The sequence below is a fragment of the Opisthocomus hoazin genome, chromosome 8 (genome assembly GCF_030867145.1).
Source record: "Opisthocomus hoazin isolate bOpiHoa1 chromosome 8, bOpiHoa1.hap1, whole genome shotgun sequence".
Lineage (NCBI taxonomy): Eukaryota > Metazoa > Chordata > Aves > Opisthocomiformes > Opisthocomidae > Opisthocomus > Opisthocomus hoazin.
Genome location: NC_134421.1, coordinates 38133358 through 38205446, shown reverse-complemented (window position 1 = coordinate 38205446; position 72089 = coordinate 38133358). Strand labels below are relative to the sequence as shown.

The following is a 72089-nucleotide window of genomic DNA, read 5'->3' as shown; positions in this document are numbered from 1 at the left end:
CAGGGTTCTTTGGCAGCTGATCATCCCTGTTCCTCTGAGTCCATGCACATCTCTATGGTCTGCTCCTTATATTCCTCACACACACACTCCTCCCTAGTCACTCTTTTTCTCTTTTACTATATTTTCTCGCCCCCCACATTTATTGAGTCTTCTCACCCTAACCTGCTGACAAAACCAAAGAAGCCACCATACAACACCACGTCTGTATTTTGGCCCTTGCCTTCTCTGCGCAAGCTGGAGGTCCAAGGCAGGAGCCTCACTAAGTGGGAGTTAGTCTTGTGTGGCTTCTCAGCACTGACAAAAAAGAGGGACCAGGAACAGCAGCAGTAACAAGGAGCTACCACTTTACCACTTAAGGGAAATTCTGCTCTTTTTGGTCACATTTTGGACCAATTGCTTTTAAGTTATACAGGACCTAGTTTTTAAGCATGCCATTTTTCAACATGCAGGGTAAAAATAATTTTTAAAAGTAGGTGGATTTTGAAGTCTGCTGAGAATAGAATTAAAAATTTTCCCTTAAATCAAATACTTTGATGGATGAGATGACCTAGGTTTAAGTGTGCTCTGTTTGGGAAATGCTGGTATAAATACTGGTAACCATAAAACAGTAGATAGTGGAAAAAAATAGAATACTCACTGTTTAGTTGTCCAGTTAAGTCAGCTAATTTATTCTGCAAATTTTAAAGTCTAATAATCCTTGTCATTTGAAGATCCTGTTGCATATTAGTAGGTACACTGTATTTGAAATAAATTTGAGAAGTGAAAATACGATATACATACATTACCATATTTAAAAAATTGCTCGTTTCCAATCAGCTAAAAACAGAAAGTGCACAAAGACATTAATAAGACCAAATACTCATTTTTACCTTTAGAAATACCTGATTTTAAAGTCTGTAATCGTGAAAAGAAACTTTCTTTTAATGCTAATCTTGTGTGCAGCTCAGCTTTAGTCATAGTATCTGTGGACTATAAACATTATTGCATATCATAATTTGGTATTTTGTTCTAAATCATGTTTCTCTAGTGATGATTGAAATAATAGCTAAGAAAGGGGTTCTTAGGCTGAGATTATTATTTGGTTGTTTAGTAGCAATAATTCCTAGAATTGGTTGTAACAAAAGGTGATACTCATAAAATCAGTGTTCCCAAGAGTCCGACTTTCCTCTCCGGTAGTTCACCAGAACCAGCTCATCAAATTACCTCTAAGACACCTTCAAGTGTTTTGCCCTCAGTTGTTCTATAACAACTCCTGAGTAGTCCTACACTCATTAATTCAAAAGGAGCAGCCAGAAACTATTTATTTTGGGGGGAAGGGTGGTCTAACTCCTTTCTAGGCTTAGCACGTGTTCAGGTGAAAGCCAGTTCCCACAGAGGAGGCAGAAGGGTCAGCATGGCCTGGGAGGCTGCAAGGGGACTGCCTCTTCAGCAGGGACCACTCAATCGGATTAAAACATGACCTTACCTTTGAGTGGCCTAAAAACCCCATAGGATTAGAAGCTGATTAGCTCTAACAAAAAGGAAGTATCCAAATGTCTTGCCTTTTGGAATCCATTGCACAAGGAAACAGGAAAGCAAAAGATGTTGGGACAATGCACTTTCCCATCCTTGCCCGGCACTGTGAACGATCAGCACAGTGCTCCAGCTCACTGCTGGTTTCTCTTGAAGGTAGTGAGGGGCAACTTGGCTCAGCCCTCCGAGAAGCAGAAGCTCATGGTGGGTACCTGAAATGGCTCTGTCATCATCGTCTGAAGAGCTGCAATGAAGCCTGGCATGGATTACCAGGGCTGGCTCGTACCCATAGCAGCAACAGTCTATTTGCCTCAATTCGCACACACACTTTCTCTCTCTAAAACTTTGTTAGCAAGATTATTTTCATTTTAATTAATGGATTTCTTTTTCAAATTTACTTTGAATAGCTAAATTAAATCACAGAAGCGGTGAACCACCTAGGGAACTCTTTAAGAAGAATGAGTACATGCAAGCTCTGCTCCCACCCTCTACATACACATGTGCACGCACACACACACACACACACACACACATTATTTATGACTTTGTTTCCACCTGCGCTGACATGGCTGGGAATTTACAACTGCACTGAAAAAGTTACAAGCAGTACCTCAGAAATTCCACATTTTACTGAGCTGCATTATTATGGCACATTTGTCAGGCAGCCAAATGCTATGTCAGCCCCATAATTCATCTCCAGCAACATCTGTAAGAATATTTGAGAAAGAGAATGAAAATAATGTCCACTTTTGAACCTGGTGTTTCAAAGAAACTAATGGTGGTGGGAGATCCATGAACAGAAAACATTAAACAACATGTTTAAAGGGATATATACTAAAAATTACAAAAAGGGGGTGGTGGGGGAAGTGGAGTAGATTTCAGACAGGAGAATAACCACAGCCTTTCCAGGCATGTTTTAACTTAGCTATATAAAACACCTGGCCCTAAAAAAGCAGACCTTTTTCTTCTTTTTTCTTTCCTAAGGAAAATATGAAGCTTAAACAGGAAGCCCACATAGGCTCAAAACTCCTTTGTGAAAGGCCTCATTAAAAAAAAAAAATCCACCAGATTTATATAACAGTTACTTTGTAATTGCTATGAACTATATGAAAAAATCCCTGCCTTTCAATTGAAGAATGTTTTGCGAGGAGAAAAGAGGTCCAACACTATCGAAGAACTGAAAAGGCTTGGGTGGATGAAAGAAGTAGGAATGTCTTTCCCAGATCCCTCTCCTCAGCCTCTACACCTGCAATAACTTGCTTTTCTGTTTGCTTATCAAACACTTTCTCTGCAAGAGAGTAAGCTGCTGAAGAAAGCAGGGAAGATAGCTGACATATTTGGGAATACTGAATATGATTTCTATCATTCTGCAACACCATGCGGTTTAAGTTATGTTTTTTTTTAACAAGTAAATAAAGTTGATCAAACATTACAGACTTTAAAAAGTTTCCTCAGCTGCCTTGTTTGAGAGATGACTGTGTGATGCAGCCTTCTATTTGCACTCCAGTTCACAGGGGGACACATGGATGATTTGGGGGGTGCTCATACAGCTCCTGAATCTGAGGTGCTGGAGCAAGGCATGCCCGGGGTGGGTGTCACCGCTGACGCTGCAGCTCCCCTGCCTGCAGCACACATGGCAGTAGCTCTGGAGGCTGCACTCGGTGCTTGTTCAGAAGCAAAACCACCTTTTGGGGTTATGCAGAAAGTGGAGGGACAGAATTCCTACAACTCTCAAAGCGCACAGAGACTGGCACATTTCTAACCACACATAAAAATATTCAGCCTGACTCTTTCTGACTATAGAAGCTTGTTGAGTCGGAGCTGCTAAGAAGAAATTGGGAAGAGAAACATACTCTGGTGGCAATGAGAATCAATCCACAGGGACCTGCGAAACAGATCGAATGGATTTGGGAAGAAGGATGGCCGACGGGGGGAGAACAAGCAACAGCTCTGCCCACACCAGCCTCTGCACCTGGTCTGTGCTGCCCTGATAACCCAAAGGGCTCTGCACTCTGCATTCCAGTTCTGAACGGAAAAATGAGAATTTAAAAACAGAAATGCAAATAATTTTGCATCAACAAATAGTTTCAAAGTGAAAAATCAAAGCTTTTCCATTTTTTGAGAATTTTTTAAAATTCTGATTTAAGCAATTTAGTAAAACAAGTTCAGTGTCTTAACGTCACATAGAATCATAGAATCATAGAAAGTTTTGGGTTGGAAGGGACCCCTCAAGGTCATCTAGTCCAAGGCCCCTGCAGCAAGCAGGGACACCGCTAACTAGATCAGGTTGCTCAGAGCCGTGTCCAAAGTGGTCTTGAATGTTTCCAGGGAGGGGGCCTCCACTACCTCTCTGGGCAACCCGTTCCAGTGTTCCACAACCCTCATTGTAAAGAATTTCTTCCTTATATCTAGCCTAAACCTACCCTGTTTTAGTTTAAAACCATTACCCCTCGTCCTGTCACTGTTGTCTCTGCTAAAAGGATTGTCCCCATCTTTCCTATAGGCTCCCTTTAAGTACTGAAAGGCTGCAATCAGGTCTCCCCGCAACATAGCTTCTTCTTGATTTCATCTTCTTTTTTCCTTTTAAAATTAATTTGAGTGAAAACGCTATTTCAGATGAAACTGCTAGAGTGTGCCAGTAGGTGAAATAACACAGGTGTTACAACCAACTGAGCAATAAGCAAACACATTTTTAAAATGAGGCACTTAATAACCTGTTTACATTAAAGCATAATTTCATTCATTAAGTTAATACAGCTTTCTGATTAGTCATGTTTTCCACCATCGCCATCATTTTACTACTTTACCTACTGTGTGGTCACAGTTACGTGAAATTTAATTCATTCTAAGTACTATTTTACACATAGGTTTTTGTCCCCTTGCCAAAATCTGAGAGAAGATTAACTTTTCCCTACTTACAGCAAATGCCTACGAGGCTGCTGCAAGCACCCGTGACACTTTCCATTCTGTAGCTTACATGGCAGGCTGTGTAAGCTAATTATGATGGGGTCTGTGTTTCCCCTTTCCTGAGGGAAGATGAATAGAGAAAAAAAGTTTACACTAATCAAGAATACGATCAGCGTGTGGCAGAAGCCAGGCTCTGGGCAGTTGGCTGCTGTAGCACTGAGATTTCTTAATGCTGTTGGCATACAGACCTGCAGCAGGTAGGAGTGCAAGTACAGTTTATTTTAAGCCAAGAGCAGCTAGCTTCAGTTATAAGAGCTGGCTTGTTTATGTATGTCTTCTACCACTTACTCAAAGAGTAGCTTCTTCATTGCTGTGACAGTGAGCCGCAGCTGTTAAAAAAAACGTTGAACAAAAGCCTCATTTGCTGCAAATATTATGTGGTACCAGTGGATCAAATACTATTTTGTGCGAGCTCTCTGGTTTTCAGCTATGTCAGTCAACAGTCGACGGTATGTTTCTGCAGGTAGGAAGGCAAGTCATGAGCAGAGTGAGGGAACTCCTGATGCCAAACAAAGAACTAAGCCTTTCTGGTTATTTTGAAGAGCCTAGAATAATAATAAGATTGAAAAGCCATTTTAAAAACTCCTCCAACATTTCTGGGGAAAACATGCGTATGTCTTCAGATACAATTCTCCCTGCCACCTGGAGGGCTTTTTTTGTCAACAATTCTGCCATATGTGGTCTGAGCATCAGACAAGTATCCCACCATGTATCTCCACCTTCAATGTACTCTGTGTCCTGCAGAAGATGATAGCACAGCTGCCCCACTCAAGGGAGGACAGAGTCACCGTTCTAACTTCGTAAGTTTACTGAACTCAAAAAGTGGGCCCATGTGAACCTCATAAGATCCAACAAGGCTGAGTGCACGGTCCTGCACATAGGTCAGAGCAATCCCAAGCACAAATATAGCCTGGTGGATGAAGGGATTCAGAGCAGTCCTGCTGAGAAAGACTTGGGGTTACTGGTGGATGAAAAGCTGGGCATGACCTGTCAACGTACGCTTGCAGACCAGAAAGCCAACCGTATCCTGAGCTGCTTCAAGAGAAGTGTGGCCAGCAGGTTGAGGGAGGTGATTCTGCCCCTCTACTCTGCTCTCGTGAGACCCCATCTGCAGTCCTGCACCCAGCTCTGGAGCACTGAGTGGGTCCAGCAGAGGCCACAAAAATGATGAGAGTGCTGGAGCACCTGTCCTATGAGGAAAGGCTGAGAGAGTTGGGGCTGTTCAACTTGGAGAAGACAAAGCTCTGGGGAGACCTTATTGCAGTCTTTCAGTACTTAAAGGGGGCTTGTAAGAAAGATGGGGAGAGAGTTTTTAGCAGGCCCTGTTGTGACAGGACAAGGGGTAATGGTTTTAAATTAAGAGGGTAGATATAAGGAAGGAATATTTTACAGTGAGGGTGATGAAATACTGGAACAGGTTGCGCAGAGAGGTGGTAGATGCCCCATCCCTGGAAACATTCAAGATCAGGTTGGATGGCAATCTCTCTGAGCAACCTGGTCTAGTTGAAGATGTCCCTGCTCATTGCAGGGAGGGGGCAGAACTAGACAGCCTTTAAATGTTCCTTGCATCCCAAACTATTCTATGATTCTATGAACTGTGTTACAGGGGAGTAAATGTTAAAACCTGCACCAGTTACTCACTTGGAACAAGAGGAATTGTTCAAAGCCACTTTATGATATGACAGGAACTCCTGCATTTCTCCCTTACGTTCACTTTACAGTATCTCTGTAGCTCTGAGTCACAGTAGCTCTGACTACTCCCTTACATTCAGCATGCCAGCACATTAGCAGCAGGACAGAATAATATATTTCTCTTAAGTGCTTGCACATCTAAGAAAACCAGCATGAAATCCCACCATTTATTGATGAACAGAGGGCAAAGCCCAGAATTCTCAATTTTATAGCAATGCAAAACAAACGACAGCAGCATAAGCAAAACCTAAGGCTATTAATATCAATTCCTTCATTACAGTATTTTGCAGTAGATTTCTAGAATAAGTAGACTGGACACCAGGATCAGTGCCAAAGGTAGTTTCTTTAACTGAATATGAACTGATGTGGTTTTTCATCATTTTACCTCATAAGAAGCTGAAGTCTTGCCATTCAAGAAGATATTATTTCAAATGATTGTATAATCAATACCTGAATGCTGACCATCCAGTAGTGGACCTAAATCATAAGTCTCAGCTTCTCCATGCCCATCTACAAAGGAATTGCTGACTACAAATAGGATACACATTGCTAAGGCAAACGAGAGGCTCTTTAAAGCACGCTGCATCCAAGTCTTTCAAAGTAAAGCCATCATAGCCTACAAAATCTCAAAGCCTGTCTTCTCCTCAGGGGATCTTATTATCTCGTTCAACCAAGTAAAACCTTAATTTCCACTGTCATCAGATTTGAAAATTGCAGGATTTAAACCAATCACAATTAATTTCAGGACACAGTATATACAGATGCTCAAACTGTAAACTCCTGTATTGCATTTTTTGGTGACCAGCCCATGGTCAACAGTCAAGCTGAGCAGGTTTAAATGAAAGCGCTTGGAAGTCACTGTTTTGATGGCTGAGGAAAAGTGATCACGTTGAAGTGCTATCAGTAGTCCATAAACCTGAGTAATTCATGCTTCTGTTCTCTGTTGTGTGGGAAATAAAATCCTGGGCTCAAGTCACAAAGCCTAAATTTGTTTCACAAGTAGTGAACTTAAATTACTACCAACTTCACTCCAATGTCCTGTTGTCCCATGGCATTCCTGAGTCACACTGATCACAGGCATTCTGAACACAGCGGACGCCATGGACCACGCGACTCTGGGAAACTATGCATTGCACCAGCAAAATTTAGTCTTGAACAGAAATGCCGAATAACAAATGGATCTTGTTTCTTGTCTACCAGAAAAGCAGATTTTAGATGCAGTAAGACATAATTCTCCAGATGACATGCTCTTTGGTGCACAGCTGCTTTTGGCATTTTAGAGCACAGAGGATAAGTGGAATTAAATATGCAAAAAGTATTGTGAAGAGCAGGAATGCATGTATTGTATTATAAGTATTTTATATCTGTCTCCTCGGCTATGCATTTACTGCATATTCATTCTAAGAGCTTCCTACAGCTGTGGCTAGCCTGTTTCCCCATGCTTCCCCTCCTGTCCTCCAGCACCCAGCCACTACTTACTGCCTTCAACTACACTGTGCTCTGTAAACTCAATACATGTGTCCTAGCCTGTATCCACAGTGACAGGGCAAAAAAAATCGAAGCAGAGTAGTGTGCATTACCAAAGAGGGTCCCCAAAGGACATTGGAGGGGTATCGAGCTACGAGAGGAAAAGTGGCATGGGAAGTGGGAGAGGGCTCCTGTGCCTTTCGGCGACAGGATGTGCACATATGTTACTTCAGCAGAACTACTGTACCCTAATAATCAGGCACAACAATCGTGAGAAACACTTTTCACCACACATAAGTGAGAAAACACTATGGCTTTTATCCCCTGCTGTAACACTTCCCTAAAATACAATAAAGGAAGGAATATGGTAAGCTTTTCATCTGAGTAATACCGTAAGTACAAGAACTGCACCTTGCTATACATTGGTTTCCTCCCTTCACTAAACAGGCTGAGGCTCTCCCACCGCCTTATTTTCTTAATAAAATAGCATCACACAGCTGCTAAACTAACATCCAACTAGTCAGACACATTCTCTGTGACAAAGCAATACACAAAGCTAGAAAAAAGGGAGAAGACCTCAGACAATTACGTTTTCTCAATGAAATGTGCCACATTTCCAACCAGAAGTCTTGCAAATAGCAAGTAGAATTTCTGCTTACCTTTATACCTCAAACAAAACACAACCCCAGTTATGGTCCTGGCTTGTAAGGCTGGCAGAACACAAATGTTTGCAGTAAAAATCTCTGCAAGTATTTAATGGATCTTGAATCTTAGGTCTTATTTTTAGGCTTCTTAGAAGCATTTGAAGGAATAAGATGTGTGTTCAAGAGATCCCTGAGAGTGAAGTAAGAGATTTTGGTGACACTAATGAGTTCTCAGCTGGAAAAGTAGCAGTATTCTCCAGCAGAAAGTTTAGCCTTAACTCTTTGCCATTGTGGCACTGTCCAGATCCATTTACAGTTAAGTAACAAATCCTATACGAAAGCATTTGGTCCTGAAATACTGTAGTGTTCCTTAAGGATTTATCTGTTTGAAGTAGTAACAGCCTTCAGTTAAGAAACTATGCAGGTATCCCCCAGTGTCATCTCAGACACACCGTTTAGGTAATCGTTAGGAAATGTTCGCTCCTGAGAGATTCTAGTAAACAAGTAACTCCATTTATCTTTCTAAAATTATTAGAATTATTATTCAGGGCTGGCAGAAACTACACCACAGCAACTGCTCGTATGAGTTCACTGGGTTAAAACATTTTGTTGTATAAAGGCTTAATAGGATACTGCCGCTAAATAACATTTCACAAGTTCTAGGTGAGCCCATGACAGGATTCCAGTTGCTGCTGGTCATAAAACCGCAGAGTATCTGTTCTGTCTCTCAGCAACACTTGTTACTCATTCTAAGACTCTGAAGTACAGCGCAAGACTTACTCAGTGTTGGCCACAATTTATTTTCCCATCACATCAACTTACATTTTAGCTTTCAGCTGTGTAAATATCAAACTACCAGGTCCTTAACTTCTGGATCTTCAGAGGAGGAAATAAAAAAAAAAAAAAAGAAAAAGTAAAAAAAAAAAAAAGGTGTGACGGAAACACTTGCAAGCCTTTAAAACAAATGTTTGGTTACATCAGTGGTCTTAAAAAGAACTATTAATGTATTGCAAGTCTCTTGCAATTTATACATTGTCACTCTATTTAAGCACAATCAACTTACTAAACATGAAAACTCACACTAGCAGAGAAAAGGACTCGGGAGCATTCATTTCCATTTCTGGGTATTTAAGGCATCAAGTAAGATTTTAGTCATTTATATTTTTAGGATGCTAAACAAAACTTGATGGGAAGCATTTAAAATTCAGTCAGACTCTAAACATTTGACTAGAGGTCCACACCCTTGGAAGATTAGGATCTTTATACTCTCCAACATCATGTCAAAAAAAATATTTAAGGGAGAAGATGAAAAAGGAATAAAATTATATTGCCACTGTTCCCAAACCTCTCCCACTACAGAAAATAAATTTAAAGCTTGTTTTTCATGACGGACCTCTAAGATCGAGTCTTAAGGATAAACATTAATTCTGGAATGAAAGATATACTTACTGTTTGTAACTTTATTTTTTTAGACATGTCAAAAAACAATGTCTGGTTACAAACACAAGCTATCATTACCCCCACCTCTCCTCCCGCTAAAAAAGCCAGGGTCACTGCAGGGAGAAGAAAAAGGAGAGTTATTGAGTGAATCAAATTTAAGATTTCTTCCCTTACTGACTTACAGCTTTGTGCTTAACTCAAGAAAAATTAATCTCTTTCAAAATGCACTTAATTATAATCAAATACCCATATCAATGTCTGTCACCACATCAGCACATCTGGCAGCAATGAAGACAAATTAACAAGAGCCAGAAAATCTGGCAATATGATCAACTAAAGCACGCAAAATCCATTCTCTACACTTATACCACCAGTGACTAAGGATAGATTAACTTCCTCTGATACTGGCGCCTAAATTAAAGGGAAATTGCATCGCAATCTGGGTACTAGGTTTCTGGCTACAAACAACAAAAAGCCCTTAGCTCAGCTACACCAGGCAGCAAAACCTTTGCTCTAGCTTTAGCCATGATGTCTATGATGGCCTACTCTAACAGCTGCTTTTAATTTAGTTTAAAAGAAACAATTTGGCACCCACCTAAATTTGCACCTCCAAAGCAGACAGATGTAAAAAGCCGATGTCCTGTAATATTAACCGTTTTGCAGTCTCACTGTGTTAATGCAGTGATGGCAACAGGATTCACAGCTTTTTACAATAGTAGGCATCCGTACACAGAAAACCAAAATAAAGTGGTTTTCCTTAGTTTTAATTACCATTATACAGTAAGCAATCCTCTAAAGGCATTGGGGTCATTACTGCAGATTTAATCCAGAAAGATTTTAACTGCTCAACTTGACTCAGCAATTGAATAAAGCACAGATCTCATTAACAACCAGAAAAGGGCAGCTGAGTAAGGAACAGAAGCATGAGTTACACCAAAGAAAACATTATCTTGTACTTGGATTACCTTCTCATGTTGGGCGTGGAAGTGGTTGCAGACACAAAAAAAAAAAGAGAAAGGGTGTGGGAAAGCAAAGACTCCGGCATGCACTGCATATTTGGCAAATGCTTAACACTAAGCCACTCAGAAAAGAGTGATGCTACCAGGCAGACGTCAAATGCCTTTTTTTTTCTTTTAGTAAATAGCTTGACATGATTTCGTGGATCTACTGTGCATACCCGCCACCGGACGCATGCACGTTATCCACACACGGGCACGGACAGACTGTTAGTACTACAGAGCCTTGCATGCACAGAAACTGAGAACACGTGCACACGCATCTGATGGTGGGAATTCCCACTAAGTAGGCTTCCATACTTACATTGGCACAAATTACTTCAATCCACCCCACCAGCCAACAGGAGCTGTGGCAGGACCACACCCACGGAACATATTTAACACAGGAAAGCCAGAGATACAATATTTAATCAAATGAAGGCGCAGACCTGCAATGGAAGGCACCTACATCTGCAACACTCCTCTATCTACAAACATCATTCACACTTTTCATTCTTCATACACTAATGTGGGTCAGAGACCACACGGCAGCATATTTTATTAAAAGTAATGTGCAAATAAGATGCATGATACCTGCAAACAGCATGGAGTTTCCATTTGTAAAAAGGTACAAGTAACAGTACAAAATTAGAATGATTACTACTCATTTCAATAAAATGAAGTCTGACATAGAAATACATACATTGTATTATTTACACCATTAATTTACAAAAGATATTATTTGCATAAAACAAAGCTATAAAATAATTAGAAATATAGTATTTTTATAAGGAATGTTTTCCCCGTATAAAAAAGTAGAGCATTTTGGTAATTATGCTTTATTTGAATAAAAATGCATTTATTTGTTCTGAATTTATAGCACCACGTGGCTTCTTTCTTTGCTTCTTCCTTTCTTTATTCCCTTTTTAAATAAAATTTCACTCTGAGGTAGTAGTATGTTAAAGTATTTCTTTGGTTCCAGAAATCAATGGCAGGTCCCAAAGGAGCTATGTATCCAAATCACAGGACTGGAAAGTCAAAGTCCTAAAGTTTTCAAAGGACTGTTTGTAAGTAAGAATGCTGTTTTCTCCTCTAGAAATTGTCCTTTCCTTTCCATCTTTGTTTGCCTCCGCATCAAAGTCCAGTGAGGCATGAGGATTATTATGGGAGGTTTTTGGCTGGCAATTTGCTGGCTGTCTACAACTTGAAAGAGAGTCCAGCTGAGGCCTCCATAAAGGCTTTCCAAATGTTCCTGAAAGACAGGTAAATGCGTAAGTACAGAAATACTGATGCTAACAGTTTTGTGTCTCACCAAGGGCTGCATGTTAGAAAGTAAGCTAAGGATCGACACAAGCAAAGTTCACCAAAGTGTGATCTTACTTAATTGTTATTTTACCCCTTAAGAGAAGATATTTGTGTGATCACAAGCATAAAGCAAGATTCTGCCAACTCAGACATTAAAAATGTTTCCAAAGTATACGTACAGCCACACACAACTTCATTACTTTAGTTTTCATGACTACTCCCATGCACATTTTTCTTCAGGGAGGGTGGTGAGGGGATGGCTGGGCACCCAGACCAAACTGCAAACATATCACAAGACACTTTCTAATGCAAAAAGTCAGAACAGTCTCCCTGTTTAGTCCTTCGGGCGGAAAAAAAAAGAAAAACAAAAAACCACCAACGCAAAACCAAACCCAAACACCCAGCATGTATGGAGCTACACAACATCCTCCCACTGCGTAATATGAATGCTAAAACAATCTTTTCTGGCTAGCACCTCCCATTAATAAAGGTCCTGCCAGCCAAATTCTCCATTCACACCTGTTCATCTCTTTGCCCACAACTGGCTAGGACAGACATAGCCCAAAGAGAATTTGGCATTTCAGTTGGATCTTTATTAATAATTAGCTGGATTCACTAGTCAGAAAATAATTAGCATACACGTCACTCTTCACCATCGGGAAGTGTTAGTGTTAACACCTCTGCAAGAAGGGCATCCTCTTTTTTCACTGAAGATACAGCTGTCGCAAGTCACAGCGTCTGTAACTGATACTCAAAAGATTTACTTTCTGAGGACAATGTGCCACAGGCTTATTTTGAACTCAGTTTTTCTTAATAATTTAACACTACAATCATTAATAAATTTTGCACCCAAAAAGTCATATTTCATGTTTTGCCTAGTTGCTAGAAGCAACTTTCTAAGTAAAACTGTAACCTGAGAAGTTACTGAAAATGGATTTGGACATGGTCCATATTTGCATCAATGCTTTGCAGAGCAATTTTGCTCCTAACACAACATGAAAGGATATGCCTCACAACACCAAAGCTACAAATTAATTCTGTCTTGAAAAAAAAAAAATCCAAGCTGTGAACTTTCTGGGTCATGCATCAACAGTGATGTTAATGCCAGCTGTCATCTTCATTGTGATTTTAGAGGCAAAATGGAGGCTGAATTTGAAGATGATGCTGACGAAGCAAATTCATAACTGAAGACACAAAATCTATCAAGACTTCTTCCACAGCCACCACCTCCAAGATCTAACCACAGGCTCTTAGAAGAGTGGTAACGATTATGAAGCATCCAAGTCAATGATGATGCAACTTGGGTTGGGCAGTAGCTCCCAGAATTAACATAACAGTAGCTCTGTGTAGATTTTCAGGGTACAAAGGGGAATATGAGCCCTCAAGATTGCATTAGCTCCTCATTAACAAACACAGAATCATAGAATAGTTTGGGATGCAAGGGACCTCTAAGTCCACCCCCCCTGCAGTGAGCAGGGACATCTTCAACTACATCAGGTTGCTCAGAGCCCCATCCAACCTCACCTTGAATGTCTCCGGGGATGGGGCATCTACCACCTCTGAGCAACTTGTTCCAGTGTTTCATCACCCTCATTTTAAAATATTTCTTCCTTATATCTAGTCTAAATCTACCCTCTTTCAGTTTAAAATCATTGCCCCTGGTCCTGTCGCAGCAGACCTTGACTCAGCCATGCTGATCTCTTGCCTTCCTTGCCTCATTTCTTACACCTTGGGATTGAGAGCTCTTGTGCTCAAAAACCATGGAAAGTGTCCTTAAAGATCCGCCAGCTCTGTTCTGCTTCCTTGTCCCTGAGGGCAGTTTCCCAAGGCATCCTACTGGCTCCTTGAACAGCTGGAATTTTGCTTTCCTAAAATTCAGGGTCCTGACTTTACTCTTTGCCCGACCCTCCTCCCTCAGGACTGTGAACTCCACCAGTGAACCATCACTGCAGCCCAGGCTGCCTCCAGTCTTCACATCACCGAATCGCTCACTTGCATTCATGACCCAACAGGACCCGTATCGCATCCCCTCTGGTAGGGCTGTCTATAACCTGGCTTAAGAAATTATCCTCAGTGCACTCCAGGAGTCTGCTGGATTGCCCACAGCTTGCCGTGCTACTTTTCCAGCAGATGTTGGGGTGGCTGAAGTCCCCCAGCACGACATGAGCCTGCAAGCATGATGCCTCCTGTAGGATGCTGGAGTAAGAAGGCTTTGTCAATAGGCTCCCCTTGACTGGGCGGCTTGTTGTAGACACCAACCGCAAGGTTGCCTTTGTTGCCTCAGTCTCTGATTCTTACCCATAAGCTTTCAACCTGCTTGTGGCTATTCTTCAGGGACAGCTCTTCACACTCTGTCCATTTCTTGATGTAGAGGGCAATGCCTCTGCCCCTCCTCCCTCGGCTCTCTGTTCTGAACAGCCTCTAGCCATCGACAGCCACACTCCAGTCATGCAATTTGTCCCACCAAGTTTCAGTAATAGCAACTAAAATACAGCAGAACTACTTTCTGCAGGAGACATGGTAAAGCCCTGTTTGCACAGTCCCACCACAGCAACAGTGGCAGGCAGCCAGGAGGCCATGTGTAGTCCTAGGGCCTCTGCCAGATGTCATGGTATCTGCAGTGTTCTATAGCCCTAACATCTGGTTTTAAGAGGGGGAAAACTTCAGAGCTTGTACCTCTAGCCCCACTCCCTGAGAACAAAGAGCCCAGTGATGCACATTCCCCCAGGTCCCCTCCCAGAGCCAGCAGACCCAGGCCTTGATCAACCATGTTGACACACCAGCCGGAGACAATCCATGGTACCCAGGCTGCACCTGGCGCTCAGATATTGCACGGATGAAAGCAGTATGTGGGTTTACATGCATTTTAAATGAACCAACCAAACCAACACCCAAAATTCAGGGAGCTTCAAAGGTAAAGCAATGCTTTTCTCCTTCCCCCCATCTCTCCCAGCATTCTGGATTAAAATTGTAAACCCTGAATTAAACTTCACAAACTCTTCTGTCATTCACACCAGAAGAAAAGAAGATAAAGGAGGGGTAGAGAGCGTATTTTTCCACAGTGCCTTACTATGAAGTTCTGGCTCACTGTGTTATATGATATAGAATCATAGAGTCATAGAATGGTTTGGGTTGGAAGGGACCTTAAAGATCATCTAGTTCCAACCCCCCTGCCATGGGCAGGGACACCTTCCACTAGACCTGGTTGCTCAGAGTTCCATCCAACCTGGCCTTGAACACTTCCAGGGAGGGAATCCACAACTTCTCTGTGCAACCTGCTCCAGTGCCTCACAACCCTCACAGTAAAAAAATTCTTCCTTATATCTAATCTAAACCTACCCACTTTCAGCTTGAAGCCATTACTCCTTGTCCTACCACTATATGCCCCTGTAAAAAGTCCCTCTCCAATACATATATCCTTTTGTGCATGTGTATATATACAAATATAATCTCCAACATATATATATATCTCTCTCCTTCTATACTGGAGTTCAAGTCTCCCCACCTGTCCTAAATGCTCCTGAGACCTTGTACACCTTTTTCCTGTCAGGCAAAACTTCTGGTATGCCTGAAGTTTGTTAAGGTGTATTTAAGTAAGTATCCTAACACTTACGGAAATTTGCCAGCTATATTAACATGGAAGATAAGAATCACACCACTGATTAGATTTTTATGTAAGTGGGAGATATTGAGATCTCCTGGTGATCAAAATATGCTCATTACGCAGTTTTACTGTAATCACTTCTCTGTTCCTGAACTTCACACATTCAGGACTTTGTATCCAATGGTCCTTAGAGGTCAGGTTTCCTGAGAAGCAGAAGAGTACTCACAGTTACACCCTGATGTAAACCACCTCACTTGACTACCATCTCTGACCTGAGGACTCCTTCAACGTATGTCACTTCTGCTTCTGACCAAGCCCCAAGTCACTCCCTTTGTAACACAGGACAGGGCCCATCTCCTGGCTAACTCCCGGTAGGATCCAGAGGGCACCCCTAGTTCTGGGGCATCCAACTGTCACATGCACTGCAGTGGACAGAGAGCGAGCCTACATTTACAGCTCAGTTGTGTGAGCCTTAAAAAACAGATACTGCATTATCACAAGTTACTCAGGGAGGAAGAGCAGGGAGGAAAACAAAAAGACAAGAACACATGCAAAACGTCAAGGACAACTCTCGTACTGCCTTTCCTCAGCTACTTCCTGTCTCTCCATTTCCTCCATTCTAGAGTATTTATATTCCACATGCTGTGTTATCCTACTAAATTCATAGACTCCCACAAAAAGAAGGCCCCACAAAATTGCACAAAATTAAAGTTTTTTCACAACGCTAGCTATATGAGCATCTAAACTTTACTACAGAATTACCTCCTGTAGGAGCGGGAAAGAAAAAGCTGAGAAATCAGTTTTGCTTAGTGTTGGAAGTAGGAAACAAGACAGTAAGGATACGAGCAGCTTAAATAAAAAACAATAGCTAGAACATACCCATGAAAGTGCTGTTACTGATAACAGATGAGGGTTCCAAACCTCTGTTCACATCAAATGTGTCTGAATTCAGACTTCTGTTTTTCAGTCCAGTTCCTTCATTTTGAATATAAATGGAATTAACCAATTTGTTACTTGTAGGCTGCATCCCAATAATGCCAACACACTGGTCAAAGGGATCTTCCAGTGGAGGTGAGTATTGATAGCATTCCTTTTTCTTTAAATATCCAGACTCATAAGGGTCTGGGCAGGCTGTTCTTTGGTCAGGGCTGCAACCTAAAGAAAGTGAAAAATTGCTTCTATATAGATTCGTCTTCGCACAAGATCACATTACGACTAAAACACTTCCCCCCCTGCAACTTACTTGCACTGTATGCTTCAAAGGCCTCAGAGCCGTATGTGTTTCCTTTTAAATACAAAGTCCCTGAAGTCCCAGGATAGTGGCATAGGAACGGGTCTGCAATACCCTCCAAGTCTGTTTCACTGCTGTTATCTAGATGGCAAATACCTTAAAAATAAAGTTGACGTGTCAGTGTACAGTCTTTTCTTAAGCTTCAGCTTACAGTTTCTCTAGTAAGTTTTGTTCTTGCAAGAACCCTGTATGTTCAACAAAACTTCATAGTATATTTAGAGCTTGTTTAAGTTTAACCTAACCTTTTGATGAGAATTCTAATTCTAGCAAGTGTTCAATTAATTAGCTTGACAGAGAATGTTTCACACTTCGCTTCATTATACAGTCCCCTGATAACAGAACAAGCCCAATCACAGGGATCAGAACCAGGGACTTCCTTCCTCTAAAGCACTGGAAGCCAGGCTCCTGCTCTGCCACACAGCCAGCTTCTGGAGCACAGAATGCTAATGAGAAAATCCTGGGTGGAAGAGTCCGAGGGAGTCACTGGATGCTCAAACAGCTACGCTGACTTTCAGCTCAGTGGTTGCTGAAAGCTGTGGACGTGGTCTGTGGTTCTTGCTCCACAGAAAGGCTGCTCCTCTCACCACCCCGCAACTGCAGAACTATCTCACCACTGTTCCATTCCCAGCTGCCCCAACTCCTGACTGTATCTCGACCCCAACCCCTTCCCAGCAAGGTGGCTTTTCCTCCCCACCCCAGGTATGTTCTGGCTTCTCAGGGGCCAGATGCATAAGTAATAAGTACTGCAGCTTTTAACTTGCAGTCACCTTAAATCCTTTATTGACTTTGACCCTAATGACTTTTCTAACAGGAAAGTTTGACCAGTTTTATTATACCAAAATTACATTGGTATTACCACTCATCCACACATTCCATTACAAGCATCCTTTTCGAGTTGTAACAGAGGAAGACATGCTGTTGTAATTACTTTTGGACACTTGCTTTGGAAATGGGATCATCAGTTTAAGCTTACCCTTGAGACTAGAAAAAAGCTTTATGATTTAAGCAAAGCCATAACATCTGGATGAACAGTACCAAGTTTCTGCTATTATCTCATCAAAGCAATCCCAAGCAATAAATTTCACACCCTCTCAAACTTCAGTGAAGATGTTTCTTTAGTGTTATTTCTACTAGTTAGAAAGACAATAGCCAAACTGCAGTTGCTCAAGGAACATGGAAAATTTGCCTAACATTTTATACCTACCATTACTATCCCTCTGCTGCAAGAAATACCCTCCCACGGAAGACGTGAGGAACTGATGATTACTTCCATTTTCAGATGAACCATATGCATCTTGCCTTTCAGCCAGTGTCCCCTGGGATGACAGGTAACTTGGAATGTCAGCAGGCAAATTTGTTTCATCTGTGCGAAAGCAAAGCACACACACAAGGCATCAGCATACTTCAGAGTTTCTAGTAGCATTTTTAAACTTGTCAGCAAAGTGCTGAAGGGAACAAGCAATTCACTCTTCTGGCTGAGTCAAAGCACACGTGTTCCTACAATAAAGTCATTGCAAAGCAACCACAAACATTTTTTTTCTTTTCCAAGGCAAACCTTCAGTTTACACACCTGTATTTGTGATGCTGCAATCTTCATTCCTCCTTCTGGTGTGGTAGATGATGACCACCCACACCAAGGAAGTGCCCACCACACAGCAAACCACAGCTATGATCACAATGCCAACTGTGGCCCATCCATCATCATCAAGAGATGGGGCAATGTTTTGTGGAGAATCACAGGTGGGAGTAGGAATTACATTAAGACGGATGTTGCCTCGTTCTGTTCCAAGTGTATTAGACATTTCACAAGTGTATTTCCCAGCATCTTCTACATCTGTATCCACAATAATTAGTAACTGATTGCCTGCAGCAAAGAAATGTCTTTCTGTTACCAGGAGAGGGCTGTCATCCTTAGTCCAGTTCAGTCGGGGTGGAGGGCTACCACCAGCAATACACTGCAAGACTGCAGTTTCACCTTTCGTTACAGTTCGATCCAGCAAAGGCCGCAAAAATGATGGTGTTTCTGAAAAGAAAGCATAAGCCTTATATTCTAAATGACCTTGCACGAATGGGAACATGTCCCTTTCCTTCACAGCTCAAGAGGAAAAGCTAAATTAAATGCATCAGTAAGACCTAATGAAGCTTACTCTCATTCTCAGAAAAAACACATTCAAGGAATTCGAACTTAGAGCCTACAGTTTACTTGTCAATTGATCAGACCTAGACGGTTGATTACCTTAAGCTCAAGATTGCAGAGAACTGGACTAAAAATGGTTCACAAAACGTCATGAAACTAGAAGTTAAGCAAAATCTCCTGTCTCTAAACAAAAATAGCTCCTTCCACCCCCCCGCATACCAGACATTGTGTACACACTAAGACACATAACTAACTTTTATTATTTTGCATCATAATAGTGATTGTGTGCTGTAGTACATATTTCTGATTTAGGTGTCAATACAAATTATTTCATAATATTTTTATTTCTATACAGCACTTGCGTAACAAAGCTATTTTTAATCAGCTGATGATTTTAAAAGTGCTCAGCAACAGTTCTGTTCTTCAATTATGCCATTAAGGATTGCCAATGTCTTACCTAGTACTGTTAATGTTGCATTAGCTGAAATGCTTCCAGCGGTGTTTTGAGCTGTACAGCTATAAACGCCTGTGTCCTCAATGTTTACATCAACAATAAAGAATACATCATCTTCAGGCATGACATGCATGCGCCTCTTGCGCGCTGCAGGAAAATCTGTTCCACCATCTTTCTGCCAAGCAATCTGTGGGACAGGATGCCCAACTGCAGCACATTCCAAACGTGCCATTGCCCCAGCACGAATAGTTAAGTCCATGGGGATCTTTGTAAACGAAGGCAGCACTAAAGAAAAGTTAGTGACACCAAAATTAATAGATGAAACAGTTTTCCTTTTTTTGTACAGCATATTCTTAACACCCTTCTTGGGCCTAAAAAATGCAGGAGAAGCATACAACTTAAACTTATCAGTAGCCAGCAAAGAGAAAGGCAGGGAGCTGTGAAGTACGTGAGACTGCCTACATCAAAATCTCACTTCTGCTAACAGCTTTCTACATGACCTTTCCATAGTACCTTGATACAGAGTATACACTTACCTCCTGTGAAAAGATTGTTTTCCCATCTTGTTATACATATTTTGTCAGATTTACTACGAGTTGGGTCTGCTACTTGTTTTATCCTATACTATGGTTCAGCACAATGGGGCCAGATACAAAAATGACTGGTGATCTTGGAACCAGATACATTTTAGGAAATAATCTCAGCTTATCAAGGCATCTTCCAAGAGACACAGATGATGAGAAAGGAAAAAAACGTGTTTACATATCTTGATTAAAATCATTCTACTTAAAGTCCACAAGCAAAAAGTAACATACTTACTGTTTACTGTTAGTTTGGCTTTGATAGAGTAAGATGAACCAAAATGATTTGAAATAACACACTGGTATTTCCCTTCATTACTGAATTCAACTTTGCGCAGTCGAAGGATGGTAGTGTACTCCATCACTTCACCACCCTGTGCCCGGAGGTGTGCATAATTCTCCATCTCAGCATCTTGCAGTAATTCATTGTCCTTCTTCCACGCAAAAGTCATTGGGGAATCACTGCTGCTGGCTGCCGAACATACAAAACTCAAATTGGAGCCTTTGATCGCTGACTGGGTTTCTGGCTGGACAGTGATCTGTGGTTTAGGAAAATCATCTGCACAGAAGGGAGAAAAAGTAACACAGAGGAAGAGAAAAAAAAAAAATATATATATATATGTGAGGACCAAGGATTCTATAGAAAGATTTTGTAAGCCTTGTTTCACAGGTTTCAGAGAAGAGTCAGATAAGCATTTATAAAGTGGATACACCATGCTTTCATTTTAAATTTTGCTGGCCTTGGGGCATTTAAAAAAGCCATATTTATGAGTTTATTGTGTCAAGTCATCTGTTACTGAAAAGAAAGTATATTTAAAAGCAAACTGTGTGTACAGTTTGGTCAACAGCAGCACTAAAAAGGAGAGAACTATTCCCTGACATCCATAACAACTATTCTGAATGTCAGTCATGAAGCCTACCCTTCATCTTTACAACACCTCAGGCTGCTGTGAGTTTTTCTTTATTGAAAACATAGTTGTTCTGCCATCAGAAACTGCAAGTTAAAGTCCAGGGTTTTCCCCAAACCCACAAAGAACAATCAGGTACCAAAGTCATTGTTCCAGTGATTTGTGGCTGTTTGGTCCACCTTACAGATGCAGCACTGCTGAAAATCCCTTAAGCAGGGCAGCACACAAGAATTTCCAGATATTAGTTTCTGGAAGTCCTTTTACTACTAGAAAGTTACTGTAAAAGTGCCATTCTGTGAGTTTACAGAATTAGTTGCCTTTCAAACTATTTATTCTGTCAATTGCATGTACATTGCCTGTACAAAAGGAGTGGGCAATTAAATGATTGGTCTCCCAAAAGCAACAGCCTTAGCGTATTCCCAGCTTTCAAGATGTCTCCCACCTCCTGACAAAGACACAAGCCCAAACTTCACAGGCATTGCAGGCAGTCCTGCGCTCCAACTACTCCTTACTGCAGACACTGCCTGCACTGCAGAGAGTCAGGGTTTTACTTGCCCCCTTAGCCTCCTTACACCTCATCTGTTTGGGAACAACAGACCAGGGCCAAAGTGTAATTTCCTTGAAGAACCTCCATGCTGCGTGTTACAAAAGAAAATTAGATGTGCAGACAGCCTGAACTTGAGCTGCCTGCAGAACACTTGCAAGACGTAAGCTGCGCTCCAGCGACAGGGCAACATGGATCCCCTGATCTGGGACCCTACACATGGGCCCTAAGAATCTTCAAGGCCCTTTGGGCTTCATGACTTTTGTCCTCTACGACAAACTATATCAACTCAGTTTTCAAATGGTAGTCATACCTGTGCAAAGTCAGTGAAAGTAAGCAAACATTGCAAATACTTAAACTAGCCTTGTGAAAGGACAGGATAACACACTTCATTCTGTTTTAGTTGTATTATCAGTGGAATAATAAAATATTTTAAAATCTTAATTATTTTGCAGGAAGTGGGGATGAAAAGGTCACTCAAATAAGCAGATACTACAGAACACAGAAGAACACTAGGATAAGACTGGCAATGTGTTTTGTCACAACAGAATAATTTCAGAGTGTATTTGAATACATGTATCAGACACACACATATGTATACAAACACGTACACACACAGACGCACACGCTCTCTGAGAAATATTTCTTATTTTATAGAAGCCACTTTATATAGAAGCCACTTTGACTACTATGTAACAGAAAACAAGCTATTCATCCCTTAAACCATACTCTTTTAGCATCACCATGTTAAACTAAAGTAATTCATACAGGCAAAACACTTCTCTATTCTATTTTTCTTCCACAGTTCTCTTTACTACAGAAATGTCTCATATTTGTTTCAGCTTGAAAGACGTGATCTTAGGAAGCACAAATTACACAGACTTTCCGTTTGTTTAGTATCACAGATATGGAAATCTTTGCCTAATGTGCTTTCCTTTAACAAATTTATGATGACTCCCTCCTATCTCCTAGCTGTTCCCAAAAATGTAACTTGGCACAATTTGGAGGTTTTATACACTCATAAATTATACATAACGGATTATTTATTTTAATTTCAGACAGGACTTAACACACTCCTCTTGAAAGTTCTATAAAAGCAAAAATGGCTATTGTAAACTTAAAAGGCGAGGTGTGCACACCCAAATGGCTAGTGATGGCACACTTTAATAAGTGATAAACAGTGAAACACATTGATTGTATTAAAAGTTTCTAGTTGCTTCTGCATGACAATTATTTCACATATTAAATGTAACACCTTACTCTTAGAACATCTCTTTTTGCTAATACATCTCAAAACTTTTGAAATTAATTTGTTAAAAATGGCATTCAGCAGCTAAAAGAAAGATCATGATCCCCCTTAACAAATAAGAGATATGTATTTAAATCCCCCAATTTAATTTCTTGCCACAATGAGTTTCTCATAAATAAGGACGTCTACTTCATATACACTCCATTAGATATCGAGTAATCTGTAATTTCCTGCACTATGTCAACTTCTTTTCAGCAGTGGTTTGATCATGCACCATCTCCTCGTTATTTAACATTATATATTAAATATTTGACTGTCAATAGGAAGGCAGAAAACAACATTTTTGTACACTATTTTATATTCTGTGCCTTTCTCACTGAAAAAGGGGTATGAGTGGCAACAGTAAAAATTAAGCAGTTGTATTTGCTATGAGACAAAAGTTATTGAGAAGACAAATACGGTTACTGTTTTGTCTCCAAAGACTATAAAGTTTGAATTCTCTTTCGTAAGAAAAATACTATGTATACAACAAAAATACATGAAATCCATTTGGCTTTTAATTTCCTGATATTTTCAAAGTTCCCACTTAATGTATCAGAGTACTAAAACACACATCTCTAGTCTGAATGCTTAGCTTCACCTTGCTTTAAATAGAGAACATGACATTCTCACAGGTGATAATGAATGTTACTAAACACACAGAGAAATTTCATTTTTAAGGCAGATGCTATCACCTCAAATTCTCAAGTCCTAAAGTAAAAATACTTCACTAGCATTTACTATCTGGCGTACTGAAACACAATATCAGTAGCATAACTGTGGTAATCAAATGTTTTAAAATACAGTTTACATACAAACAATAACTAATATGGTCCAAATAATTTTTAAAGTAGACAACAAGCACACGTAAAAAACGTCACAGCTGAGGCCAGTATTTTCTCAGCTCTGGAACAACCTCAAGACCGACGAAGCATGAAAATAATTTACAAATAATCAAAACCAAAAATTGCATCCTAAGTTTGCCAAAATACATCTCACTTAAAAATGATAGTTATCTAGATGATATCCTTTTTTTAAATCTAGGGGCACATACATTTACCACCACAAACTACTGAGCTGTCCCCTGCATGCTATGCTTGTACTATGTAAGCAAGCTCTACACAAAATAAAAGCTCAAAAGCTGTCACTCCCCATCTTGTACAAAGCCACAAGCTTCGAGCATCTACATCACAATCTGGGAACAGAGAAGGAAACGTTAACAAGTATTAAATCCTTTCCATTTTATTAGAGAAATTGAAATATATCAAAGAAACCACAGCAAAAATCAACGCGTTCAGCAAAATTTCTTCTATGGAATGAGGAACAGAGGTTATACTCACCACAGACAAACCCATCCAGGCTGACAGCAAAAATACTTCTCCCTTTCAGCAGCTGAGGATGGGCACAACTGGCATTTACAAAGCTCTGGAAGTTGTTTTCTGACATCCACTGTGGTAGCCATTTTAACTGGCAGTCACACAAGAGACTTGACGTGTTTAAGTGCCTAAGAAAAAGCAATTATATTCAAAGCCTGTTTGCTTGGTTTTTCTGTTTCTAATACAGATCTGTATCAGGACGTCAGTAACAAAACTAAATTGTTAGGCTAAATACATGTATCTCAAGAGAAAGGCAGCAATATTATTTAGCTCAGATGTGGTGACACCATTGTCATGACTCGTACACTCTACAAAGCAGACATGTTATCCTGAACTCCCAGCTTCCGCTACGAATATGAGTCCAGGAAGTCAGGCATGTTTGCAGTGTCTTGGGTACAAAACTACAGTCAGCAGTAGGACACACAGAATGGGCATGTAGGAGCAGTCCAGCAGGGATACAGGCTGGAAGCCAACGTCAAAAAAATCTGAGAAAATTTCATTCCGTCATTTCCATTTCAGTCAGAATTTATCTTGGGGAAGATACTTAAACAGGGGAGTGGGGAGCCAAAGAATAGTCAAGTGTTGAAATAGTAAGTGCAGACCTGGTTATCAGCTTACCTAACCTATGTGAATAGCTACATTCACTGGGGGGTGGGGGGGATATCAAAGTGATATTCTGTGAAGCATCTAGAATCAGGAGCTGAAGTAAGAAGAGTTCTCAGTTTTGGCTGAAAACTCAGAATCACCCTTAAATAAAAAAACATTAAAAAACACAGTCAGTAATGCAATTCCTTTCCTCAAATCTTACCTGTTCTTGGAGCAAAAGCAAAAATAATTTATGCATCCAGGGAGAGAAATAGCTTTAAAGATAAATGAAGAGATACCAGATTTTTTTCTTGAAGAAGAGCATATCTGTGCTCTTTTTCACACTAATACTGCATGGATAAAACTTAGGGATGCTGGCTCACCAGTTCACACTGAGATGAAACAAGTCATCTTTCACTGAAGTTCCAGGGGTTATTCTTAGGAGGCAAAGAAACCACAGCATTTTTTGCTACCCTGATGCAGTGGATATCTGTGATATTATTTTCAGATTTACTCCCTAGGTGTCTCAGAATAAAATTACTAGATGGGAATTTATACTAAATAATCTTACTTCTGGGAAAGTAACTTCTACCATCTGTCTGCATCTTCCTCCAACATAATGGATGTCTACCAGGTGTTTCAAGAAAAGTACAGAAAAAAACCCCAACAAATCTTGAACAGCTATTTCACTGAAGTGTTCAGAGTCTGGTATCTTGTAGCATCTTACACCTGCTGGAGCAGCGTTAGCCTGCCATTCCATCTCATTTCATCACTCTTGAACTCATCTACGTCAATCCCTAACTGTCAGCACTGTGCTCCCATTGCTTCTCTTCTGTCAAATCTAGCAACTGCCCTGCAGCTGGCTGCGTGAGTTCAGCAAACTAATAAAGCAATACAACCAGATCCAACTCAAGAAAGAGGAAAGGCAGATAAACCCTGGCTATGGGTAGAAGCATGGCTGCTGCTTTCTAGAGCAGCTGGAGCTACACCAGGATATAGGTAACATCAAACTGAACTTCGAATGAACCAATATTGTCTAGATACAAGAAACATTTTACAGTGTGGACAATCATACACTGGAACAACCTTGCCAGGGACGTGGTGGAGTCCCCAATACTGGAGGTTTTCAGGACACAACTGGACAGATTGCCAGATAATCTCATCTAGGCTCCCTTTTTCGTGAAAGGCTGGACCAGATGATCTTCTGAGGTCCCTTCCAAACTGGGCTGTTCTATAATTCTACAAAATACGCAAGGCTCCTCATTACTTTCTCTATGGCACCCAACACGGCGTAATACCATAAGATGAAGCAGAGAGCCAGCTGCTAGGGTAATACTTGATAAGAGTCTGGAGAACACAAATGAAAAGCTCCAGACAAGCTTCAGGCAGTTTCTGCTCATAATGAAAGCAGCATCATCTTGTTAGTTTTTATTTTGCTGACAGATTACCCACAGAGCAGCTCAGGACAAGAGATCTGACTAGAGAAAGCTGATATGAATAGAAGAGAGACAAGATATATGCAAGAGGAAGAATTAGCTGTGCTCAAGACACAGGGAACAGTGACAGCGTTTTCCAGCACCGATCAACAGAAAAAGAGGGTAAGATGACAAAAAACCCCAAACACTCACTAGAAGAATACATTCTTCCCAGTGACCACTTCATGACTTCTCTGAAGTTCTGCCCCCTTACTACTACAGGACAGAAGGACTCAATTACAAGCACTGACAACCAGGTCCTTACAAAAAAGAATTACAGCACTGCATTCACTGGTCCAGTAAGCTTTAGCTCAGTGATAGCACTGCCGATCTTATAGCACACTACATCAAAGTCTCCGTTATCTAATACCCATTAGAGATCAGCCAATTTAAAATAAAGACTCTAGACATCAAAAGTAGCAGAAAATTAACGTCTCCTGTCGTACACCATCTCACTTAAATACAGTCATCACAAAAAAATAAAAAACCCCAAACATCGACATACCCGTTTTACATTACTTCAGAGAGATTACAGTGGGAGTTTATCACTGCATCAGGCAACATCTTACAAGGCTTTTATTTACATATTTGTGTGGATATATATATTTAATAGAGGTGATGTCTTTGGATAGAAACTTACAATTCTTTGAGTTTCTTCATTTGTGAAAATGCATTTCCTTGAACTGACATAATTGCATTGTTACTTAGATCTCTAGAAAAAAAAAGAAAAATAACATTAGAGCAGGAAAGAGTAGTTTATTAAACTGAAGGTATTTAAGACTGAAGGTATAGTTTACTACCTTAGTGATATACAAAGGATCCCCTAGCTCAAAAACTAGAGAAATAGGATTAAGGAGTTTTAGAGCATTGCTTAATACATAACAGTTTCTGCATTAATTCAAAAATTCATAGTCAGAATAACTACAAAATAAAAGAACCTTCTGAAGATCACAGTAGCAACCAGAGTAAGTGTATTTCGTTCAAAGTCATAAGTAAAGCTTGTTGGTCCTACTTTTATTTCAATTAGTATTGAAATTCATTTTTTCCAATGTTGGGTTAACTGTGAGTTTCTACTACTTACAGGTGTTCAAGTGCATCCAAACCAGAAAATGCTTTCTTTGTAATGGATCTAATCCTGTTTCCTTGGAGTATCCTGAAAAATACAAGTACATTATTCAAAAAAGATGCAATAAAATGGAAGCATTTTTTGAGCGGAACTATTGTATTTTTGACATTTATTTCTAAACTGTGACTAATATTCACCATTCAACCTTCCCCAATGCAGCAAATGTCTCATCTCTGAAAGATACTCATTTATTCCCCTGGAATAAATACCTAGATATCACAACGATTTTAGAAGATGTTTAATGTGTACAGTTCAGTGACATCGATTATTCTAAATGTATTCACATAAGCAGCGTTTTAATTCATAGATGTACATTTGAAAATTTCAATGCAATGAAGCCACCTCCACTGGATGCTGCATCACTTTATCAAAGACTATCCTTGTCACTATGCCTTTGTCATGTACTGCACTTACTACTTCCTATTATGGGAAACCCTCATTCTTTGAGCAATATTTCCATAAGTAGTAGTAATATTTTAAATATTTCAGATTAGTTTGACTTGAAAAATCTGGAATTTCTTTTATAGAAAAGGAACATTTTATAGAGAACAAAATAGTAAGGGAGAAAAAAATAGCATCTCAGCTATGGAAAACACAACATCATTAAGTGGTGGGCTTGTCCCTTGAAACACACATAATCTGTTTATGTAGGAATGATGAGATACAAATATTGTAGCAATACTCACAGCTTCTTAAGTTTATCTAGGCCAGAGAAGGCACCATTCATATCCTCAATAGTCCATGATATTTCATTGTTTTTCAGATCTCTGTTTAAAGTGGGAGGGGAAATGAAACCACAATAGCTATTAAAAAGAGCAAGGTATGTACTTCTTCAAGAGGATGTATTAGTTAGAAGAATTTCTAAAATAGTTTTCTGGTAGGTTGTTTTTTGTTTGGTTTTTTGTTTGTTGGTTTGCTTTTTCAAGAGAAGCTTTTCCTGATTAGCGATTTCATTTCAACTTCTAGTGAGAGACTTTGAAGACTATTAGTACTTTTTCTGTTGAAAGCTAAAAAGATCATTAACCCAACAATTTTAAGAATCATTAGAAAACAAACCCACATTCCGCTACAAGGGTATTCAGATACCAGATGACCACAAGAGGAGCATCATAGGAAGGGATCAACTGCTGCCCCTTTGAAACAAATTACTCATGCCTTTCTAAGTTCATAATATTAACACACAGAGAACACACAGCTTTATTAATAGAAGTGAATCATTTTTACATCTTACAACATTCACAGCACTAGCTTAATTATCTATGAAGCATAAAGAGATTAGATTTGTGAAAAGAATGGCATATCAGCAAAGACTCAACAGCGTAGAGATAGAGGAGAAAACAAAAACCTATGAAGAATAGTCTAACAATTCCTAGACATCTTCTAAGTCTCTGACTTCCTCTCTATGATCTACATCTCTCTGCATACTTAAAAAACATAGGATACACCCCTCTGAATCGCATCTTTGCCAGATGCCCGAAGTGTGAGTGAGCAAACCCCTGAAAGTAAAATGTTAGCACCCTTTTCAAAACCTAGAGGAAAAGGCACCCATTTCATTCATCTGGCTAACAGATGGGTCAATGGTACACAACTGGAAGATTTTAATGAAGTGGAAAATATTTAGATTAGTTCGCTTCTTTCTTCCCCTTCCTTTAAGAAATGCTATTTCAAAAAACACTCAAATGCTTAAAGCAATTGCTCAGTCATGACAAGCATCAGCATTCATAGTAATACACAGTTTTGATTTTTGTCTTTATTTCTACCATAAGGGAAAATGTTGATTCATTCAAGGCACAGCTACGATCCAGATCCCTAAAGCTGTGGGTAGCAGAACTGCTTGCTGCCTTCGAATGGAGACATGCCTTTACCATAATGATGCTACTGAAAGTTCGTATGATAATTACACCATCCACTGTGCACCGCCTTAACGAAAGTGGACGTCCTCCCTCTCCCAACTATTCTGAAGAAAACCCCACCGTAAGAAGAACATATGCTGATCTGGGAAAGTTAACAAAAGGTTCCTGTATACTTCATAAGGGGGGGGGGGGGGGGGAGTCTATAAACATTGAGGGTTTTTCTTAAGTTTTTTGATCTTGAAAATTTAGTTTGTCAACTTACAAAGTCTGTAGGCTGGAAAGTCCCCGGAACGCACAATCGGCAATGTAATTTACTTTGTTGTTTCCAATGTACAGTCCAAGCAGCACACTTAAACCAACGAAGCTTGAATCATCTAACCTTGCTAAGTGATTGAATGTCAAATCTCTGCAAATTCAAGGAAAAAATGTATTGTAATGTTTATGTTGCAGTGCTTATTACTCAGTTCAACCCAGGTGAATTTTAAGGGGGCAGTGTTTTTTCCCTTGCGACTATCACAAAACCTACTACACCACTTTTGACCCCACAGCTTCTGTATCATTTCTGCTAATTCACAAATTACCGCAGAATGAATTTCTTTCATTTGAAAATGACTGTGTTACAGCTTTAGTACAACTGCTACAGTGAAATGAAGCAGTCACGGTTGGCTTCAACTTCTTTCAACAAAATATAACCGTCTCACGTACAAAAAAGTTGTTGTCACCTTGGAAACTTTGTTATGAAAAATTCACAGATCAGCAGTAAGAAGCTCATGCTTTGGCATGTACCCGGCTTTGAAAACTGGAATAGAATAAAAGCTACTCACAGCTCACTGAGCTTTTGGCAAAACTCCCAGGCATCAGGACTGATCCTGCTGATGGCATTTTGGCTGAGATTGAGCTGCTGCAGCATCAGCAAGCCATAAAGCCAGCCTTTGGTTACCTCTGTTAAGTTGTTATGGTCCAGCTGCCTACAAATGCATACAAACAGGTGAAAGACATTAGGTTCAGAAACTCAGTGGCGTGTGTGCTTTGCCACAGGTCCACATCTGACTTCATGATACTGGCTAGACAATTACAGCCTCTATTTACATTTAGAGTTGTATGCATGCATTAAGAATGCGCTGTCCTACACATTCACCCATGACTGCTTGCTGCTTTTCAAACCACTCTAGAACAATTTAACTCAAAAACATCTTTAAATTTTATCAAGCAACTCTATTATTTTGTGCAATTCTACTTGACATGTTATCAACAGAATCTATCAGCAGAAGGTTGATACTTACAAGACTTCCATGTTGGTTAATCCCCAGAAAGCGCCATCCATGAGCCTGGTAACCCCATTTCTCTGCAGTTTTAATGATTTCAAAGCTGGAAGTCCTTGGAAAGTAAGCCCATCTATTTTCTTAATTTTGTTGCGATTCAGCTCCCTGCATCAGTAAAATTTACAGTTACAGCAGAGTCAGTTTACCTGCATTTCTGATACTGAGGACAAGTACTTGGTAGTTCCTTCATTTTCAGATTTAAAGAATCATGTCATGGTTAGTCCTATACACAAATTCAAAAGTGCAAGCAAGTTCCTGGTGTTTTTCCAGCAGTAGGGCTGTACAGATTAGTTTGTAATTGCAATCAATAATCAGTCAGAAAGAAAAAGTTAAAATTTGTAGCTGTGATAACTAGGCAAAACTAAATATCCTGGCTGATCCCCCTCTCTTTCTTAATCTGAAGTCAAACATTTACTATACGTTCCTCCGCCATTCTCCACAACTAGTTACAAACAGGCCCTTCCTTCTTTCTCACGTGGTCTTGCAGGCACCCTTCTGCCACTGTACACATCCCTTGTAAGACAGAAGCTGGGACCCATGTGTATCCTGGAAGGGAATTATAAGGCATAACTATCTGCAGGGCAAGCGGTAGTGACAGTATTACTGCGTATTTTCTGTTTTCTTGCTCTCCACAATACTTTCTTGGTTTCTGTCCTTTTTAACTCAGAATCCTGGGCCAACCCTAAGCAGCTTTCTGACTTTCTGAGCTATGTGAAAAGGGAAGTCTAGCCTCACATACGCACAAAGAACAATGTTAACTGTTTTTATAACAGTGAATTCAAAACTAGCTGTCATTTGCTAAATTAACTGTTACATTTGTTACAAACAATTGATATATAATATAAAGAGACAGGATTAGACAACACTAACAAAAGGCCCTCATACAATGAGTCCTCTCCTGCCCCTTCAAGAAGATCTTAGTAAGATCTACCAGCCTGCATCCTACCAAACCAAGAAGAATCCTCTCCTTCCAAAACTTACTTCCCCATGGGAAGTAAAGGCCTAACTAAGTCTTTCTGCACAGATACACCCCAATTATTTTTTAGAGTCTCAGTCTTGAAAGAATTCAGCTTTACTCTCTGGTAGCCTGATATGAATCCTACCTGATAACAGATACCCAACAGAGAACACTACTTCTCCTCCTGTGTTTAAATGTGTATAAGCAGTGAAGAACATTCAGTAAGAAAAGCCCTCTGTTCTTTCCCACTCCTCCTCTGAACAATTCTTCCAGGTGATAACAGATTTTTGACCTTCACTGCAGACTAGCTACCTAGTTGTCAGTCTATCGATTAAATTGTGAACGAGTAAAACTTTTTTAGGCAAGAATATCGCCAACTGCCAAAATTTTAGTCAAATCTGAAGATCAGAAAGTCTAAGATCGTTAACAAATCCTGAGCTTTGCAGGACTGTTCTCACACTCTTCTAACTGAGGCTTGAGTCAAACTCTTCCTGCATTTGCGTAAAGAAAAGACACAGTCACTGTTTCCAGATGTGTCAGTCAAGCATTCTAACACTTCGTTGTTCTTATGATCTTTCACTTTCAAGGTTTACCTAAGAGAGTTCATAGTTTTTAACTGCTGACTATCCAATACAGGAAATAATTATTCAGGATTTGACAAAGTGAAGTCCTAGCTCATCCTCTCGCCAACTTCCTGCACCCTTTCACTTTTCTACAAAAAAAAAAAAAAAAAAAAGAAGGGGGGGAATATATTTCCCCATCCTCTTCCATAATAAATAACTTTATTATTTATTAATATATTCACAGACAATACTGTATCAGTGAAGGTGATGAAGGTCTATTTACTCAAGCATATTACTTATTGTCATACCTCTGGAAGCGAATTAATTCCCTTCATTTCACCATGACAGCACAAAATAAGTAAGACAGTGCTACAGCGAACTACATTAAGTTTACTTCACATGTATTTTTTCAATGCCTTCTTACAGGAATACTGCTACTACTGCCTCTCCAGCCTTTTCTTTTTTTCCTTTTAATAGATAAACACGATTTTAAACACAAAGACTGTTCACATCTCACCAATATATAAGAATAGTTTTGTTCAGTAGAAAGCTGGAGTTAGTAAGGGTTGTAGTAATATGTTTTCTGTGTCTGTCTCACTCTGCCTCTGGTTAAATTAAGGGTTAAAGTTCAAGCACTGCCAGTGCTTTGGAAAACCTGAAAACAATTAGTCAATTGTAGGTTGCACTTACAGGTGCTGCAGATGGGAGAGTTTAAACATCTTTTGAGGGATTGCTGAAATTTTGTTCCTGTTCAGTTTCAATACTTGAAGTGTGGTAGACAAATTGTCAAAGGTACCAGGCTCCATGGAGGTTATTCGGTTACTGTTAACGTACCTGTTGAAACAATGTCTAGAAGGTTAAATTTACAGTTATTTAATAAATTCTTAATACCAAGTAGTGAAGCACAAAGCTCTTGCACTGCCTACTCCTTGATAAATGGAATTTCAGTTATCATATTAATTAGAGCTTTTGACAGCTCAGTCTATGGTCAAGCAGTATTTTACCAGCAACATTTTGCTCTACTCTGCAGGAGTGTATTATTGGCAAAACATAGCATGTTGCAACCCCATTACTTTATTCTCACTCAGTACAGCTCTGGCATTACAGCGTTACTGAATAAGGATTAAGGTAGATTCAAAAAAGTCCACCTAACCCCATGTAACTCAAGACTAGCCCAACCATGGGTAACTTAAGTTCATTTTGTTAGACAATTATTTCTCTCAAGAGACACATCTATTTGTTTCATCTCAAGATAAAAACCTTCACTGTTCAGGAACTAAAATATCTCATCTGAACAACTCATGTATTCAAAATAGCAGCTTATGTTAAACTCAACAGGTGAAAGCAGGAATACTTAAAGAGTGTCTAATTGAAAGAAGATTTAGTACCTTAACAAACAGCTGTCTATCTAAGTTTTCCAACAAGTTTTTTGAAAGAAAAAAAGTAATACAAAGTTTTACTTACAGATACTTGAGCTGTAACGATGGAAATGATGATATTTTTAGCTCTGATATGTTGTTGTTGCTCAAGTCCAAAGTTTCTAGACTCTGAAATGGCTTCAGATGTTCAGACAAGATGTTGGCAATCTTGTTACTGGCCCTGAAATTTAAGGACAGTAGTCAAAAGACTCTTTTCCAGAGTAAACACTTGTTAACTACACATGACTGATGAAAATTAGTTCTTAATTCCCCCAACTGAAAGTAATTTCTAGTTAAAGAAAACCAATAAAGTATGTTCTCCAGATATAACATTCATTTCTACCCATCCCACATCACAAATTGCAATGCTCCAAATAAATGTGTTCATCAAAATTTCTTAAAACATGTTCCCAGAAAATAAGATGAAAAGAATTGTATTATCATCAAATTACTATAATTCACGGATCTTAAAACAAGATGTAACTCTATGATCATCTATTTCTGAAGAGCAGAAATATCTCGTATTTGCATTGAACAGAATGTCACACTATCATAATGAAATTAGAGTTGTTTTCTGTTTTAACCAAATTAACATCACAGTAGCTACACACTGTGTTTCGTTTTTTTCAAAACTCCTACAGCATGAAAATCAGACTGGATTTCCAGAAAGACAGAGCCAGATTAGGAGAGATGGATGACAGTGCACTCCCTCAGAAAGACATTCTCTGATTTTGCAGTTAGACTTAGTATTTCATCCTATAGATTTTTCTAGTGAGTTAGCAGAGAATAAAATTTCTGCTTATTACACCTCATTGCAGAGGTTCTGGACTTCATGTCTGGTCAAACTTCAGCTAAGCATCACACCCAATTCCATAACAAAAACTGTGCAACTGTTTAGAGACATGGGTATTCTAATCTACTGTAAGGAACACCCTCCTTTCACTTCCAGTGAAATGTATTTTTTCCAGCTATCATATTTCATGTTCATACCCAGCAACCTACCAGTTTTTCCATCCCAACTGCGTAATGTACAGAATCACACACGCACATCAGCAACATTAATAGTGTTATTTGTTTGGGGCTAACGGCACATAGGGGAAAACAGATCACGACCAATTAAATGAACGTAACCCAAAAGGATCCTTGTTACCTTGGGAAGTTCAAGCCAGTTCTGGCTGTGGTACATTCTGTACCCAGTATGATGAATGATCAAAATTTAGGAGCTCTCCCTAGCTCCTAGAGATTGCAGGCAAAGGCAACTTCAGTTAAATTATCAACAAGACTGTTGATTCTGGAAGGTGTTTGCCTTTATTGGAAATACTTGCTTTGGATCAAACAGCAAGCCACACATTTAGGATAGCATGGACAACCCTCACATATTCAAGAGGTGTGGGGGGATTACTGCTCAAGACAAAAAAGTCTTGACTCCAAAACCGAACCAGAAGTTAGATTAATGGGCCTTCTGACCACATGTGGGAATGGGTAAGTGATCTTGCAGCCCCTCCAACACTGTGCTTGTATCGTGTTTCATTCCTCGGGCAGTCTGGTAGAGCTACACTGCATTTTTTTAACTCTTAGCTGAAAGTATTTATAATAAATGGAAACAAATTACTTTAATAAAAAACAACAACAAACACCACCACCATGTGTCAGTCCCACTGGCCAAATAAGACTGTGAGTTAGATAACAGGTCATAGAGCCTTGCCTTTATGCATTAGTTTGTTTATAAGGTAATTACTAACAAGGTATTAAAACTGCCAATTACTTGAGTGATGAATAAAACTTTCCTTGCAGTAAAAGTGTGCTCCAGGAGAAGCCAGCAATTTCCTGAACTGCACGCCTCCTAAATTGCAGTGTGAAAGCGTTCAGTTATGGAGACCGCTTGCACAGTGCTGTCTTTGTGTCAGCACTGCTCCATAAAACAGAAATTCCTCACAACTGGCAGGATAATAGCCCCTGTATTACAAAGTTTAGTTGGACCTAATGGAACCAAGTAAAACTCTTATACAGCCTTCACATTAGCACTTAAACTAACTGGCAAATTACCTGACACAGACAAGGTTACAACAAAAGCAAGCAAAGAAAAAAAAACCCAGCTTGTTTGTTTCAGGGAATGTTTTTCTTTTTTGGTGATGGTAAGCTCATATTGTGGGGAGAAAGCAACTTCTTTTGTTTACCAAAACAGAGCTACACATAAAAATCCTAGCCCACCTCACAACGAAAATCAAACCAGCCCTCACTGCACCTTCCTGCTTACTCGTATTTGTAGCAGCTTTTCTACAAGTAGCCTTTCAGTAATTAAAGAGGACTTCTAAGAAAGATGGGGACAAACTTTTTAGCAGGGCTTGTTGAGACAGGACAAGGGGTAAAAAAGAGGATATATTTAGACTAGATGTAAGGAAGAAATATTTTACAATGAGTGTGGCGAAACACTGGAACAGGTTGCCCAGAGAGGTGGTAGATGCCCCATCCCTGGAAACATTCAAGGTGAGGCTGGACAGGGCTCTGAGCAACCTGGTCTAGTGGAAGATGTCCCTGCTCATTGCAGTGGGGTTTGACTAGACGACCTTTAAAGGTCCCTTCCAACCCAAACCATTCTATCATTCTAAGCTACTCAAACGCAAAACATTTGAATGGTTCACTCCTTATTGCCGCAACCTCCTAGTCCAGTTTTCAAATAAATTTAAGCGCCATCATTCACATCCAGAAGGAGATTATCCAGCACTGAACCTATCCAAATATTTCTACTTTAAGGCCCAACTTTAGTTAAAATGAGAAAGTTCAATTCTAATTTGATTTTCCCTCACAATCATCACTTAAGTAAATCAAACAAAAACAACGTGTTGGCTTCCTCATAAGTCCAAATCACCATCAAAACAAGCGAAGAGGTACGTGTCTGAAAATGCAAGCCTATCTAATGTCCAGGCAGAACCAAACAGTATCCTCTGTGTCGGCAGAATAGCATACAAGTTTGTTCACTGTACAAAAAAAAGGAAAAACAAACCACAAGAAACCCAGCGTTCTAGTGAAGTGCTGTTATTACTGTGCTTAGACAAAAGGAGCTCCACACACTGCATTGGTTTCATTTCACAGACCCTCAAGGGGAAATCAGAGCAGCAGAGTTCCTCTGCAACAAGAGAACCAGCATACCAAGTTCTCACACAAGCAGACCTGCAGCAATCTGCTCACAATTTCTCCGTGTGCAAGGAACAGCAACACACTGCAGCTTCCTTCTCCTGTTACTGCCAAAGCATGGAAGCACCAAGGAACACAAATAAAACCACCAGAAATACCTGCATAAATCTGAACATGTCTTTTGCAATTTGAGTGCTGACACTCTGACTTGAAGCACAAAAACGCCAAGAACCCGAGTGCATGCAGATTGACTTAATTCTTTTTACATAAGCCTGTGTGAATACCAGCTTAAGACACAGTATCAGTTTTAGCTTTAAGTCTCAGCATTCATGACTTTAATCACACCATTAGGCAAAAAACATCTATAAGAGCCTTATCAATCATGATCTCAAGATTCATTCTATGTAAATAACAGCTACAATATATCCGACATACTGATTCGCACTTTCCTTGCCTCTGGGGAAATCACAGAATGGTAGGGATTGGAAGGGACGTCTGTGGGTCATCTAGTCCATCCCCTCTGCTGAAGCAGGGTCACCTACAGCAGGCTGCACAGGACCTTGTCCAGGCGGGTCTTGAGTATCTCCAGAGAAGGAGACTCCACAACCTCCCTGGGCAGCCTGTTCCAGGGCTCCGTCACCCTCAGAGTGAAGAAGTTCTTCCTCACATTCAGACGGAACTTCCTATGCTTCAGTTTTGTTAAGGAACTAGTTAACACCATTTAGACATAATAGTTCTTGTGTGCTGGAAAAAAACCCCCACTTTTTAAAGACCTGAGATAGTACGACTAAGTATCTCTTGATAAAGATTGTCAATATGTAATGCTTTCTAAGTAAGAAAAATACCTATGCCAGCTTCACTACTCTGATCCTATAACATGGAAGCCCCAACTCTGAAATATAAGACCTAAAGTCCTATCTTCTGTTTCTATTCAAAGTCTCAACACAAAAAAACACTCTTGCACTTCCTTCTCCAGCATAACTCTTTCTTCCAGGTAGATCTTGATCTGCTGTGTTTTGAGAACCTCTTAGTCTTACCTTACACTATGATCTGACAAGGAGCATGTGTAGGTGTCTGGAGATGGAGCAACCTAGCAAAAAACAAGTTATCTAGAAAGACGATTTTGGAGAATTGCATGTGTGAAGCCTGTTCCCCAAAGCTACGAGAAGTTTTAACATCCGTGTGATTCTGGACTAAGATGGTATTCTCCTGCCCTCAGCTAAGCCCTGAGAGGCAGGATATATTGAATTTGCCTCACAAACAGGCAAATGAAATCACAGCAGAGTCTCTCGCTAGAGACTAAGAGAATATGTAAAGACAAAAAGGCACTCTGCTAGGGCTAGATATATCTTTCTGAGCAGTGCTGAAGTCTCTGTTACATGTCACTACAGCTCACAGCCTTCTTTTTCAAATTTTCTCAAATCTTTGTGGTTGCTTCACCTGTTCTTCCCTCCATTCACCCACTGACCTCACACGACTGCTGGCATATCATCTATCGTTCCTTGCACACCCCCTTGACAATGATGTCAAGACACTGAGTGAAGATGATTTAAGCAAAAATAATCGTAACAAAAAAATAACTGATAGTAAAGATGAAAGATCTATACTGTAATAAACTTCCTCACAAAGTGCTGAAAGACTCTTGTTTCATGGCTTTTAGTAGGACATACCAGAAGAAGGAGTCTCAGTAACTCCTACAAGAAAAAGAGAGGAAAAAGGTCTTTTCGTTTTTCCTTCAGTTTCTACTAATTTGAGTAGTAAAATTAGCCAGACTGTAATGAACAATTACATTATTTAAAATGCTGTAATTACGGTTTCAAGCTGAACACTATTTTTTGTTTTTTTTCAACAAAAATCCCCTGATATGCATGGGACTATGTGCTCTTCTCACCTTTAGACACCCAACTGCATTGAATTAAGAACCTCCATTTTTTTTAATCTTTGCAACTGTTAAGATACAGAAATATTTCAAGTGACACTTTTTCTTCAAGATGTAGAGGTCAGAAACAGAGCCAGGATTCTGGCTCACTTCCAATCCTACTGGTAGGTCTACAATTCTGATGCCTCCTTCATAAACAGGCTTCTCACGTTCTTTGTGGCAAGCAGTTATTCGTTCTTTTGAAAGTCTCCTTCATTCCATGATCCATGCCTGACTATGCTCTTCCAAGACAGATGTCAGCTCTTATATTTTGTGCTTTTTGTGGTTTACAGGCATAAAGTAGAAAATGAGACTCACAAGTCTGTAGGGTACTGATAACCTGTCCAAAACTTGAAACCAAAGGCTTGTTGATTCTTAAACCAAACATAAACTGGGAAAAGGGAAAGACATGCAGAATGAAACAACTCTGGGATAAAGATATTTTCACCATCAAAAACAAGACAGAGGCAAATCCAAACTTCCAAACACGTGATAACTTCCACAGCAATTCTCTCCTGATTCCAGTCATTGTACCAAGATGTAATTAATTAAATCTTCCTTCCAAACGCTCTTCTTGATACTCTGGAGTCCATCTCCCATTATACTTTCTGGCCTTTTCAAAATAATCACAAGTTACTTAGCATGTGATAGCCAAGCGAATGTTTAAGTTCATTATTTTAAAGAAGGTAAACAAATGCTATGCAGACATAGCTATTTCAGCACGAGCTGACAACAGGAATAATAACCCACTGCAGACGTGGTACACTCTGTGACTGCTAGTTAATGCTAAAATCTTGGACAGTTTAAGCATGACCTAGATTAAACCCAGCATTATGCCCTCCAATATTATAAATCACATTTCTAATCTGATGTCTGGACTCATTAAATAGAAAAACCTATCCTTTATTGTTACAGAGCCAACCCTCCCTTTTGGAGGGCGCAGACCAAAGTGTAGGCACTTCAGACTGCACACCCTTCTAGATCTACTCCTAATCTCAACCGTTACTGCAAGTTGAGGGATGTTCTCCTGTCCGCTTCTATTTGACTCAAGGCATTGAGTTATTACAGTTCACTGCTCTACTGCAATAATCACCCAGCACTTCTCTAAGATATAACCCCGATACTTACACCTGACCTCTTCCTTCTGACTCACTTCATTCTCTGTACTGTATGCCCTACAACTCGGCACCTCCTTCTCGGTAAGATTTCCTACCATTCTTCCATTTGGTCATACAGGAACAGTGTTCTCTATTTTTCTGATCCATTGTTATTCTTTTTAATTCATCATCTTCTTTAACACTGTTGATCAGAAAATCATACCAGGTTTTTTTCCACTGCAAATAGCTCATAAAATTTGCATTCTTTTCCATTCTCCCTGCAAAAGCATTCGTCTAGGCTCTTATCACTTTATATTCTTGCTACAACAAACTCTGGGTTTCTACATACTTCTTCCCTTTCCCATCATTCAGCCTAAATTGCTGCCATAAAAATCTAGTTTCCATGTCTGCAAGTCTGACTAAGACAGGTTCCTTTTCAAATTCTTTCATTTACTTCCTCTTAGTCTCCAGACCAAATGTCAAAGACTGCAAGAACTAATTCCAGTAAGTTTATTCACTCTAGCTTTTTGGTCGCAACTCCAGCCCAAGTCACACATGGTTTACCACCACTCTCATTTTTGGGAGTTTCTCCAAGTAGCCTTATGCCTGAAGCCCAGTCTGGCACTCCTCTATCCTTTCTTTCAATCCTTCTTCAAAACAAATTCTTCCAGGCAGCATCCAAATCTTAATCCTTCCAATAATAAAGTGGTAGCTGAAGAGATGACAAGGATGTAAAATATTTGACCAACATTTTCTCAATATTGGGAGCCAGACTTCAGTTTAGCATGCTAGCTTTATAAACATACAATACCACTTTCTCTGACAAGCGTAGAAGGGAAAGGCATCCACCCCTACTGAATGTAAGCTTTCATTTTCAGGCATTGTGTCTAAATTTCTTTCTTGTGACTGTAGCTTTCTAAATGCAAACTGAAGACAGCGTTCTCCTGGATTTTACACAGAGCTTCCACTCCCAGCCTACTGTGAGATGACAAAGAGGCAGATCTCTCTTAATTATTGTCCCCCTATTATTTTGGGAGTTATATTAATTTGGGAATTATAATTATTCCAAATCATTACCTCCCTATTTCAAACAATCTAGCAAAAAAGGATTATGGGAAAAAAAAGTCTACCTTTACAGAAGGCCCTTCGCAGGAGTTTTCCTTATTAAGACACTGCCACACAGTGCAAACTATCACTCTTCTTTCTACACTGCGAGCTGGAGCAAATGTTTAATCTATTTTGCATGTTTTCTTCAATTAATTTAATTTTACCTCTCAGGATGACTGTTTGAAGCATAATCTGGGACACCCATTATCGCAAAACATTAAAATATATTTTTCCACATTTTAAACAGAAATAGACACAAAACACTAAAATAAAATTCCTTCTAAATAATATTAGGGATTAATCACAACTTTTCTTCAGAAACTATGTGCATAAGGTTAGATAGGTATTTAGGCTTTATGTTGATTAATCAAAGTTAGGATGTAACAGTGCAGGCTCAAGTTTTGGAATCGTATCCTTCTGGCAACAGAGATAATTTTTATTAACCAAGAATGAAAATCAGTAACCACTAAATGCTCTATTATTCCCTCTCAAATGAAGAATGTAAGACTATTCTATTCTCCCTCATAAGGAGCATCAAAGCAAGCACAAAGCTGCCTAAAATACAGATGAATTTACAAATCTTTAGTCACAAGCTCAGCGTCTTATTTAGTAAAGATCTGTGTAAACACACTTAAACTTAAGAGTTAGTTTCCTTAAGTTTAAGAGCTGTAAAGAAAAATCCTTTTTCAGATTGCATATTTAGGTAGCATGAACAATCCCATTCACCATGAAAGCCCTGTAAGTAAAGATACTAACAGTGCAGTATCATAAGCTCCACCTACTAAAGGTTCGTATCACATCGGAATTAGCTCTGTCTCCACTGCCTGATCGCACAATGCTTTACCAATCTCAAGAAACAATCATGTTGTAACCAGGTCTTTCATCAGCTAGATTTTATTCAGATTGGAGCAGAGTGCTGTCCACTGAAGACATTTTACTGCTGACTGAAATCAGGACTAATGAGCAACTAAGCAAGGTAGCAGGAAGGAGCTTAGACAGGAAGACACAAAGCTAAACCCAGACTCTTCCGATAAATAAGCTCTGAAAGTTTAAAATTAAGTTATGAAGCCTAGTATACACTAAAACTTGCAGATCATCTTCTCCAATAAATTCCCCGCTGCAGCTGTGCAGGTTAGATGAGCAACAAGTAGAACCCTCACATTCAGAGCACACGCTACCATTTGGACCTGAAAAAACTTTTTCGGCATTCCCTAGGTTTTTGTCTGTTTTCAGTGATCAAAATAATCATTTTTTTAAACAAATCACTGTTGGTGGCTTAGATAATTTTGCTACTTCTTTTCAAGAGAATGACTTTGTAGTTTTTTCAATACAGCAATGCACTTTTAACTTTTAGGTTTGCTTTTCAGAAGTGTTCATTGAACACCAAAGGCCCAAGATTAACAATCAAGTAATCATAACCAAGTAATCAGAGTCATTTTATAATGGCTGATTAGAAAGCTACATTTAAAGTTGAAACAGTTTTGCTTACAATGAAAACTTGTGACCCCTGCAGTCACCTAACACTTGCTACTTTACAGTTCTTTTGTCTTGTGCTTACCTCCTGACGAATCTTTTTGGTTAATAATTTTTGTTTATTTACCTTTTTAAACATCCAGTACACAAGACACATGTCTTCAAAGGCAATGCATTTAAACTCAGCATATATCAACAGAAAAACATTACAAACCAAAGGCCTTAGATAGCCTTCAGAAAAGTGACTTGCGGCTTAAGTACAGCACCTAACAAAACAAGCTGGCACATGTCAAGAAACCTCCTCAATACTAGCAACATTTTTCATCACCTCAGAACTCAAAAGTGAGTGGCAACGTGATTCCTTGTTTCATAACACACTTTACTTCTATGGACAGATAAATACACCTGCATTACTGTGTGTGGCATCTGTACACTATATATTTGTGGTTAGCAGTTGTCAAATCCAGTATTCTATCCATAAGCGTATGTTGTCCAGCACTTGGGGGGATCTGACCTCCTGGCTAGCGCTTACTGTGCTGACTCGAGAGCTGGCAATCTCTGACAAGTAGCTGAACTTCTCACTGTCTGCCCTGATAAACTGCTCTCTTCCTGCCTTCTCTCACAGAAGACAAAGAGAAGGGCTGGGTGGCTGAGCAAAAAAGAACACCCTGCAATTTCAGTTTTAAATAATGGACTTAAATAGTCAAACACGCTGAAAGATGCAATCAGACCTTTGTAATTAACGTCACTGTAAGAAAGGTATACCCAAGTACATTGGCTAGATGTTTCAAAAGGAACCTAACTTCAGGCATCCGAAAGTTAGTTCAAAATAGATATCTAGTTGGGCTTCAGTGGGAAAGTCATCTGAACCATCTTAGGGAAGATAAATCATTTCAGAGAGAGCCTTTTCTTCTCCATTCATCCTGAAGAGGATCTACAGTTAGTAACTCATATTGACAATGTCAAACCTTCAAGAATTTAAGCTAGGGAAGACAAATCCTCTTTGCTCTGTCCGGAACATATTGTATGTTAGTGTCAGGCAAGCCATCATAGCTTCACAACCTAAGGCCTCCTGACCAGATTTAGCCCAAAAGTACCACCCACACAGTTCACAGCAGTTTCCAGGTTCCCAGGAGGCCCAGAAGCTCTCCTCTGACATGTGAAAAAATACACACTCACGACATGAATGAAATCATAGATCCATCTCCAGCCATGTAATGAGAGTGTGCCTCCATGTACCTGTACACTACTTCACACAGACCTAAGGTCTTTCCAGGGTGGTGGGGGGTGTGTGTCTGCCTGATACTTTTCGCTGCCATGGTGTTCAACTCTCAGCTGGCATCCTTAGAAACAAAATGTTGGCATCACTGTTTCATGTTACAGACAGATTGTGACTGTGAGACTAGCAACAACTACTACTCTGGAGGTTTACCCTGCGTAATTCAACGCTATGTAAATACCTAAGCTAGAAAAATATTCATTGGATACCTAAGAAAAGAGGTAGCTCCAGAACTACACTAACATGATGATCCACTCATGTTTGTTTATACTGCTCAAGGAATTTAGACATACAGTGCTGTACAGAGACACCTGCACTACTACGCTGTAAACGGACTAGCAGTGTAATTTGCCTTTGCAGGGCAAGAAAATTCTCGCAGAACAGGTAAAACTCTAAGGCTCCGGAGACAACAACAAGTTCTAAGAAGTAAAAAAGAAAATTCTTGCAAGAGAAGAGTTTCTTCAACAATGAAGATTCTGCCAAGAAAGGAGGGCACCACTTCCACAGCATTGTTTGACGATTCCTTGGAAAAAACTGGCTTTTCAACTGACAGTAACGAACTAATGTATATGTATCTCGTAAGAAATGTAATCAAACCAAGTTTCACAAGACTAGCACCCTCTTTTCTGCTATTATTCGAAAGTCAGACCAAAGACTCAACAAGGAAACGGTGGTTTGTTCTGGAAAGGCCCCACAAGCTCATTTATTATAAAAGTTTAAAATCCTGAAGAAAGTCATCAGATGTTCCAAGTACAGCTTTTCTTTGAAGAGTGATTCTAAAAATTATATTCTAATTGTTCTCCTTGCATGACTTAGCTACCATATTAACTTAGTTTAATTCAACCCCTCCAAGTAACACCCAACACAGAAAAAATAAGTGAATGTATTTTTTCAGTTCTAAAAAATGTATGAATAGATTTAACATTTGTCCATCTATAACACTGTATTACATGTATTTTTATGCCAGACAATGGCTGTACATTTATTCCTCTTTATTTATATTCTTTTCTGTAACATGACATTTAACACCTCTACATAAATAACTTCCAACCTTTAAGATGTTAAAAAGAGAAACCTTTGCAAAAGAAACAAGATGCTTTATTTTTTGAACAATGCAATACCACTCTCTAATTTTATGTTCTATGTACATCTGTTTTGATATGGAACAAACAATTGTCTTGACTACAATACACGGACATTCATAAGTTAACATAAAACCTTTAAATCACTTAATGATTTTTTTTTCTACTGTATTAATCTCAAGGAATCTCTGCTGTGGTCACAGAATAGGTATTAAATCTCAGCTGAAGCACATTTATATTCTGCAATCTCCCGATACCATACAGAAGTAATGGAAATTACAACAATAACAAGCTAGCATGCAACCAGACCAATTTTAACTGCATTTGTAGTATGCTAACAACTTTTAGAAATACTTCCTTTTTTCTTTCCCCCCTTTTAAGTGCCAGTATATATACTGCAGAGCACAGATCTAACAAAGGTTTTTCCATGTTTGACCACCTGAGTAAATGAACCAAGGTAGTGACCTCCAGCAGTGACTGACTGTCATGTATTCTCCCAAAGGAATACAAAAATCTTTGCACAGCTGCAGAAGGATGATTTTAGGTTCATCTAAAATAGTTAAGTTTCCATGAGAAGGACTAGAGGAGATGCTAAGAAAAATTCTCAACTTTATATTCATCAGAAGTAAGGTAGGAGGATATAAACCACTTTATTATGTCAAAAGTTCCACCCTTGTGGTAAAAAAAACCTTAGCAAGGTTAAAAAAAAAGTCTTTAGGTCATTTAGATGCTTAAACCACAGAATGCTATGGCCAGTGTAAAAGTAACATCAACACTAATGCAAAATAGAAGATTTACTTAAATTCAATAGTTATTTGCCAGACATCATCTGCTTTTTCTTTCATTCTTTTCTGATCTGTAAGAAACCACATCAGTATCAAATGTCACTTAGTTCTTATTCAAATAGAGCAGCCCAGACACAGCGGCTGCACCAGCTGACTTAGCTGACCTGGGCCTGGAGTAAAAACAAACCCCTATAACTCACCAGATGTAAGCAATTGAATAGTGATCAATTTAATTAACTGAACAGCTTTCCAAAGTTTACTGTATTGTTTTAACCCTTCAGGCTTCTTCAAGAAAGGTAACTTGCAATTTGTATTCAAGGGCAGGATTTGGCCAGAGGGCTACATACTACCAGCTTTAGACACTTTAGATTCCCATTGATAAAACCCAAATCCCACACATGAAAAACGTGTCTTTCCTTTTTCCCAGTTAATAGTATGACAGTAACTATTTTTGTTAACAGTTCCTTGAATATTTCAGAGAAATTAAGATCACAAGGGGGGTGGGAAAAAAAAAAAAAATCAAACTGATTTCAAGTGAAACCCTCACAAATAAAACTGCCTGTAAAATCAGCTGTTTTCGTTATGGGCCCTATTTGTCTTTTACAACTTTATACTTGTATTACCAATGCCACATCAAGTAATCTACTACTTTCTTTCAAACGAAACGACACATACAGACATAATTTTGTGTCACAGTTATATGTCTTAACTGCAGCTGTAAAAAAAATAATGCCACACATTAAAACAGACTCAAAAAGACATTTTAAAAATATTGGCAAATAATCTTCTAACCTAGATACTTGTCTTCAAGCTGCATCTCAAGGGGATTTCCCCATGCCGCCCACTGAAATTAATGGAATTCTGCCATGATTTAACGCAAGTGGGATTTCAGCCAAGACGCATAATGATACAGTATAACTCTTCGTTTTAAAGTCTGCATTGTACAAGTTTGTATAACATTTACTAATGTTTGTACAGTGCCTAGCACAACAGGGCTGAGGCTTCTGGGCACTACCACAACATAAATTAATTCTAATGCAGTCTTTGTATCCGAGGGAAGCATGAAACCTACGAGGATTAAACTCAATTATACATATTTTAAACAACCTGCTAAATAATATGACATAATCAACTTCCTAACCACAAGCTGCTCTATTTCCAATTATTTTACTTTTATCTCTGTAATGCACATATTTCCACGAACCCTGTAGAGTTAGTTCCACTAACTAGGGACAAGAGTAAGATCTACTTACAAAGACAGAAGAGTAATATTTGCAGAGACTGGCCCCAGATCGGGAATGATCTCCAGTTCATTGTTGCTCAACTTCCTGTTAAAATTAGAAAAGGGAGAGTCAGTTCTGATGTTAATCGAAAGTATGTACATTGGATTTGCTAAATTGTAGAACAGTGTCACCTCAAACTTACAAAATAATTCCAGTTTCACTTAATGTAAAATGTAAGAACAGCAAACACGTTTGTTGTTCAATAAATTATCTCTAGAGAAATAGCTATATATTTAGCATACACAAACACTGGTTGGATTTTTTTGTTCAGTTTTTTTGGTTTATTTTTTTTTTAATTAAGACATTAACTTACACTTCCCGAAGACTATGAATGTGATCCAAAAGACTGGTCTTGACTGAAGATAATTTGTTGTGACTTAAGTCCCTATGAGGTTACAAAAATATACAGCTTGTCAGTTTTGCCATGAAATACTGGGTAAAGCAATACAATTTCAATGCAAAATATGCTATCATTTGTTTCCAAGTACATAAAAAGTTTTTTTGTATGAGCAAAATTAGAATAGAAACTCATTTGAGTATACAAGGTATGAATCAAGTGTAAATACCTTGATGACAGCTAGCAGTTTCCTATACCTCTGAACAACTTAGAACTGTTCACTGGGCTGTGTGTAAGACCCATGAAAAACATCTGAAGATGCTGACTCATATACACCAACAACCACCCTTCTTTCCCATCCCTTCACAACAAAAGATCTGGCTAAAGCAAAGAGGTTGCTTTAGCCTATGAAGGAAAATTCACAAACCAAGACTCATGGCAGTCTCATTCCTTGAGTCAATCATACTTGTATCATTTACTTGTCTCGCTTACTTCTCTAAAGCAATGCACAGATCCTAGGTACACAATGAGGACTCTCCATAAATCTCAATTCTATTTTCATGCTTTCTCAATTCTATTTTCATGCTTTCACACAATTCAGGGCTCCATTCCTACATAACCAAAATTAATAGGGATCTTAAAGAAGAAGTATCAGAAGAAAACAGACACAGGAAGGCCTAATTCTATTCTGAGTTAAGGTGTCTGTATACTAGTCACATTAATACCACACTTAATCTCACTTGAAGAAGGAGCTCAAGCACTTAGCATGTGCCACACTGTACTGAAGGTCCCAAATATACATTGATGCAGTTTATAAGAAATCTTGTTAATGCCTTTGCAGTGTTTGCTACAAAACAAACCAGGGTACTAACAATGCAACACATTTTCTTGAACAATGTCAAGAAATTTTTTTCCCTACAGACACCATGCATGTTTATCACATGTCCTCTCGAACACTTGACACCACCATAAAATAGAGTCCTAAGAAAGTTTTGCTGTAGCCTCAGAAGTACTGGAAACATCACAAAAATAAAAGAATGACCACACAATAGAAGGTAGAAAAGCTAATTACAGAAACTCAGACTTGCAAGTCTATGGCAATCCTCACAAGTGGTACAGATTCGCAACTGACCTTGTAGCCATGGCTAGTCCTGTTGAAGGCTTCCCTCTTCTCAGTCACTCATCCACCACAACGTGCACCTTCCTACTCCCATGCTACAGCCCATCACTACCTCACCTGCACCAACTCAGTCACCTGCGAAGCACTGGGTGGACATTGCAACACTGAGTTTATCCAAACCAGCAAACAAAAAATATACTATTTTTAAGGAGTTCTTAAACTCACTCCAGTGAGAGCTTGCAGTGCAGACACATAAAGAATTGCATCAGCACGCTTCATCAGTGAGCTGCTGTAGCGACAGGTAAAGGCAAAGAAACTTCCCACACTTTGCAACACTTTTCCCCCGTGCTAATTAAGCACTGAACAGCCATCCAACGTGCCCAGGGTCCTCATTAAGGCACATGGGCATGAAGTGTATTTCAAGTTGAATCTGTAACGCAACTCCAGGATTCCCTACTTTTTCTGGCTGACTCAGTACAGTCACCTACACTGAGCACGCCAAACACAGGCCTGACGGCTGTGGACATGTCTACACTTCATTTACCCTTCTGGAAGTGAAGAAACCTGATGACCAGCATACGCTTGCTGCACACAGACCAGAACTGGCTTAAATCAAGCCAGGTTCAGGGACTGTGCTGGGTGTTCTGCTCTGTGACTAAGCCCCAAACAACTGCAGAACCAGAGAACTCTGGTTTCTGATCCTTGGACACAGGCATAATGCTGCAACCCAGCCAGGCACACAGGCTTCTTCTTCATGGCAATAGTAAAACCATGTTTCAGACTCCCCAACTGTTCGGTGCTTTTGCAGTACTTGTTCAATGCTGCCAGGACAATTCTATCGTCCCTTCTGTCCTCCCTTGGAGTCAGCAATTAAATAAATGTGAAATAATAAAAATCAAACATCAAAAATAATCCCAGGCACGTACGGGCATTACAAGGGGTACCACCAGCACCTGGTTACGAGGTGTGCTCTGAGCCAGCCAGCTGGACCAGGCCCAGCGGGCTGCGGAGCTGTGGCACCGGCGCCTGGCTCACGGCCACGAGCAGGCAACACACGCTACTTTTCCCAAGCCAGGGCTGCACAGGAGCATGCACAGAGCAGACCTGCAGGTGCAAAAGCCATTTTCCAGCACAAAACAGGGAGGGTGAGGGCTGGGGGGAGCCACCTAGAGAGGGGAGCACCCTCCACCACCTTCAGATGGGCACAGAAGGGATGTTTTCTACGAGTCAGCACTGGACTCAAGCACCTAATATACATCTGCGCCTTCTTCCAGGTGTCTAAACCCTTACAGATTTTCCTCTTAAAGATGGAAAACCAATATAGCACTAACATTTTCAAAAAACCACAAATGTTAGTTCCGTCAGTTATGATTTTGAGTTCTTCTGTAAATGAGGTTAACCACACCTGAGCTAGAGGACTGCATCATTCACTGCTTAAAAATCCAGTGCAAACATTCGTCTGGCCATAGACTGGAGAAAAATCCCTTTGTTTAACACCTGAAGACATTAGCTGCATAGATTTGAAATTCTCATACTGCACTCTTAAAGACTAAAAAAGTATGCTGTTACAAAGATCTGTACGGGAATCTAACTTGATCCTTTAAAGCAGACAGAGTAGAGACAATTTTTACCCTTAATTCAATATTTGGCTTCAGTCTGTAGGGATTACAAGAACTATGCAAAGAAACAGCCAAAATTCAGTGAAGTTATGGCTGTTGGTGCCTAATATGTTACTGTTCTTCATGCTTCAGACAAGTCTTAGGAATCAGTAATTATTTCAACAAAGAGCTTTTGACGTTAGTGCTAAAAACTTGCATTTCTTCATTTCATCTAAAAGCCCTGCAAAAGGTTTATTTAAAACACGTTTGCCTAAAGGACCTACCAGACAGTAACAGACGTGAGTAGATTTGTTCTGCTGGAGTTATAACATGTTAAAAAAAAAAAAAAAAAGAAACTGGCAGAGTCCTTAAACTATAAAAATCCTGCAATTACAACCACTGCTGTGCATGATCACCACACTGGAGCCAGACACTTTCACTCATAGCTCAAGCTCACATCCATCTGGAGTCTATCAAGGAAACCGTGAGCGTAACAACTCACACTAGGTTTCGAGCTATTTTTTTTGTGTTTGTTTTTTAACACTAAAGATACGCTCAGATTTTCCACATAACACCTACTTCAAAAAATACATACATACATACAAATTCCTCATTCCTGGTTTACTTACAGCAGGTTGTCAAACACAAGTTGCAGGAAAAAGAAAAAAAAAAAACACCAAAAAAAACCAAAAAACTCTCCAGACAATACTGAATTGCCTGTTTCACACAGCTGTATACATGCTTGTCTACCAACTGTTGGATAAAATATTAATTATAAATATTTTATTAAATGTTATTTCAGTAGTACTGGCATGATAAACTTCAGAAAACAAAGTCTTGCAAGTTAAATTCTTAAGTTAAATCGGAGTGATTGGAAATGAACCAAGAGTTAAAATATTTGTCTTCTATTAACAAAAGCTTCTAAGTGAAGCTTAAGCCTATGTAAGTTTCTGAAACTTACAAGTGCTGGATCTGAGGCATTTTTTAAATACAGAAATCTATCATTCCTGTCACAAAGCTACAAATCCATTTCAGTCCAACGCACTTCTCAACGTACCTTAAAACAAGTATGAAGAGGAGTTTTGAAAACGAATCAATATTTTTTCTTCACAGAAATGGAACTGACAGCGTTAAAACACTAAGATTATTACTACGCATCTTCCATTTCTGAATTTTCCTTGTCTCTTAAAACCACATTACAACTGAGGAGAAAGTCTCCTCTGTGATTACTTTTGCTACTAGAATTTCAAAAGCCATGAAACACGTAACAGCGAATGTACTCAGAAACTTCAGAAACCAGATTTATATTAAGAAATTCCTTATTACAATAAAAAGCTTATATACCTGTTCTTCACCTCAGATTTCTAATAAAAGTGACTGAGTATTTAAATAGAATTGCCTGCACTTGAAAAAGCATGCCATAGTTCTTGAGGCCCTTTAGGAACCTGCTTTATGAAAGAAACTATTTTCTATATTCCATTACATTTGTATGACCATCTTTCATAACTCGCAAGCCTATGCTGAGTGTGTTAGAAAGTTTAAACGTATCTCTGAACATCAGTGTTTGTGTGATAAAAAATTCAAGGGAAGGCCTAATGCATAAAGGGAGAGGGCAAGTATTTCTTCACACATTTTATAAATACAACTTTTAGACTCTAACTTAATTTACAACACTTAGTCACAATTATCATCTTCTTCCTTAGAGAACTCAAGAAACCTGAGCCCCAAGTCAAATTTTAAAATGCAAATCCAGCAACAGCTTCTTAATCAGTCCCACTGGGGCCTACAGAGCTGCTAATTCAGCAGAAATCAGGAGAGCTGAAAAACAAAAAAGCCAGGCTGTAGCTGTTTTAAGACACTGATCCAAAGTGACTCATAAATCAGCTTGCTATGTTCAAGTTTTAGTCTGGAAAATATTGAAAAACAGCTGTGAAAACCATACGGCTCTTTTTTCTGGCAATTCTGGTAGAGAACTAGAGGATTTATAAAATGTAAATACTAAAGATGTAATACAAACACAAGCGAAAACCATCTTTCAGACTTTCCCTCCTGCCCCACCGACAGTTTTAGCATTCCTCGGTGAACCTGGCGAGGGGTACGGCAGTGCCACCGGGAGTTTGCACACACGGAGGACACCGGCCAACGCTCAACACTCTCCCTCTCTCCCTCCCTCCGCCTCCGGCTCTGCTACACCAGCTCTAACAAAGCCACATTCTTGCAGTCTTGGGACTGCAATATCCTGGATGTAAATTGAAATCTAACTTCAAAACAATTTGTACACAAAACCATTACAAATGTTTATCAGTTCTCAGCAGTCTGCTATCTTCCACGAAGGCATCACAGAAGAGGGTATTTTGGGCTAACTTCACAGTAAAGCTGGCAATTTACACCCTATTTGGTGAAGTCATTTCCGTACAAAGCAGTAGCCTCACATCTGCCACCAAAAAGAAGGGGACGTAACTCAGTACTCGGGCTCATTTTCTTTTCTCCCTCCTTGTCCATCCTGAGGTTGCGCAGCCTTTCCAAATCAGACTCTCTCATTTTATTTCATAGCGGAATTTGAACATAAAAGGAACTGAAGTGAAACGGAGCTTCAGAAAGCCAACTCCATCTGACATGATTTCCATCTGGGTGAGTAGACAGAGGGGCAGAGGAAGGTGTAAAGCCTAACACGGGCCTAGACCATCTCGGGCACAAGAGCTTCACCCTCCTGCTTGGGAGACCTCACCTGCGTGTGCTGAGAACACGGAGTAATAGTTGTTTTCTAAAGAGCATTGGAAAGCCTGCAATTAAACTACTAGCCTTTGGCTATACCCACTATGGACTTCCATGGAAAACACAGTAAGCATACACCAATAAAATTCATAAACAGACTTTTACAATTTGTAAATGCAGGGTTTGTTGCAACAATAATCCAGGCTATTCAAACTTTCTTTTGCATATGTGAAACCAGAATGCACAATAATCTTAAACATTGCACAATCCCAGCTCCAAGTACTGAAGTAGCTTGGAGTTAACTGAAAATGCCTTGTTCTCTTATTAAGAGGGGAAGGAAGAAAGAGTAGGGTACTTCTAAGGCATTTCACACAAACAAAAGAAATATTTACACAAAAGTGGCCAGACCACATGGTTGGGTGACACCTACAAAGATGTACTCCTGTGAGTTTAAGAGCGAGTGACACAGCTGTCCAATGAGTAATCACAGCAGGGTTTCTTACAACAGATCAATGCTTATTTATACAAGTGGAACTTATTTTCTCACACTTTTAAAGGAATGTGAACTTACATAAGGACAATTTACACTACCAAGGGAATTCTAATTAGGAAAACCTCCCCTGTGCTAACAAAAGAACCCTGCAATGTGTTTTATTGTCTCTCAGTAACTTAAGTGGAAAAGACAAATTTGGATTACTGCTAATGCAAAACACTGTTTAAAGCAACTCTAAAAAAGAAAGTTCTGTGATTTTTCCCCTTGTTTTTTTGTTTAGCATGCTGTCACACCTGAATTTAATTTAACAGCAGTAAAGTAAGCTTAGCTTAGTATCAAAAAAGCCTTATTTTTTGTCAGAAAACTTACGTTAGCATACTGAAATAGTTCAAAAGAACAGGAGGGATGAAATTTAATAGGGAGCAAAGCCAGTTGTTGAATGTAAAGCAGATCCAGTATTTGATTCCTATGCTTCAATCACATAAACCGAATGAGAAAAAAAAAGAAAAGTTTCTTTCCCCTCACACTTTCCTACACCGCTCCTGGAAACATTCGTCTCCCAGAGCCATTCCTTCGTTTAGTTCCATATGGTGTCAATACAGCCATCCACGTTTCACCAGTAAAAGCAGCATGACCTCCAGACGAGGCAATTGAACAGAATTAGCCACAACTAATTGAAAGTCTTCCTGTTTACTTTAAAGTCCTTATCTCAACCTGCTTTGGAAATGTAATAGAAAATTAATACGACTCACACAGAAGATCTGAGTAACAAGAGATTAAAAACAAATGTGAAAAGTCCCTCAGCTATTTTCAGGCTCTTGGAAGGCTCCCATAATTTATGCTTTGTCCATAGCGCTTTGTCACTGGAAGTAAATCCCGTACAGATGGCATTTCGGCGCGCGGTACTGCGGGCTCGGTGGCTCCGCGCCACCGGACCCAAGGGGCCAAGCTCCCGCGCGAATCAAACGGCCAAACCCGAAACTGCCGGGGAACGAAGAACGGCACAAAGAAAACCGAGACCAGTTTTCCCGACACGCGAACCACTGTTAACTTGACGACTACTGCACCTTTCCCAAAAAAGTCACCAGAACTTTTTTTTTCTTCTCCCCTCAATGCACTGAGCAGCGCTCCCGGGCCCGGTTTCGGCCCAGGCGCTCGCCACCACCACCCCCCCGGGGCCGCAAGCCCTCCCGGGGCCGCAGCCCTCCCGCGGGACGCTGTCCCGCCGCCGCCCCCGCTGACAGGCCGCCGGCCCCGCGCACCTCCCGCTTCGCCACCGCCACGAAACCCGCCCGTGGACGGGACCCCGGCCTCCGGGGGCAGAAGATGGCGGAAGGGCGCGGGCCGGCACCCCCAGCCTGCCGCGGTGCCCGCCGCCCCGATACTCACAGCTGCACCGCCCCCCGCGGCAGCCGCTCGGGCAGCCGGCTCAGCTCCAGGCGGCTGCAGGCGACAAGGTGCCCGGCGCAGCGGCAGGGCGCGGGGCAGCGGGCGGCGGAGGCGCGGCCCCCCCCCAGCAGCAGCAGCAGCAGCAGCGGCGGCGGCAGCAGCGCCAGGAGGGCGGCGGGCGCCGCGCGGGGCCGGCGGGGCATGGCGGGGCTCGGAGCCGCTGCCCGCGCTCCCGTCCCTGGCGCTCCCTCACTGACAGAGCCGGGCGCGGCGCGACCTCCCGCCTCTCAGCGCGGGTGGCGGCTCCCGCTCATGTCCCGGAGCCGCTGCCAAGGGGGACGGGGGGGGTGAGGCAGCGAGGGGAGCGGGGCGGTGTAGGCAAAAGTAAGGGCAGAAAGCGGGAGGGGGCCCGCAGCGCCGCCAGCCACTCCGCAAACTTCCCGCCGCCTCAGCCCGCCTCCGCTTGGCGAGGGGAGCCCCGAGCGCGGCCCGCCCCGCCGCAGCCCCCTCCCCCTGACGTCTGACAGCCGCAGCCCGCGGCCGGCCGAACGCAGCGGGGCTGTGCGGTGGCGGGACGGGGCGCGGGCGGGCTGGCGGCGGCACCCCGGCCCCGCTGCCCGCCCCGCCGGTTAGCGCCCGTTGGGGCGGTCCGGGAGCCGCTGCGGAGGCCCCGGCAGGTTCGCAGCCAAGCCTGGGGTCACCGGCATGTAAAAGGTGAGATGAGGTTAACTCCTGCCTTCCGGGTCCTGCGCGGCTACTCCAGACACCGTAATTAAGCTCATTACGTTCCCCGCAGGATCCCAGCTCCAGAGGTTCAGGGAAGTGGGCAGGGCGTACGGATTCCCCATCTCTGAGGTAATCGGTGTAATTTAAGCAAATACCTATTGTTCAAGTTCCATATGTGAGCCCGGACCCTGCGATGGATTCAGTTACCGTGGGCTTCACACACCCCTCTGGGGCAGCAGCAGAGGCCACGCTGGCTCTGGACGCAGTGCTTCTCTCTCCCACCTTGAGATGTTTCACCTCAAAGGCTGGTGAACGCCGCTGGACACCAGGCACCCAGAGCTCAAACCCTGACAGCCCCGACACCGCGATTTGTGAGCCTGAAACTTTGTCCCCGGTTTCATTGTTTCCCGTGCATGTCTCGGGACGCAAGTTCAGGGAAAGAAATGAAACTACGCTTTATTCTGAGCTGGGAATTGTGGATTCGCAAGCCACGCAGGCAAGCCCCGAGTGACTACAGACATTCGCGTGCCACTGTCAGCGCGATGGTTTCGGGTGCGCAGAGCTGTGCCGTGTTCTGTCAGCCCGCGCTCCATTGACCGACCACTGGTGCTCCTTGGGGAAATTACTGCGGGAAAACAAATGAATGCTGCAGGAACATGTTTTGTTTTGTTTTGTTTTTTTCTCCACATAGAAGCAAGCAAACAAAGAAACAAAACACGAAATAAAAATTAATTAGTACGAATTTACAAGTTCCTCGCATTGGTTTGTTGTAAATGAAAACTGCCTTGGCAGCACTGGTGTGTCATAGTTGTTCGGTGTCCTTGCAGCCACTGCCTGCCTTTCAAAAAGGTCAGGGTGACATTAGAACAACAAAGCCCGTGAGACACTGAGCTGTTCTAAAGAGCCAGTAGGACACTGCCAAATTCAGATTTTCAAAGCTACCCATCATTAGCCTGTACCTGTTTCCGCTGGAGTCACTGGGAAAGCTTCTTCCTGTTTTAAAAGTGCCAGCGTTTGCTCTAGCTGTCCAGTTGTTTCACACTGTTGTACTGAGATACAGGAACACTTGAACATGTTGTGTTCATACTTAGGTAAAATATGCTGTACTTGCTACTTTTGCAAAGTAATCAAAAATTCAAGAGGAAGACCTTCATCTTTATCTTGCTCCAAAGAATGACTGAGCACCTCACTAAAATTACAATGGATTTGAAGTAACTAAGCCTTGTACTACAGTTCCCAGAGTGCACAGCAAAGGGACTCTTACTTGGGAAAAGTGAGCTTGCCTTATCTTGAGTGTTGGCAAGGGCAGCGATTCACTAGCAAGGGGCAACAGAGTCATTAAGTTGTCAGTTTTAACATCCAAGGGAAATAAAAAATAAAAACAAAGCATTCTGAACTCATTTTATCATAGCAGCCAATAGTATACATGGTGCATATGTGAACTATGGAACAAGAGGGAATCTGAGAAAAGAAAGCAGAAAAAAAAGAGATGAAAATGTTGAAAAGGGCAAGAACTGGTTTTGTAATTTTGAAAACCACTCATGCAGTCATGGAATACTGTGCCCTTAGAAAAACCTAATGCATATTTAGTGCTAATGATATATGAAGCTGTTTTAAATTAAGCAAGGTAAATCAGTTCAGAAAATGAATCCATTTGTCTTTGCAGGTTCTTTTCTCAAAATACTCAATGAAACATTTTAAAACTGATTACATTTGAATTCTGAAATGCTTGTATGCGGTACTTCAGAGCCCATGAGAGAAAGTTTTTCTTCTCCCGGGGAGATTTGCTCTCTTCAGAAGTGTCAGGGACCGATTCTGCACCTGATATGAGTGCTGCAAGCGCTGGCAGCCACCAAGCCTGGGGGTCTCTTCATCATTAGTTTTAGGTTGAAAGTGCACCATGACAGTATGTAAGCAAATACAAATGTTTACTTCACAGATTTGGCTGGACCATATCTGCGCTAAGTCAGCTTACATGAAAATGAGGTCTCACGTTCCTCTCTGCGGTTATCTCCACATGTAGCAAAGGATTTCTGCTGACCCTTGTTTGGCATCAGCATTGGTGTAACTGCATATTCAACAGGATTAAGGGACTGATTTGACTGGAACCCAGTGAAAAATAATGACACACACACATCCCACCACCCCCACCCCCCCACCCCCCCCCCCGCTTTAGTTCTGTGTTGGAATAGCTCTCTCGTCCAGTTTTCCTGGTAGCTGCACAAGGAAGAGGACTGCTGTGGTTTAGCCCGGCTGGACCGCAGGTGCCCACCAAAGCTGCTCTATCACTGCCCCTTCTCAGCTGGGCAAGGGAGAGAAAATATGGCCAAAGGCTCACAGATCAAGATGAGAACAGGGCGAGATCACTCAGCAATTACCGTCATGGGCAACACAGTCTCACCTTGAGAAAATTCATTTAATTTATTACCAATCAAATCAGACTAAGATAATGAGAAATAAAATTAAATCTTTATTAAAAACACCTTCCCCCTACCCTTCCCTTCTTCCTGAGCTTAACTTCACTCCCGTTTCTGTACCTCCTCCCCCCAAGAAGCACAGGGGGACGGGGAATGGGGTTTGTGGTCAGTTTATCACACGTTGGCTCTGCCGCTCCTTCCTCCTCAGGGGGAGGACTCCTCACACTCTGCCCCTGCTCCAGCGTGAGGTCCCATCCACAGGAGACAGTCCTCCACAAACTCCTCCAACATGAGTCCTTCCCACGGGCTGCAGCTCTTCACGAACTGCCCCAGCGTGGGTCCTTTCCATGGGGTGCAGTGCTTCAGGAACAGGCTGCTCCAGCATGGGTCCCCCACGAACTCACAAGCCCTGCCAGCAAACCTGCTCCGGCATGGGCTCCTCTCTCCATGGGTCCACAGGTCCTGCCAGGAGCCTGCTCCAGCATGGTCTCCACATGAGGTCACAGCCTCCTTTGAGCATCCACCTGCTCCGATGTGGTGTCCTCCATGGGCTGCAGGTGGATATCTGCTCCACCTTGGACCTCCATGGGCTGCAGGGACACAGCCTGCCTTACTACAGTCTTCTCCATGAGCTGCAGGGGAATCTCTGCTTCAGTGCCTGGAGCACCTCCTCCCTCTTCTTCTTCACTGGCCTTGATGTCTGCAGAGTTGTTGCTCTCACATATTCTCACTTCTCACTCCTGCTGCAAAATGCCGTTACGCAGGTTTTTTTTCCCCCTTCTTAACTATGTTATCCCAGAGGCGCTACCACCGTCACTGATGGGCTTGGCCTTGGCCAGCGATGGGTCCATCTTGGCGCCAGCTGGCGTTGACTCTGTCAGACACAGGGGAAGCTTCTAGCAGCTTCTCACAGAAGCCACCCCTGTAGCCCCCCCTGCTACCAAAACCTTGGCATGCAAACCCAGTACAAGGGCTTATTCATGCTGGTTACGCAACGACAGGCCCTTTCCATGGCAGCCTGAACACAGGTCAGCCTGAGGGGATGACGTTGAGGAGGGGGAATCACAACGCAGAGAAAAAGTCTTGTAAAACTAGACCCTCAAGCTCTCTGTTTGGCTAATGAGATTAGTTTCCTCCATGAGACTACTGAGCGTAGCAGTCTGGGTGAGTTGGGAGTAGGGTGAGCTGGAAAGGAGGTTGCAGTGAACTGTATACCTTTCATTGGGATGTTGGATTGACTCTAATGGAGTCTTTTTCAGTCCCTGATTGTTTTAAATCAGATAAACACGGGTTTACATATTCAAGTCTAAACATGTTTAAAATATGCATTCACTTCAGGCAAAAGACACACCTAGAAGCTGTCTAAGTATGACTTTTTTACATATCATTACTGTATTGAAATCAGGCACTGCTTTCAAGTAACCTACCACCAGAAAAGGTCAACCTCAAATCAGGCTGGTTTTAGCAGATTACTAAATGTAATGTACCTATTGCTAAATTAAGCAAAACCAAATTAAGATACTGTACATTTTCTGTTCTGAGTTTAGAACATGTTTTATAACATTAGTAACTTGTAACAGTTCAATTAATTAAATTCAATTTTTTTAGTTTCAAGCCACTACGAGAGACAATTACATATAGTTGTATGTAGTTATATATAGTTAAATCTGCAGATTTATGTCAGAAGGTCAAAAGGAGTGAACAGTTACATCTACTATATGATTATGTCCATTAAGTCCACCCTTGGAATTAAGAATCTCCCCATGTACTCCTGGATCACCAGGTAATCCAAATCTGTGTCTAGTATTTGTTTCAGATTTTCTAATATTCATGGGTAAATAAAGTGGTTTAGGTGGTGTTCAGCAGCAAAAACCAGAAGCAAAGCAGAACACCATTGCTTATGCTCTTGATACACCTCAGTTCTGATAGAGTGAGATAGAAATCAATGGCCCATCTATCCACTTTCCTATCAGTAAATGGCCCTGTTGGAGTATCGGCAGAATTAATGTCCTGTCTATTTAATCCTAAACCTTCCAAGTTCCGTTTTATTTATAGTCAAAGGACATGTGTAGGACTATCTGGGAGAAGGAAATTAAGAGCTCATCTTCTCAAGATCATCACTCCTTATTTCAGGTTCCCCAATTTAATCCATTAAAAAAAAAAAAATCTTCAGGCTGACAAAACTTTTTCTAAAGCCACAGCTGGACAGAGACATGAACCAGTGTGACCCATCCAGTCTAAAAAAAAAAAATGGAGCAGGACATGCTTTTTGTGGAGGCTGCTTGCATACATGAAATAGCTTCCAGTAAGCAAGAGCAGGTTTTGCTTCAGGCATCTGTCTGGAAGTTACTGTGGTCCCACAAGAGCTCCCTACTGGATGCAGAAGACCCTTTTCACTTCCTCACTTTGTGTGTATAAACAAGAATCTCATCCAGCACCATGAAATATTTTTCATGGAAATGACTCTAGATGCAAAGGTTTCTCATCCTCCTTTTCTTCTGCCCATTTGGTATAGCAATTGATATTGCGTTTAGTTTATAATAGCACTAAGACTTCATGACCATTTATTTCAATTCCTGTGATGGTCCATTGCAATTTCACTTGCATTTGAGGAAAACAGTAAGATGTTCTTAAATAATTTCCTAGTAATTGTGAATGTCTTACTAGTGTGTCGTAAGTCCACGGTGAATATCCCAAGGTGCATACAGAAATTTATTTTTGGTAGTAATTGTACTTGACTTTGTCATCCAACACTGAAACCATGAAAACCAAATTATGCATAATTTGAATGCACTGATTACAACCAGAAAAACCATATGAACTCTTTCTGATGACTTTGCCTAGGGCAGAAAATGTTCAGCTTTTATAGAATTCATCCAAACAGTGAGTGTTTGCCTCCATTACAAATAAACTTAAACATCCTAAGGCAATCCACATTAGTGACGATTGTTAATGTCTTCAAGTCATGTCCTGCATGGGGCTAAGTGGGAAGTTAAGTGCATGATTGGAAGGACAATTAAACAATCAACATCTACAATGACTTAACTTCAAACATGAAAAAAGAAGAGTTAGTTTTGTGTCATTAAGGAACACTCAGGTTGAAATGTTGTCAATTTGAATAAAAATAAGTAGATGTAATTTCAGGATGGTGCTACTGTAATAAAACACCTGCCAGGTGTGTTCTACTCGTTAGTTTAGTTTGTTGGTTTTTTTTAAAATAATCTTTTAATATAAGTAACTTTTGTGGTAAGAAAGATCGAGAAGTGGCCAAAAAGCGTAACCGAGAGAGAAGCTGTGTGGAACCTGGCAGTGGCTCTCCCAGGCGGTACTGTCTCTGACTCTTCCTCGGGGCGGGGGGCTGCTCCACCTGAAGCCTCCGCACACCTTCCCTTCTACAGCGGGGACCGAGGTTTTTGCTGGAGGAGGAGGAGAGGCGTAGGTGCTTGCAGGCTCTATCTGTTTAAATCCTCAGAGGCAGGCTTGATAAGGTTTTGCAGCCCCCCCCCCCCCAATGTTAAGTATTCCCCACGTGTAGGTGAGTAGCTCTCATTGAAGTCAACGGCTAAAAGAATCTCACAGTGAGAAATCAGTGGGAGTTAGGGCCTAAATCTTTGAAGAATTTAGGTCTTATTGTCTGTTCTAGGGGGGGAACAAGCTGCAGCTGGGACTCGTGTAATTTTAGCAATTTGGAAGTTTGGTATCTATTCTAAAGCAGCTGTTTTGGCTTCTTCTGTAGTCAGTGGAGAAAGACACATCCAGAGAGTGATTACTACCTTTCTAAAATACGCAATCAAGGTGTTTGGAATGAATCAGCCTCTGGAGGATTTTCTCTAGAAAAAGTCTTATGACTAGTTTAGACTAGACTCTGGATATTTTGATGATTCCCACTCTGTGCCTTCAAACATACACATGAAGTAGCTAAATAGACTAATATGTAAGCATATGTCTCAAACTCTTTCTATTATAGGTACCATTGTCACAGCAATAAGCAAAATTTCTTACAAATAGGAACTGTAGGTTTTAATTTTATTACACTCCTTTAATAGTTTGCTTTCTTGTCTGCTGTATTAAGGATTTATTAACAGATTAAATCTTACAAGATTTAGTAAAAAAATGAGGAAATGCTATGCTTAAATGAATGAGGACACTGTGGAAAAGGATCTGGTAGTGCTTCACTAAATAAGTATGTGTCAACAATGAAAGATCAAAGGCAGCATTTTGGGGTTTATCAGTTGGAGTTTTCTATGTGAGCGAAAGAAATAATGTTCTGATGAGGGCTGAGATGAAATACTGTATATCTGGGGGTCGGATATCAGAGGAGAGGAATGGAGCAGGTAGGAGAGGGCTGCAGAAAACTGGTAACAGACTCAGGAGGACACAGTTTACAGCTCTCACGAAATGAATGCCCAGCAAGCAGCACTTGAGATTTCGCAGAAAGCTATCCCATTGCCGTCACTGGGAAATCAGGGAGTCACAGCAAACTGTAGTGTCCTCTGGACTTGCTCTCCACTTTCTGCTGCCTGTTGCTTTCCCAATTATCATATAAAACAAAATAAGCAAGCACTGTCCCAGTAAGAAGCCAGTGAAATGCAGATTGCACCACTTCCACAGCGGCTCAGGTGGTTACCTGCAATAGCCACGTTTGCCAATAAAGTCTGACTTTCTGAGCCGGAGCATCAAAGAGCAGGCTGGATCAGATGGCAGCAACGCAGCCTGCTGAGCTGGGTGGGCTGGGCGCCAGCTATAGCCTAGCTGGAGTTGCGACAAACACCAGCACTGTACTGGCCAGACTGGTGAACTGTGGTCTGCAACACGTTCCCTGTACTATCTCATTAATATGGAATTAGGAGAAACGGCGAGGGATACTAGAATGAATCCTGTTCATGGCTCTGATACTTTTTGGGAATCTTACACAAGCAGAACTTTCTATGGCCTCTTTTACATTTCTCACACGCAGGCAACATGGCTTTGGAAGCCTCTGAAATGCAGATGTCATCTTCCAAATAGCCCTGTTAGCTGCCAGCTAACACCAGGAGTCTGAGGTTTGTCCATTCCCTAATGGTCAAGGCACTTGGCCCTCGGTGGCTTTCTCAAGCGGGTTTTATGTTAGGGTAAGCTAAGAGAGCCATCAGCACACATTTCCATGAGTGCTGTCTGTTCTGAAGTTTTTCCTTTGTTGTCCCTGGTCTGCAGCTTAGTCATCTCCTCTCAGTCGCTGCTCCCTCTCACAGGCCCCTCTGCACTCTCGGATCTATCAAAGGAAATATTTAGCAGCACAGAGACTTGCACATGTTGAATCTTGAAATACTTTTCTTGTTGTGCGCTGTCATCTCCAAACAAGAACCTTCTGGTTCAGGGACTCCCCTTGCATTTGTGTTCTCTATTGCTGTTGCAGCTTATGGAGAGGAAATGAGTAGGATAAAAGGGTGCAACGCTAAAGCATTGCCACAAGGCAAATAGCTCAGTGTACGGTTCTCTTTGGACTGTACTGACCTGAGCAGCAGAAAAAGCAACCTCTAGAGAGACACCAACAGCTTCAGCATCCTACCACATCCTAGGTGGATAAGAAGACACAGTGCCGCAATGTGGGTTATTAGGCGCCTTGGCCCTCCTGCACAGTGTCAAAGTCAAAGCAGTACTGCCACGTGCATGAACAGCCTGGGCACAAGTCTGGCAGCGGTAACTGAGAAACCATGGCTTTCACTGAATTGCAGACACTCAGCAATTGAATTATCCTTGGAGTGATTTATAATCAGAAAGGTTTCCATAAGGTTGACTAAGCTACTTCTACAGTAAGAATTTCCCAGGTTTGTTTAAAAAAAAAAAAAAAAAGCTAGAAACAAAAGTAAATAGCAAGAGGTTTGCTGATAATTTTAAACTTTGGATGGAAAAATTACATCTTAATTTAATCATAATTAAAAAAAATCAACCACGAATACACCATGTTATCCACACTAATATTTTTCATTCTGATTTTTTTGTTAGAAAAAACCTGCTAATGATAACCACAAAATTACTTTCCTAGAATTTTGATAAAATAATACAGACACTCACTGAGTACCACATGTCAGTAATGTTTCAGTTATCCCACTGATGTCAGTGAAATGGAATTAAAAGTGCTGAAATTTTCAGTGATGGATATTTTGCTGAAGCTGTGAGCAATGTGTTCCTCAGAGACTGTAATTCTCCTGGGGCAATGTTAAACCCTTGGATTTGCATCTTATTAGTAAAATAATACAATTTAAAAATAGTATCATAAGAGATCTAGCCAAGAAACTTAGTGTTGTACATATTTCTGTATATAAATTAATCTCTTAAATTATAAATAAATGTGCTTTTTACACATGTATATGACTGTCATAAAAAATAAACCATAAAGTAAATTAAAATAACAAGAAAAGAGCACTCAGAGTTAAAACTAAAACCGTGATCTCTTACATGGATTTTGAATGTATGTCGTTTTCGAATAAATGGCAACAGTTAAATATGAAGTGGTACGGGTTTTTTTTATTTTTAAGTGTAGCTGCCTGAATTCTTTTGCATTTCAAGTCTCTTAAACTCACTCTAATGCTTTCAAAATACTTCATTCTCTAATTTATTTTCTTAAATGGATGTTTTTGTATATATTAAATTATAAAATTTGTTGGAGCAGCTCACACAAATGAATAATTCTACCCAAGAAGCTAATACTGACTACTTTGCAAGTGCAAACAACCCTTTGTTGTCATTATTTAGTGGCATGCACTGATCTCCAGAGCTGTGATAGACTATGGTAAAAAGCCCTGATTCAGAAGAGCACTCCAGCATGTATTTAAGAAGAAGGTTTGGACACAAAACAGAAAGCATGGTGGAGTGGATGATGAGAACCCATCCTGACCAGGACCCCTTCATGAACTGCAAGTGTTCGATACCATGAGTAGCCCAAAGCTGTTTCTAGCACCACTTCTTCAGCAAATCAAAGGTGCCTGAATAGCATTCAGCCTGTGGCCTGAGGACCTTTCCGTACCTATGGACAACTTTTCAAGTGGGGAGGATGAGGGAGAACAGTGCGAACAGAGTATCCCTGTGAACAGTTCCGCATACCATTTTCTCAAGCAGTGGTGGCTTCAGATTTTTCCACCCAGCACGCTGCCTGCTCAGACCTGCCCCTACCACCCTTTCCACAGTGTGAGCACAGCTGCTTGTGGCACCTCACAGGAAGCCAGATCATGATTTTTTTGTTGGAGTTATTTTTAACCTGGGTCCGTTCATTCATTTGGTTTGTCATTTGGCCCCACAGATGATGCCAGGTGCCATAATATGGATCAGGGAAAAAGTGGCAAGGCATTAGGGGTCCTGGGTGCACCTTAAGCTGTTGTTTTCAATGAAAACAACATAGAAAAAAAATTTGTGGCTTGAAGAATCCCATTTAGTATGGTGGTAGACCCAAGTTTTGGGCACTGTGAGATCAGAAACAGCACAGTCCCTTGAAATTACAAAACCTCACTCTGCCTCTTCAAATGAATTCATTTTTTTTTTTCATAGGTATCTTTGTCCTTGAAACTGTGCTGGCTCAATTGTTGCCTCTCTCCACTGGTTTAACTTTATGCTGGATCACATCTGATCTATCTGTAGCTCAAACAAAACTAGTGTATGATACTAAAGATAGCGTTAAACATCATTCTGGAAAGTTTACCAGAATGAAATTGCATATTCCACCTGATGTGGTTCTACTTCCATTTAGTCCAGCAATGCGCAGGTCTGGTGTTAATGATCATGGAACCTGCAGTACAAGAAAAACAAGATCATGTTCATAAGCCTGACAGACGTTCATATTGCCAGTAAAAAATGTACAGGGGCTCAAAAACTGAAAAATAGTTGAAAGTGAACTAGACAGCGTGCATCAGTGCTTGTACTTTGCATTCTTCCGTTCCTGGTGCTGTAGAAGCTTGTCTAAAGCCACAAAGCTTGTATGTGTGCTACAGTTCTTTAATGCACATTTTTATCCTGCTTTTTGAATTTGAATTATGTGCAGTTAATGCTCAGACCCCCAGTTTTTTATTGTACATACAATTTCGTCTACACACAAATATATTTTATATGTACTTTAACTTCTTGCACACATGAAATTTAACTTCATGTACTGCATGTATTTTTGTCAAGCAAAGTACAATAGGTTCCTAGCACAGCAAGTGCAGCCTTCAGCTGAGACTATCTATGGCAGCCTGGGGCTCAACAGCCTGGCAGGAAAACCTGCGAATCCTGCTGCACCCCACAGGTTTCCGTGACTTGCAGTGCGATAGAAACATCCTCTCTGCAGAGGCGTTAGAAATTCCAAAATAAGGAACCTTTGCTTCACTCTTTCAAGCTCACCAAATTGTTATACAGCTGCAATTTTGAGTGTCTTTGAGGCTAAACTTGGAATATGTGTTAGTGCCACAATTACAGTAAATAAGGATGAGTAAGGAAGATAACACTGGAGCTAATGGGAGTTTTATTGAATGACTTTAGAGAGACTGGCATTTCTCTCTGTGAAAGAAATGGCTGAGCATTTCTCCACATCAGAAAGATACTGTTCTGTCCCATAGTTAATAGTAGAGTACTATCTCATAGTGTCTAACAGTAACCTTAGACATAGTCCTACAACTGCCATGAGTTTGGTGAATTATGCTGGGAACGTATCTGGTCCATTCTACGAACTGAAGTAGAGCACTCAATGCACTGCATCAGGAAATCTAATTTATTTCTTTATTTATTGATCTGTCACACCAGCTGGAAATTTCAAGAAAGACCAACAAAGGATCTGGAGAGACACTGGAGAGAAATGTCCTGTGGGACGTCAAGGCTTGTATTCATTTTCATTTGTGGTTTCAAAGCATGAGCAAAAAGCATTTTTTTGTATATTTGTAATTGGTAAAGCATATACACACAACAAAGGACAGCAAATAATAAATGCAACCTGGAGATATTAGAAACAGAGACAAGAGGTAATTTAGGCCTCTGTTCTGCAAACAGTTACACACGTGGTTAATTTCAAAAGTGTGAAGTCTTTTAATTCTAGCAGACTACTCCCATATCTGAAGTCACACAAAGACATAAGAGCTATGGGTATGTTTTCAAAAGGAGATTAATCATACAAAAAAGTTAAATCGATATACATAGTGAATTGCACTCTGAAATTTAGATTGCAATAAAGGACAATACTTACAAGGCAAGAAAATTCACACATAAGTAGGTGTGCAAGTGAAAGATCAGGGAAGTACACTTCCCAGCTTACCACACAGCACAAACAAAAGATTCAATCCTGTTTCACCCGATGGGACATTTGACATTTTCCTTTCGTTAAATTCATATCAAGATGTGGGTGTGACAAGCCACTTGAAAGTTAAGAAGCCTTTTCAAGTAATTATGTTTACTTGTAAAAAAGAGGCAGAGTATCCCTATGTTACACTGAATAATAATTGTAGCTGGGCTTTTAGAAAGGTATTTATCTGCTCTTTGTCTGCTTTTTGAGGTTGCCTTTGACTGAGAGATCACAAGAAGCTTTCAAGAGCCATTTCCAGCACATGGTACTAATTAGAGCTCGAAAGAGCAGACCTGTTAGCGCTGGCTGTCGCAAAGTGTGAAGCAGTCGGAGCCGCAGAGTGTCCTCAGGTGCTCGCCGTTGAGAGCCATGATGTTACATGGGTGGGGTACCGGGGTCCAAGCATGAGGGCAAAGTGCTGTCGTGACCCGCGTGGGTGTCGCGATCCATGTGGGTGTCGCGGGGGGCAGCGGGCTCCCGGCTGTGCTCTCTTTGGAGTCCATGGGATGTTTGTTGCCTGCTCCTGGGAGAGTAAGAAAACCCCTAAATAAAGTGTTCAGCCAGACAGTACAGGTGGATTATACGTGTGTTACTTAGCGCTTTTTCCTTTCTGAAAATAATTACATTTGTACAATTACACAGACATTTCAGGTTTTAATCACTTTTGATTTTTCGAATACTATTATCATATACCAGCAAGTAAAGACATTCCCCTTACTTGGAAAGACATACTCAAGGGTCTTCACTATTTGAAAGCTGATTAATCATCATATTAAAGGTCACTAATCCATCTAGAAAGTCCCTTGGTAGTTACTTTTTCAGACCATCACTGGCAGCTTCAAGTCTGTTTATTCCTCTGAGCTCGGCACACCAAAAAGCTTTTAGTATGGCGAAATGTTTGCACCTTTTCGTGTCAGCTGAAAGAGGTAATAAAGATGTGTTTTAGCTGAACAAATGAGACCTGTTGTGAAATCTCAAGATGTTTATTGCCTAAGAAGGAAAGAAAGAAAAAAGATCTTTTAACACTTCTCTTTAGATGTTACGTCACTTTTAAATTAATTTAGGATGACTACAAAATATTGAAAGGAAATAGAATGAGGAAATTAGACCCAGAAATATGTGAAGTTAAGGGGATGATTGTCACTGTTAGGATTTTTAAAAATTATAAACTTGTAAAAAACTCGTTTTCTCCTTAAGGAATAGAGTAAAATGTATTAAAACCAACTGCATTTACATACTGAAGGGAGTCATGATAAAACCAATTGTGCTTGAGGACTGCACGGACTTGACCCTGGTAGGTTTAAAGGGAACCTCAAGTAAGGGTTATTTAGGGAAAAGATTATTCTTGTGAAAAACAATCCTATCTCTGGTTGTGCTGGTGGGAAATTGCCCAGGAATGTATTAATCAAATGTTTTCTTTTCCACCATTCTACCACTAAAAAGGGAGGACCCTTGTAAAGGCAACCAGGTTTTGAATTTAAGTAACAAGAAAAGAGCATGCAGACTTTTGGTAATAGCATTTTTGATACTGAAAAACACCAGCTCAAATACAACAGTGGGTACCAGTAAGAAACTTGCAGTGCTTCAGTTCGAACTGGTTTATTTCCGTGACTCATGACCAAATACCCTATTGATCAGACAGAGGAGGATGCCTGGGAAAAAAATAGAAAACAGATCATAAACCCCAAAGTCTGGAGGATGAATTACGAATAGGCAGATGCCCACTTGCTTTACACAGATTTTGTGAATGCTCAGACTTTTGAAAGGCTGGAACACATGGCAGGACTAAGGCCCATGTGCTTAAGAGCCAGTGTTTTCATAGGAAACTTATCAAAGCTGAACAAAATAGATGTAGTTCCTCCATCAACCATATTTTTGTTGCCTTCTTAATGAAATAAGTGAGAAATGTAACTTCCTTTACTGTTTCTGAGTTGAAATTCAGTAACTGAGGTGCTAGGACATACCTTTTACAAACTAATCAAGACCCATTCCCCATTGCCTGCAGAATAAATGTAATTTTCAAGCCAAGGCAAGTCAAAGGTATACAACAGCTTAAAAAATGTCTTTGTAATGGATGCAAACCTAATTACAGATAGTCTGCTGCCTTTCCAAAATAAACACATAATAAAATAAGTAATAAATATGTAGTAATTACTTCATGCCTATTTATAACAAATCTGGTATTTCGGTGCAGTGACTGATAGCACTGTCTGGGAATCCTGTAGCCTGTGGAGGTGTGAGTTCATTTCTGGAATAATTCTGTCAAATTTCAGTAACAACAGAAGGTTGTGCTTTGTTTCTGTTTAGACGTAAATAGGTATTTTGTGACTCTTTGATTTACAGGAATGAGGAAAGCTCAGGTCCGGTTTAGAGCCTGTTCTTCACTGTGCCCAGTGTAGTGCCTGCAGCACAGCCACACAAGCTGGCTGCCACATGCGAAGACCCCTGGCAGCTCTGAGTTGCAGTCAGGTAGAGTGGAATCGAAGTTATCTGTGCCTTGGGCTTTGAAGCAGGCGTTAACTCTTCCTTGGATTTCCAACTGGAAATATATGGGGTCAGCAGGGGAAGCTCCTGTGGCTGGCAGATGGGCTCCCCCTCCTGCTTTCCTTCTCTAAAACTTTGTGTTATTCTGAGGCAGGAACTTCCACTGAGTGAAGAGACATAAGGTCATAGAGAGATTGTCTCTAAAACTTTGTGTTATCCAAAGGCAGGAGCTTCCACCGAGTGAAGAGACATAAGGTCATTGAGAGACTATAGATATCTGTAGACAGATCCAGCAGGTCTCAGTTCTCTCCCTTGCATAAGTGGAAAAGACTGTCTTAGCCTCAGGCAAGATGGATGTTACAAGTTGATCAAAATTTTATGTACAGAAAAGTAAAATCTGTATTTGAAAAACAATTTTGAGAGGGAACTACTGATGTCCTCCTCCTCCTCTCTCCCTCCCTCCTTCCCTCCTTCTGTTTCTCTCTCTCTCAAACACCTGAAAAAAAACTAAAGCACATACTTAAAAGTGATGCATGGACTGAAGTCAGTCTTAGAAAAAAAGGTGAAGATAGTTTATCTCTGCCTTAAGATAAGCAAGGACACTGTTCCACGTATATTTTCTACGTTATGAACCTGGTAAATTCAGCTTCCATTCACATAAGAATGGACTCAGCACAGAGTTCTGGTATCTAAGTCAAAACTCAGTTTCCAACTTTGCCGTTGACTTCAAATACACCTTTGAACAAGTGACATAGGCACACAGAAGAAGTCAGGTACAATAAATTAAAATTAAGTTCCTGATCCCAAGACTACCATTATCAAAATCCTGCCTAGGTTTGGATCGCGGGTGTTCTTTTGTGCACACTGCACGCTGCCTGGAGCTGCATGATAAGAATAGTTACTTGTTCTGCAAGCAGCTTATTCACCAAGGAAGGATTCAGACATTCTTAAAGAATATAGTTACTTGTAGACGAACATCTGCAGCCAACATTTGAAAAATTTGTGATGACTTTCTTAACAATTTCCCTGTATCTGTCAGCACTCCCTTCATTGATTTCCTCATCTGGTTGCTGTAAATCTGCTTTAATGTAGTGTAATTCCTAATACATATATAAATATTTTACTCTGTTTTAATAAGGGGTGCTCTCACACTTTTTTTTTCACCTCTGGATGAAGAAGCAAAAGTGCTAGCTGCCTCCAAAGTGACCATCCGAACTGTCTGGAGAATTTCATGGACAGATCCAGAGAAAATCCTGTCTTAGCACTAATGCAGAGTACAAGGTCTGGATTGGAGGTGTTTCCATGATGCTGTGTTTGGAGAACGCATATCTTAATACTGATCCTTCTTCAGAGAAAATATAAACACTCCTCACTACATACTGTCTATAACTTATCCCCACTGAGTTAGTATGAGCTCAGCACATACTTATTGAACAGCTTTGCCGTAAGGGAACCTATCTCTGCAGCCTAAGAAGCAAGTAATGAACGGTTCCAGGCTGTGTCCCTCCGTTTGACCTGTACATACAAGTTCCTTTAGTATCTGCTCTGTGTTCTCTGGGAAAGCCTTTCTTGACTTGATGGGGCCAGATATTAGCAGTATGCGGATGTTCTGGGAAGCCATCCTTTCCCTTCGTGCGATCCAGGTTTTACTAGACTCTTCTATGTGCTTGTTTGGATTCTATTTAAAGTTGTCTCCAGATTGCTCTGATGTTTGCTATTGTTTGATGTTGTTTGCAAGTCTTGCAGAAAAATCAGAAGCGTTGAGTGTCATTGATCATTGAGATTCTTGCTGAGTTCTGATCTTGGTCTTGGCCTAATTACATATGACAAGACCAATCACTGACAACGCTTCATTGTATGCCTTGCCTGCTGCAGGGCGATCTGCCACGTGTCTCCCAAGTTCTCTGTTCCAAAATGGCTTTTGCATTCTCCCATTCCTTGAGGGCTGTACCCAGATCTGCTGACCTGAGTACATTGGTCTTGGATCTTTGGATCGTTATCATCCCCTATCATTTACTGCTTTTTTGTTCTGTCATTCATTCTTCTGCAAGAGTGTGAAATAAAACCATTGTTATATGATGATCCTTTTCTGAGGTCCCTCCTTGTACAGTTGATAACTACTGTGACATTGTAGGATGTCTTGCAACTCTGTCTTCATTTGCTTTCAAAGCACCTATTAGATGATAATTTGTGCTTAAGTTCCCGATTGACACTGACTGATTTGTGTTCTACCGCGGGGCACGGAGGCCTGTTGTCTCAACAAGTTAGGCATGCCACACATCCTTCAAAGATCAGAAAGACAGTCTCTGCCTGAATTTGTCTGTAAGCTGAGAATTAGTGCATGCAAGTAGAAATGATGAGAGGGAAGTGCAAAAAAGCAAGAAGAATCTCTTGGTCAGCATGGTGTTAGTGCTCACAGCACAATCAGAGCAACCAGTTGACAGGATTTGTAAGCATCACAGGCTTTTTTGTCTGTGACCTTAGTTTTGACCTCCATTCAGTCCGCTTCCTAGAAAATGAAGTACTCCAAATCTGTTGGCATCTTGTAATTTCTGTAACTTTTAATAATGAAAAGATCTATTACAGATATCCTAGTTCTGTTGATTGCTGGACTATGAATACTTTTCATACATCTGTGTATGCTACTGATTGAGCGTTTCTGCTTGTGAAGTAGCTGTGGTGTATGCATTTGTGCTGACTTCCAAATCCTCTGGAACTACTGCTTTATCCCTGCCTTTTTAGACAAAACTCCATTTTGTAGCTTTGTCTGTAATCGGGACTGACTTCCTGAGGTGTTTGCTCCTTGAGACATGCCTAGCTCTGGATTATGAACTTTTCTACTGTCTGCCATTCTCAACACTCT

General features: G+C 40.6%; 1 protein-coding gene across 1 annotated transcript; it reads right to left on the bottom strand.

The window, feature by feature from the left end:
• Positions 1-11523: 11523 nt before the first annotated feature.
• On the bottom strand, positions 11524-54519 carry LRIG3 (leucine rich repeats and immunoglobulin like domains 3). The gene is made up of 19 exons (XM_075428467.1): positions 54317-54519; positions 46978-47049; positions 46635-46709; positions 33552-33686; positions 32778-32921; positions 30528-30671; positions 30069-30212; positions 29507-29650; positions 28078-28158; positions 27347-27418; positions 26906-26977; positions 24170-24333; positions 20328-20648; positions 19512-19793; positions 18488-18940; positions 18122-18280; positions 16870-17013; positions 16506-16781; positions 11524-11969 (listed from the first exon to the last, which is right to left on the bottom strand). Exons 1-19 carry the CDS (start codon positions 54517-54519, stop codon positions 11725-11727), a joined length of 3330 nt encoding a protein of 1109 aa, XP_075284582.1. The 3' UTR covers positions 11524-11724.
• Positions 54520-72089: the final 17570 nt, after the last annotated feature.

Bases quoted from the DNA above. Each gene is read 5' to 3' on its own strand.
- LRIG3 (XM_075428467.1), bottom strand. From the start codon at position 54,519: ATGCCCCGCCGGCCCCGCGCGGCGCCCGCCGCCCTCCTGGCGCTGCTG. The intron at 18,941-19,511 runs GTAAGACATTGG...CTTTCTTTTCAG, and splicing joins TGCAACATTAACAGTACTAG to AAACACCATCATTTTTGCGG. The intron at 11,970-16,505 runs GTATGTTCTAGC...CCTGTCTTTCAG, and splicing joins CAGTAACAGCACTTTCATGG to GAACATTTGGAAAGCCTTTA.